We start from the raw sequence: 64,557 nt of genomic DNA, 5'->3' as shown, positions 1-64,557 counted from the left end.
GGGGTTCATCTAGTATTGTCTTTGCTGAATTGGCCGAGCGTCAGGGAGAAGATGGATCTGGTGTTGGTAGTATTGAGGGTCCAAATCCTTCATATCCGTGTAAGACCATGTGAATACATCCTGGTAATCGGTGAGTAAGTGTCTGAGGGGGTTGCTCATTCGTCGGTTGGTAAGTTATTAGCAATCTGTAGGGTGCGAGGGTTCTCGTCCGAACCGAGGTTCAATGTTTCGAGCATTGATGCCTTCACCCGTTGGGAGATGGCGAGTTCATGTTCAAAAGCGTCCCGAGCGTGTCGTAATTCTGTGATGGTGGTTGGATAAGGCTCATTCTGGGGAGGTGTATTCTCCGTGACCTCCTCGTCTAGAGGTGTGCCGACGGCCGACATGGCGTCGATTTCGAAGAGAGGTATGATAGTGGGATGGTCTTCTAGGAAGTCATCCACCTCATCATCAGCTAACCCATCGAGCATGTGCACCCCTTCCGCATATAACGGCGAGGTATTGTGGGGCGTGGTTACGCGTTCTTCAGTTATGATCCGAACCTTGGTCTTTCCTTGGCGAAACGAGATCATGTTGCGCTGCCAATGTTGTTTGATATTTGATGTGCGCAACCATGGTCTACCCAGTAACATTGGGTAAGCCCCTTATGCTTCGAGTCGTAATACAACGGCCGAGATAGTGAACATGTGGCCTCCTAGAGTAAAGTCGAGGTGGCGGATTAATCCGATGGGGCGAACCGATCGTGTGTCAGCCATCCGAAGCCAAAAGGGGCAAGGTTCCCATTGATTCAGGCCAAGTTTATGACAGGTAGCCTCGTTGATGACATTCACGACAGACCGCCATCGATTATGCACCCGTGCAGGTCCTATCCTTTAATCATAATTTTTATGGCTGGATTCTGCGCATCCATGAGGGGTGGACCCGTTCCTAGCTTGGTCAGGTGCACAGGTGGCGCGGTGGAATGGGTGTTGGCCGTGAGTGTAGGCAAGGTGTCCCGAAAACACGGCATGAGTGGTAAGAGTTTATGTAGAGGCAAGGAGATCCTGGAACTGGTAAGGGCGTCCCACAACTGGTCATCTTCTGTCAACATGGATGGTGAGGAGGACTGTGCTGCTCCGATGGTCGCATCTCCCATTTCTGTTTGCATACGCACCACATTGTTTTTGTTGGCCGTATCAATCCATTCTTTGGTTGCTTGCCGAACTTCATCCTATACGTGCCATGGGGTGGCCTGGGCTTTATTGCGTGTTGTGACATTTTTGCATGTCGGCCATAATACAAGAGCCTTTCAGCGGTCTGTTGTTGGGCATTGCGTAGCGTAGTGACCGAGTTGGTTGCACTTGAAGCAGGTAATGACGGTCGAGTTGTTGGTGCCAGCCCGATCTGTGTGTGTGGGGGGGGGTGTGGTTGATTCTCGGCCTCGTGTGTTGGTGGGTTGGTCCATGGCGTGTTCGAGCTACGTGGTTCATTTTGCGGGGGGTCCCGACGACGGTTGTCGTTATTCCTTCTGTTGTTGCGCGATCCTCGGTGAGAGTTGCGCCGATCATTACGGGAATTTCTCTGATCGTATCGGTCATCCCAATCATAATCGTCGTTTGTTTGATACTGGTCATCGTGATAGCGATCACGACAGTTGTCCGATCTCCGTCAGTTGTCATTTCGGTAATGGTCGTTGTCCCGACGGTAATCATCGTCACGGCGCCGTCTATCCAGCGATTGGGGTCATTGGTTACCCTGGTTCCGATAGGATTGTCGCTCGTCCTGACGAGAGTATGTATCCCTAGGTTCGATCTGGCGAACCGGGGCCGTCATTGTGCGGTTGAGCATATTGTATTCACATTGCTCAACAATGTGAGATCGGGACTGGCAGATCGGACACTGTGGCCGGTGAGGACACTGTGGCCAGATGGCCCGATCTCGAGCAAACTGTGCATTGGAGGGCTTGGCGGAAGCGATTGTCCTCCTAGGGAAGGGCGCTTTGTAGTGAACTCATAGAGAAAGTCGTGCTTTGCTGAGTCCGATCGAGGGCGAGGACGCGCGCTATGACTTGCTCGATCGTTTGGTTGGCAAAATTAGTAAGTGCGAGAGTCGTCCGTAGAGGCTCCTGTAAGCTAGACAAGAATGCGTCCGAAATGTGCTATGCAGAGACATCGTCGGCCACTTGTCTATAGAGATCCCAGAACCGAATCGTGAACTGTGCGACTGTCTCGTGCGGTTCTTGTCGCATGGAAAAGAATTGTCGAAGCAATTTTTGTTTGGGTACCTCGCGATGGAATAGTTCTACGAACTGCGTGCGAATGTCATGGAAGGTGACACACTCCCCTGCATCGAGGCGAGAATACCATCGCGCAGTTGGTCCATCGAGGGATAGCGTAAACTCTGCGTCGATTTCGGCATGCGAGAGTCGTTGTGCTGAGTGGTTGGCCTGCCAAGTGGACACGAAGGCACGGATGTGCGACTCTGCGTCGGGGCGGTTGGTGTATCGTGAGTAAGGATACGACATGGTATCGAATTTGGGATCTTCCAGTAAAACCGGAAAAGGGTTAAGGTCAGGGTGGGTGACCTCTAGAGGGCTTGGTGGAGAGGTTGGTATGGAATCAACTCGCGACCGAGTAGCCGGTGGCGAGGATTGCAACCGGTGAGCCTCCGATATTTCTTGGAAAGACTGGTCCGCGACCGCCGAGTCGGAAGTTCCTTCGATTGGCTCAGGGCGTCGGCCAGATGGCCGAGACCGCTTGGTGCGATTGGGCGCCGTAATGGCAGCTGAAGGTTGCCTTCAACGTAGTTCGCTGTGATCTCACAGCTATAACCGAGCGTGCCAAATTGTGTTATCCGTTCCTTTGGAAAACACCTTTGATGAGCCCACAGGCTATCGGTGTCAAGGCACCGTGTTATGTGGAAGCTTCTTCTACATAGGAAAAAAAAGAGAACAAGGATCATACACAGGCTACAACTCGTTAAGTATGAACGTAGCCCGAATTACGAGTACAGAGAGAATACACAGATAGGAGTTTAGAAAAGACGAAACTTATATTCCATGTTTGAAGGCAGCACGAGGATTAGGGTTTAGGTCAAAAACAGAGAGGGAGAGAGTCTAAGTGAGAGAGAGAGATGCACGTTGTCTTGGGTACAAAAGAGTGTACCTCTTTTTTTGGTTTTTAGATATTATGTATATACAACTCAAAAGTGTGCACGATGGCCCTTTATTCCCAACTAACTCCCACCTAAAGGCAATGTGCCGTGAGAAAAAAAAACAAAAAAAAGTCAGCTAAGTCCAAGTATGTACAAAGCTGAACTACATACATACATCTATCCAACTCCCATCATCTGTCGGCAATGAGCAAATCGCTCAGCTGGAAGACCCTTCATGAGAAGATCTGCAGGATTATTATTTGTATGTACTTTGACAAGCTCAATGTTCTTGTTGTCAAGTACATCTCTGATGAAGTGATACTTCACCTCTATGTACTTCGTCTTTGCATGAAAGACGGGATTTCGAGCTAGCATGATAGCACTCTGGTTGTCACAATGAAGAATAGGTAACTCTGTAATGCCAAGATCTCTCACTAGATATGAAAGCCATAAAGCCTCTTTGCATGCCTCAGTGGCAGCAACATACTCTGCCTCTGTAGTAGACAATGCAACACACTTCTGTAGTCTAGAGATCCAAGAGACCGCTCCTCCTGTGAAAGTAAACACATACCCAAAAGTAGACTTCTTGTAGTATGTGTGACCAACATAGTCCACATCCGTAAAACCAATGACAGATGCCTTTTGCTTTCCAAAGCAAATACACAAGTCCTTTGTGCCTTTGAGGTATCTCATAATACCTTTCACCACTTCCCAATGCTTTTTGCCGGGATTTGCCATATACCTACTAACCACTCCCACTGCAAAGGCAATATCAGGGCGTGTAGCAACCATCGCATATATCAAACTGCCAATGGCAGAAGCATATGGAACCTTAGCCATTTCAGCCTTCTCATCATCAGATGTAGGGCTGTCTTCTGCATTGAGTTTCAAATATGGAGGCAATAGAACCCCAATTGTTTTCCCCCCCTCCATATTGAAACGCTGCAAAACCTTAGAGATATACTCCTACTGAGATAGAAAGAGTACCCCTTTCGATCGGTTTCGGAGTATTCGCATGCCAAGGATGTGATTTGCATCACCAAGATCCTTCATATCAAAGCTGCCATGAAGGCTTTGCTTCAATGAATTCAAGGCATGAACATCCTTGCCAGCAATCAACATATCATCAACATACAAAACCAAGATAATCAAGTTGCCATCTCCTGCCTTCTTGGTGTACAAGCAATGGTCCACTTGACTTCTACGAAAACCTTGAGACTGCATAAATGCATCAAATTTATGATACCATTCTCTTGGTGCTTGTTTCAACCCATACAAACTCCTTTTGAGCTTACAAACCATCCTCTCTTTGCCTTTAGTGACAAAACCTTCAGGCTGCTGCATATATCGCCATGTAAAAAGGCGGTGTTTACATCCATCTGTATGAGCTCCATATCTTCAGTTGCAACTAAGCCCAAAATGATTCTTAATGTAGTCATCTTGACTACAGGCGAGAAGATCTCATCAAAATCAACTCCATATTCCTGCTTGTATCCTTTTGCAACCAATCTTGCTTTGTACTTTGGCGAGGAATCAGAAATGACCTTCATTTTATAAACCCATTTGCATGGAAGTGTTTTCTGCCCTTTAGGCAATTGCACCAAATCCCAAGTATCATTTTTCTCAAGAGATTCAATCTCTGACAACATGGCTTCATACCATTTCTTATTGTCCTGTCTGTCCATTGCTTCCTTGAAGCAAGTCGGTTCGTCACAATCAGTTACCATGACATAATTAGCCACATTGTTTGCATCAGGAACAAATCTGTCAGGCTATCTAGTAACTCTAGACAAACTCCTAACCCAATGCTCATTGTTTGGTAGATGTTGAGCCTGCAAATCATCATTTTCAATTTGCAGTCCAGGCATTTCAGCCTGCAAATCAGCATTTTCAATTTGCAGTCCAGGCATTTCAGCCTGCAAATCAGCATTCACAGCTTGTTGTTCTAGTTGTTCCCGCACATTTCGTGGCTCATCATTATTGGCAAAGACTGGATGATCATTTCCAACCTCAGTTTCTGCATTTGCAGGTAATTTTACAGCAGGTTTTGTTGCTGTACAACGGGCACATTTTCTTGTCTAAAAGGTATTTCTTCTCGGAATACAACCCTACGTACTTCCTCAGTCTTTTCGGTTTGTTTATGCATGCGATTTTCCCAGAAGATAACATCATTGTTGCATACTATTTTTCTTTTTTCGGGATCCCACAATCTATACCCCATTTCACCCTCGTCACCGTATCCTAGGAAAATACATTTGTAGGACTTTGGCTCAAGTTTGTTGCGTTGTTCTTTACGAATGTGCACAAAAGCCTCACGGCCAAACACTCTCAAGTGAGCATATGAAGGTGGCTTGCCCGACCACGCTTCTTGGGGTATTCCCCCTCCCAAAGACCTGTTAGGTGACCGATTAATCAAGTGAATAGTTGTCATAACAGCCTCTGCCCAAAAACCATGGGGTAACGCAGCATGAGACAACATAGTACAGACCTTAACTTGAATAGTCTGATTCATACGCTCTGCAACTCCATTTTGGGGTGGATTATAAGGGACAGTGAGTTCCCTCTTTATCCTTTTGTTGTCACAAAATGCTTGAAAAGCCTTGGACACATATTCCCCACCATTGTCAGAGCGAAGACACTTAACTGTCTTATCAATTTGATTCTCAACTAATGCCAAAAATGTTTGAAACTTGTCGAACACTTCATCCTTGCTACGAATAGGGTAAACCCATACCTTCCGTGTAGCATCATCGACAAAAGTGACTAAGTATTTCTTTCCCCCTAATGATAGCCCTAGCATCTGACATACATCTGAATGTACTAACTCAAGCGGGGATGACTTCAGCGAAAGAGACTTTTTATGAGATGTTTGTACATGTTTACCATAAATGCAATGATCACAATGTTCAAAATCAGCATAACAAAGACACGGCAAGTAACCCAAATGAGAAAGTACTTTCATACCAGTTTCACTCATGTGTCCCAACCGGCCATGCCACAAAGAAACACTAGGCTGCTTGGTTATGGCAACAACATGGTCACTCACACTAGATACATGGAGAGGATACAAAGTATCACTTTTACTACCCTTGGCAATAACTCTAGATCCCTTACAAATCTTCCATTTCCCATCACCAAAGGTTATGTGAAATCCATCATCATCTAGTTGTCCTGTGCTAATCAAGCTCTTCTTGAGCTGAGGTACATGTCGTACATGCTGAAGTGTGAAAGCAAAACCATGCTGAAACTGTAATTGCACAGTGCCAATACCTGCAATTTCACATGCATAGTTGTCCCCAAGATGGACAACACCATGTCGACCCCCTATGTAATATGAAAACCACTCACGATGAGGGGTGACGTGAAAAGAAGCACTGGAATCGAGTATCCAAGTGTGCATGTCACCATTTGTATCTGCAAGTAAAGCATGTTCTCTATGGCATGATGAAACAAAGAGTACATCATTTCCACTATCACTATCATGAGTGACTACATTCACCTCTTCACTTTTAGTATTGCCTTTCCTCGGCTGAATGTCTCTCTTTTCTTCTATGAAATCATCTATCTTCTTGCCCTTTCCTTTCTCTTTCTTCCATTTGAAACAATCATGTTTAAAGTGACCCCTTTGCCACAGTGATGACATTCTACATCTTTACCACGTGATTTACTACGGCCATAACTATTAGATTTGTCTCTTTGTTGTGACCTACCCCTCATATGCAACGCACTAGAGGACTTATTGGATGCATTATTTTGCCGACGCATCTCTTCCATGAGTAGAGAACTCTCTACATCGGCATAAAGAAGCATCGCATTTGAATTGCTCATAACAGTCCTGAAATTATCCCAACTTTCTGGCAAGGTGCATCAATGATGAATTTCAAGGCAATCAACTGGCTGAAAATGGAATTGAACTCACTCAGGTGAGTTGACATGGGTGTGCCCTCTGTCATATGCAAATCCATAAGTTTCTTAAGCCAATAAACTTTGCTAGCTGCCATCTTTTGGGTATACGGTTCCTCTAGTCTAATCCATATAGAATAGGCGGAGTCCAAACCTTCGATATTAAAAAGCAAGGCAGATCAGAAATCGACAACTCAATAGTCGAGCGTGCAAGCTCATTCAACTCTTGCCAATCATCTTTGTCCATATCTATAGGCTTTACCCCTTTGACTTTTATAGGCTTTGCATGCTTCTTTTGCAGCAGGATGTTGTAGCACTGCTTTTTCCAAACCGCAAAGTTATGTGCACCCTCAAGCTTCTTGATGTGCATAAGGTGGCTACTTTCATTGCTGCTAGTCAGGATTTTAGCCTAAACGGAGGACCAAACCTACACTGCAGAAAACGTGACCTGCTTTGCAGAAGCCCTAAACTCTACTCTGCAAAAACCCTAATCTCTGCTCTGCAGAAAAACCCTAATCTCTGCTCTGTAGAAAACCCTAATCTCTGCTCTGTAGAAAACCCTAATCTCTGCTCTGCAGAAAACCTTAAACTCTACCTGCAGAAACCCTAAACTTTTCTCTGCATAAAACCCTAAACCTTGGCTCTGATACCAGTTTGAAGGCAACACGAGGATTAGGGTTTAGGTCAAAAACAGAGAGGGAGAGAGTTTGAGTGAGAGAGAGAGATGCACGTTATCTTGGGTACAAAAGAGTGTACCTCTTTTTTTGGTTTTTAGATATTATGTATATACAACTCAAAAGTGGGCTACAAGTGCGTTCACACTCGTGCACTAATAAAAGGCACGATGGCCCTTTATTCCCAACACATGATAAAGCTTACAGTGATTACAGTACTCGGCCTCAGCCGGAAACAGTACGTACAGAGCTTGCTCCTATGATATTACTCTCGCTCAGATTGATCTAGGTATCTCTCCCCTTGCCGAGGTACGCAGACCTCGGTTTATATATTTTTTCTTCATACAGAGCCGAGTGGTCGGCTGACTGTGAGGCTCGAAACTCGGCGTTTTCCTAACTCTACCTTCCTTACCTACTCGCCTTACCAACCAGCGTATTACGTTTAACTAATTTATATTTATGGCCTATGGACAACAAAATAAAACCACACAAGTGGGTTGAGGACCACTCAACCAGATGTTGTACATGGAGGCGGATCGGCCCCGTGGGCGTGGAGGACGAGGTGAGTCGACACGCAATAGCATCGGCCGACAACAGTTCTGGACCCTCCAAAAGCAAGGGTAGTCAAAGCGGTGCTGGAAACTGGCAATCAAAAGCCGACACGAAATGTTGGTATTGTGGCAAGAAGGACCACTGGAAAAGCAAGTGATGGCAGAAGCGCACCGATCTGGATAAATCCAGATCCGGTAAGGCCGTATAAGGGAACCGGCAAAGCTCGCACTATGCAGAGGGATCAGAAGGGTTCAGAACCAGTGAGACCGGAAAAGGGCCAGGTTTCGTGATGAAGCACAAGGCAAACATGGTGAAGAAGACTACTTCCGAATCAAAGGAAGTGTGGTACATTGATTACGGAACATCCAACCATATGACGAGCCACGAAGAGTGCTTCTCGTATCTGGAAAAACCGGAACAACTGGGAGTTGTCGAAACCGGAGACGACACTCCTCACCCGATCGAGAAGCCATGTCAAACAGAGAGGGAAGCTCATGAACGTGTTGCACGTCTCGACAATAACAAAGAACCTGGTGTCGGTCGGACAGATCGGCAACTAGGGGATGCAAGTGCGATTTACGCACCTCAGGTGCTTCATCGAGGAAGAGGACCATATTATCGCACTGGGATGGGAGGATGTTCATCCCCGACACTAATGAAGTCGGCACCGCCTTGTTTGCCAAAGGAAAAAAATCGAATCGGACATCGATCTCTGGCACAAGCGGATCAGCCACGTCAACTATCAGAGGCTTCAAGACCTACAATCGAAACAAGTTGTTTTCAGATTGCTGAAACTTAGTGGCCGGAAGGCTCAAATTTGTGAAGCTTGCTAACTCGAGAAGCAACATTGGCTTCCATTCCCCACCGAAAGAAACCGGAGCCATAACAAGCTCAACTTGATAGATTCATAAGTATGGGGACCGACACAGAACGTTAGTCTTGGCAGGAGTCAATATTTCATCTCCTTCATCAACGACTTCAGTAGGCACACATGGATCTATCTTATTAAGAGGAAAAGTGAAGTTTTCGAATGTTTCCGAAAACTACAGACCTTAGTTGAAATGGAAACGGAAAGGAAGATCAAGTGTCTACGGTAAAATGGTGGAAAATAATATTTTCCTGGCCAATTCAACAATTATCTGTAACAAAAGGGAATTCAGAGAGAATTTAGTTGTAGATACACACCGGAACAAAACGGTGTGGCCGAAAGGAAGAACCGAAGGGCAATGCTAGAGGAGAAGAGCATGCCCAAGTTCAACTAGGTTGAGGCGGTCCAGACGGCCGTCTACATCCAAAACCGGATCAGGGATAAGGTGTCAGCACACAAGCTATATTTCAGGCAAAAACCAAATTTTAAGGCACCTTAAGGTATTCGGTAGCATAGCCTATGTGCATGTACCAGATAAGAAGCGGAGAAAGCGGGATCTGAAGTCAGAGAAGTGCATACTAGTCGGCTACACTCATGAGTAGAAAGGGTATAAGTGCCACAACCCTCGAACAAAGACAGTCTGAGTAATCCGAGATGTCGAGTTTGATGAATCCGCATCCTGGTACTCTCTATTGATTCCGACCCCCGATTCCGGAAGATGAATCCAATGAGCCGGAAACGATCCAGGCAGAAGAAGAAGAAGAAGACTTTGGTATTCTAGACGAGAGACCGATCTCATTTCATCTGAGCGGGCCAAATAAGCGACTGAGTCAAAACGACCAATCAAACAAAGAGTCGGCGAGTAGTAGAGACTCAGTCATTCTCTCCCTGCGCAAGGAGCCGAGGAAACGGTTCAATGTGCAAAGAGAAGGGGAAGAAGAAGATGCCGAAATACAACATCGGGAGAGACGAGTTGACATGAAGACATACATTTTGGCTTATTAAGAGTCGAACCCACAACTTCTTGGCCTATGTGTTGAACCTTTAACCATTGTAATAACATATATGATGTGTAGTTATAATAATTATATTTTTAGTGATTACAAGATCTTTGGACTATTCTAGAACATTCTTGAATATTTCATGATTATATTTATTATCATAAATATCTAAAATATTCTAGAACATTTTAGAATACTCCATAAGGATCTATAAATAGGTGTCTATACATTCATCACAACTCATTCAGTTCAACACGAGTATTTAGCCCTTAAGCCTACTTTTTGTAACCTTGTTTTCTCATAATATAATATCATTTCCATTTCCTGCCTTCTCTCTCTCTCTCTCTCTCTCTCTCTCTCCTACTCACGAGTCACGACAATTTGAACCGAATATTTCTTTTTCCTCTTCCAATAACCCTACATAGCTTTCGTCTTTTTACTTCTTTCCTTTTTCCCTCTTAGTTATGGAGTTCGTCAGCAAGCAAGAATGTATGCTTATCCTTTCTGAGCTCGACATGCTCACAACTAAGTATGTGGCATTAGAGAAAGAAAATCAAATGTTACTCGGGAATCTACAACACGTGAGTACCGAGAAAGCTCACCAATATAAGGAATTATAACTTATCACAACGGGTTCATCAACTCGAGGCTACTATATTAGAGTTACGAGAACAAGCGACGAGAGCTCAAAACTCCCCAAGAGACCCAAAGATTAGCCTCCCTGCCAAGTTTAATGGTACAAGCTCTTTGTTTCGAGGTTTCCTAAATCAAGTCTGTTTGGTGATTTAGTTACATCCCAATCGGTACCCAACTGACATTGCTCGTGTGGGATTAGTAGGAACCTTGCTAAGCGGTACAACATTAGCATGGTTTGCACCACTTCTCAAGAAGAAATCACTGTTGTTGGAGGATTTTGAGGCATTCATTAAGGATTTTCAAGCTAGTTTTGGAGACACCGATAGCACTAGGACGGCAACAAACAAGATTCGAAGACTCCGACAAGGAGATTGCCCCGCTTCAGCTTACGTAGCAGATTTTCGTCTCTTGGCATGCAGCATCCCTTGGGATGCGGCAACCTTAATGGATCAATTATTGCGTAAGGTTGTCAAAAATCTTCTTCTTACTTTCCACGACGATCAGAAGTCTCTTACAGAGGCAATAAGTCGAGTTGTGCGATGTGATAATCGCCTATTTGAGCGACGTTCTGAACGCCAACAAATGTTACGCCACCAACCAGAACAAGCATACTCTTCAATAGTCGCTGTCGAATACATGTGTATAATGGACGTATTCACACTATCCCGTTTTGGCCATTTATGTAATTAGCATAAAGGGTAGTTGCCCTAAGTCGGTCACTATATATAGTGACCTTGTAACCTCTTTGTGATGTTGGATGTTGTATTATTGCTTTATGAAATAAGAAGTTCTTTTGTGCCTCTCTCTCCCTCTCTCTCTCTCTCTCTGCAACGACATACAATCTATCATACGCAGGTATACAGGAAGGAATCGAATGCTTCTTGATCTTCCGCAACAGACGACATTGTCTCCAACATCTGGTATCAGAGCCTGCACAGTAGTCGGTCCTTCAATCCGCTGTCGGCCGTCGTCTCAGCATTCGGTTTCCTGCGTCACTCGAAGAAGAGAGAAGAAGAAGAAAAACCAGGTTTGCATCTCATTGCGTTAGATCATCTTTGCTTGGAGTAAGCCAGCAGGTTGTACTCTGTCCTCCGTGATCGTAACCGCTCGAGGTGAAATCCCCTTGTGCAACATTGACACGATCGTGCTCCATTCGGTTAAACGGCATCCGAAGAGGTCATCAATCGCCGCTCGTTGTAACCACTCGGTGCAGATCGGTCTCAAGACAACAACCCCAATTCGTGCTTCATCCGGCTGTTCGACATTCGAGAGGATCAGTTGGATCCATCTCTCTCGTCGCTGCAGCCACCCGAAGCAGAATCGGTCCAGATAATCGGTTTTAATAATCGGTATTCGGCATATATATCCGAAGTGAACCGGACTCACTCCGACTCGGTAACATTCGGGAAGACCAGTCGGTTCTGTCCCTCAAGCTACCGAAGTCAATTCGAGCAAGTTCCGAAGCCGAACCTACTCGGGTTCAAATCCGACTAGAACGATATCGGGTGAGCCAACCGGCTGCACTCCAACAAGGTTCGTAGTCGACTCCGAACCGAGCTTCGTCAACCGAAACCGAATTTGATGGCATCAACATCCGGCTCGTCAGAGATGAGTCTACGAAAGTTCGATGGATCGAACTTCAACTTCTGGAAGGAGCAAATGCAGGACTATCTCATAGTCAAGGGGCAAATCGATCCCATCGAAAATGAAGAACCTCCAGAAGGATACAAACCAATCGAGTGGCAGAAGCTGGACAGAATCGTCCGCGCCACGATTCGGATGCACCTATCGGAATCGGTATATTTTACGGTGCAATCGTGTACGACAGCATTCGAACTGTGGAAAACACTGTCGGACACTTACGAAAAGAAGGTCGCCGCAACGAAGATGTTTCTGATCCGGCGCCTCTACAACTTGCGGATGAAAGAATCCGATTCGGTTCAAGCACACCTCAATGAGTACGAAAGCATAAGCTCCCAAATCTCGTCACAGGGGACGGCAATCGAGGATGAGCTCAGAGCAATGATACTCATGAGCAGCCTTCCCTCATCATGGGAAACTTTCGTCACAACCGTGTGCAACGCGTCAACCACGGCTGTTAAATACTCCGAAGTCACGAGCGCAATCCTGACCGAAGCAGCTCGGAGAAAGTCTTTCGCCAAAGACTCAACAGACGACGCTTATGTAGTACAAGGTTCGACAGACCGATCGAACATACGAGGAAGAGATTCCTCACGACCGCCGAACAATCAGCGAAGACGGAGCCAGTCACGGGATAACCGAATCTGCAACTATTGCAAGAAACCCGGACACATCAAAGCCGACTGCCGCGCACTCAAGAACAAAAACAACAAGAAGAGTGGCCGGCATGAGGAGATCAATTACGTCAGCTTCTCAGCTGATGTACTACCGGACGACCCGAATATACTATCAATCGAAAATCCAGTCGGATCAGAAGTCCTACTCACGACTGAAGAATCGAGCACATGGCTCTTAGATTCGGGCGCGTCATTTCACGTGACTCCTCATCGATCCCAATTTCGGCAATATACGATCCGTCACTCCGACTCAGTTCGAGTCGGTAACTCGCAACACTGTGACATCATCGGAATCGGCACAGTAGAGCTCAACCTCGCCGGTGGCTCTACACTTGTACTCCACAATGTCCGACATGTACCCGAGCTCTCAAGGCCATTGATCTCAGTCGGACAACTAGATGAAGACGGCATTCGTGCCGGCTTTTCTTCGGGAGGGTGGACACTCCACAGGGGGAACCTCCTGCTCGCTAGAGGACCCAAGATACACTCACTGTATCCGTTACATGTTACACTCAGAGAGGGTAACCTGTTTTTGGTGGATATTCCTGTGTCATCACTATGGCACAGAAGATTAGGACACCTCAGCAAGGCCGGCATCACGCATCTATCTAGAGCCGGATACATCCCCAAACTCTCCTTCTCCGACCATCAATTCTGCGAGCATTGCCAGTATGGCAAACAAGTAGCCGCATCACACCCGACATCAGCACCAAGAGAAACGAGACCTCTCGATTTAGTCCACTCGGACGTCTGCGGCCCAATGCCGCATCAGTCTCTTGGCGGTGCCTCTTACTTCGTCACTTTTATTGACGATTCGACTCGAAAGGTGTGGGCTTATCCAATCCGCACCAAAGATCGGGTCTTCTCGATCTTCACCGATTGGCTCGCTATGGTAGAAAATCAAACCGACCGAAAGCTGAAATGCTTTCGGACAGACAATGGGGGAGAGTTCAAATCTGAAGAATTCGTCAAATTCTGCCGACAACGCGGCATCCGACGTGCATATACGGCACCACACAGTCCGGAGCAAAACGGGATTGCCGAACGCATGAATCGGACAATCCAAGAACGGATAGTTTCCATGCTCCAACACTCCGGACTGTCGGATGGCTTCTGGGCAGAGGCTCTACTCACGGCAGTACACATAATCAACATGTCGCCAAGTAGACCTCTAGGACTTCAAATTCCTCAGGAACTATGGATCGGCAGTAAGCCGAATTACGACAAGCTGAGGATCTTCGGATGCGAGGCGTACGCCCTTATTCCGAAAGACGATCGTCGAAAACTTGCACCTCGGTCCAGGAAATGCATTTTCCTTGGATATGGATCAGACGGCGAAATGGGATACCGACTCTGGGACCCCGAACACAGACAAATCGTTCGAAGTTCGGACGTTGTGTTCAACGAGTCGGCTATGACTCCATCAGTCGAAACACCGACCGAAGTCCGAAGGGTAACATTTTCCGATGTACCGACCCTTCAAGAAGGCCCCGCCCTTAACACACGGTCAGCTTCACGGGTAGCTGAACCTTACGCTACCGACTCGGACAACCCCGACTCGGCACAGCAGGACAATCCGCTTTCGGACCATCCGACCTCGATACCCGATGCGACCAGTCCAATCATACCTCGACGATCCGAGAGACTGTCGCAACCTCCGGAGAGGTATTCTCCTGGAATTTTCTTCACCGACGCCGGAGAACCGACGTCTTACGAAGAAGCATCGACATCTGTCGATTCCGCCACCTGGCATCTGGCGATGGAGTCGGAAATGCACTCCATCCGGGCAAACAAGACTTGGGATCTGGTCGAATTACCTAGGAACCGACGTGCTCTTCCTTGCAAGTGGGTTTATCGACTAAAAGAGACGTCTGATTCGACCATCCCAAAGTACAAGGCCAGATTAGTTGCGAAGGGCTTCCGACAAGAATATGGCGTCGACTTCGACGAGATCTTTTCACCAGTGGTGAAAATGACAACCCTTCGTTTTCTACTCGGCGTCGTGGCAGCCGACAACCTGGAGCTGATCCAGCTAGATGTCAAAACAGCATTCCTCCATGGTGATCTTGAGGAGGAAATTTATATGGAGCAGCCAAAAGGCTTCGTGGCAACTGGCCAAGAACATCTAGTCTGCCGACTCAGGAAGAGTCTATACGGCCTCAAACAGGCACCACGACAATGGTACAAGAAGTTCGACGACTTCATCCAATCGATCGGCTTCTCCAAAAGCGATGAGGACCATTGTCTCTTCACCAACACCGCTCAAGATGGATCACCCATCTTCCTCATCATTTACGTGGACGACATGCTAATTTCTGGACGCCACGCGGGCGAACTTGCCGATCTCGTTCGGCAACTGCGGTTGAAGTTTGCCATGAAGGACCTCGGTCCGGCACGACACATCCTTGGCATGAAAATTAGTCGGCATCGCGATAAACGACATCTCTTTTTGTCTCAGACCGACTATATCGGACGTGTCTTGGAACGCTTCAACATGCAATCAGCCAAATCTGCTTCAACCCCGCTCCCCATGAATCTTCGGCTCTCTCAGCGAGACTGCCCAACATCCGGTCCGGAGGGGGAAGATATGAAGTCGGTACCGTATGCACCGGCAGTCGGCTCCCTTATGTACCTAATGGTCGCGACACGGCCTGATATCTCTCATGCCGTAGGAGTCGTTAGCAGATTTATGCACAATCCTGGCCGATCGCATTGGAACGCAGTCAAGCATGTGTTCAGATATCTGGCTGGCACAAAAGACCACGGCATTCTTTTCGGTCCGAACCGAACCTCAGGCGTAGTCGGTTACACCGACTCGGACTTCGCCGGCTGTATAGAGAGTCGGAAATCAACAACCGGATACTGCTTCAAATTTGGCAATGGAGCAATCTCGTGGAAGTCGAAACTTCAGGAATGCACAGCGACCTCAACGACCGAAGCAGAATATGTAGCTGCGTCCGACGCAGCAAAAGAAGCTTTGTGGCTCGGTCGGCTGGCGCACACGTTTCGACAAGTCGACCATGACTCGGCTCCAGTTGTCTACAGCGACAGTCAAGGTGCTGTTGCCTTGTCGAAAAATCCGGTTCACCACAACGCCTCCAAACATATCGACGTTCGATATCACTTCGTTCGGGACTGCGTCATTTCAGGGAAAATCGGTCTAGAGAAAATATCCACAATCGACAATGTCGCAGATGGAATGACCAAGTGTCTCTCGGCAGACCGTTTTCGGTCTCTTCGGCATCAGATGGGCGTAACGACAAACCAGTCCGGTTAGAGCCGGACACAGAACAGGATGGTTCCCGACAACCGACATCAGTTCCTTAATGATCGGCTTCAACTGTTCCGACCCGACCAGTTCGGTCTTCTGCCTTCGGACCCTGCCGACTCGAACAAAGCTGATATGTCCGAGAACCTAAGTCTATACCTGTAATCTTAGATAACCCATGTATACGCCCATTACGGGGGAGTGTCGAATACATGTGTATAATGGACGTATTCACACTATCCCGTTTTGGCCATTTATGTAATTAGCATAAAGGGTAGTTGCCCTAAGTCGGTCACTATATATAGTGACCTTGTAACCTCTTTGTGATGTTGGATGTTGTATTATTGCTTTATGAAATAAGAAGTTCTTTTGTGCCTCTCTCTCCCTCTCTCTCTCTCTCTCTGCAACGACATACAATCTATCATACGCAGGTATACAGGAAGGAATCGAATGCTTCTTGATCTTCCGCAACAGACGACATTGTCTCCAACAGTCGCAACACCTCCTATGCATATATTGTGGTGGTCCAGGACATTTAGCAGTCAATTGTCCACATAAACCCATACATCAAGTATACCAAGTAAGTGCACATGAAAACCCTACCTCGAGTTCTACTATCACTTCTAATAACTTAAGTAAGCCTAATAGCTTATTCCATGAGAATCGATTTGATGTCTTGAGCCAATTAGAGGATGTGTTAAACGAATAAATTCGGCCAACATAGGAGCCATTTGGTTGGACCATCCTAGATATGTAGAGTTAATACCTAGTTGTGGTTCCATTTCATCAAATCAAGTTCGTAGAGTTTTTTCAGCACAAGTCGAGCTTAGCACATCTACAAGTCATTGACTCCTAGCCTTTGTCCTCCTATATTCCGGAGCCAATTCTTGTAAATTCATGGATCGCGAGTTTGCATTGACCCAAAACATCCTCTTGAATAAGCTCCGAAACCCAGTAGTTGTAGGAGTCATCGATGGTCGCCCTATAACATCAGGTGATATAATCGAAGAGCCTGAACCAATTCGTGTAGTCCTAGGTAATTTGGCAAGTGTCATCTCATTTAACATCATTAGTGGTCCAGAGCACTCCCTAGTTCTAGGTCTTCCTTGGTTGAGTTACATAACCCATCTATTGATTGGAGAAAAAGTGTTGAGAGATCAAGCTCAACTTAGTTTAGTTAGTTAGTCAACCATGTAACTTCGTAGTTACCTAGATAGAATCTAGCTAGAAGTGTTGACTATAACGCCTTAAATAAGACCTTGTACTTAAGTGGGATATTCTAGATCCTCCACTCCCAAGTACATTTAATATAGAACTTACACCTTTGTACCTATATTCTCCTCACACATGTGCACCCTTGCACATGAGATCTATATATACCTCATTGTAGGTATTTTTGTATTTGATGATGATAATGCTAAGTTAATATAGAGTTAATCATCCCCCATCTTGTGTTGTTCATAAGTGTTAGCTTCCTCTCTCTCTCTTCATCTCACACACATATCATTTAATATTCCGCTTATTAACTAATCACATAATTAGGTACTAATTAACCCGTAGTTAATCACATAAGAATAACTATTGAAATGGTCATGGTATAGTCCGAATCTCTTGAAACTCCAACAAAGGATCTAGGATCCCACACAATTTCAACAATCTCTATACATAAGTTACGTGAGGATGGAAGGAAAGAAGTCATGTTTGTGTTCGTGGTTTTAACAACTCCTTCATCTAGCCCACAAGAGTTGGGGGTCCAACTACCAAAGAATTATATAGAATTCTCCGATGTGTTCGATAACGTGAAGGCTAATAGACTACCAGAGCATCGACCATATGATTGCCCGATTGATTTGCAGCCAGGAAAAGAGCCTCGATGGGGGCCAATTTATAACCTTTCGCCCACAGAGTTAGAGGTTCTTCGAAAATATATCGATGAGAACCTAACAAATGGTTTTATCCCACATTCAAGATCTCATGTTGGTGTACCCATCTTTTTCGTTAAGAAGAAAGATGGTTCGCTTCGTATGGTCGTGGATTATCGGGGCATGAATAAAGTGACTATTCGAAACCGATATGCTCTACCATTGATCTCAAGCCTATTCGAACGCCTCAGTGGAGCAAAATATTTCACGAAGTTAGATATTTGAGGTGCCTACAACCTTGTTCGAATCGTCCTAGGGATGAATGGAAGACTTCTTTCCGCACTCGCAATGGCCATTTTGAGTATACAGTGATGCCATTTGGTCTCATGAATGCACCAGCTTCCAACATATGGCTAATGACATTTTTCGGGACTTGCTTGATATCTTCATCATAGTTTACCTGGATGATATCTTGATCTACTCAAAAACTCAAGAGGAGTAGGAGATACACGTTCACCAACTTTTGTTGCGGTTGCGAGAGTATGGTCTCTATGCAAATTTGGAGAAGTGTAGTTTTGACCAGTGTCAAGTGGAATTTTTGGAGTACATAATCTCTTCAAATGGCATCTCTATGGATCCATCAAAGATTCAAACAATTATGGGTTGGAAAACACCACAGTTTGTGCGAGATGTACAATGTTTTATGGGGTTCGCAAACTTTTATCGCAAGTTCATCAAAGATTGTATTGCCCCTCACTCAACTAACGCAAAAGAATCGACCATTTGTATGGAGTACAAAGACAAACTTTGCATTTCTGCACCAATGTTAATGCATGTCGATCCAATGAGGCGCTTTATACTTGAAGTTGATGCATCTGACTTCGCACTCAGAAGCGTACTATCCCATATTAGCAATGATGGCAAACTGCACCCTATAGCTTTTCACTCACAGAAATTTGAAGCCGCAGAAATCAACTATGAGATTCATGACAAAGAGATTCTTGCCATTGTGGATTATTTTCAACAATGGCGTCACAGAGTATTGTCTACAATGATCATAAAAATCTAACATACTTCCAAAATGCTCGAGTCTTGAATCGTTGACAAGCTTGTTGGGCGCAATTCTTAACTCGTTTTGATTTCCTAATTCTATATCGCCCTGGGATGCAACAAGGAAAAGCAAATGCTTTATCTCGATGTTCATATATGGAACTTTAAACAGGAGATGCCACATTTGAAAGTCAGAAGCAAATCCTCTTAGGTCCTAATCGTCTACGACTAATGGCAATGAATATTATCAACACATCAGGAGATTCAAGGCTTCTTGATGCATTCACCCAAGAGATTTTGAACCATATTATCCCAGATCGTGCTTCAAGCTCCCAATCTCAAAATCCTCGTCTAGACTACACCGAGTTCAGTTGGCATGATGGTTTACTTTTTCGACAAACTCTCTTGTATGTGCCTTACGGTCCTTCTCGACTCGAAGTCGTGCAACAATATCATGACACACCACAAGACTTTTGAGTTGATTTCTTGGCGATATTTGTGACCACGGCTTCGCCATTTTGTTACGAATTATGTTCGTAGTTGTGATACATGTTGCCAATAAAAAAAGCCTCAACATCATCCATATGGCTTATTACAACCAATGCCTATTCCTGAGAGCCCATGGAAACCTATTTCCTTGGACTTTATTACGGATCTTCCACCTTCCAAGGGTTTTGATTCTATTCTCACAGTAGTAGATCATTTTACGAAGATGGCACATTTCCTTACATTTCCTTCCATGCACGAAGACCATTACGAGACAAGAGACAATTGATTTACTCATGCGGGAGGTGTTTCACCATCAGGGTCTTCCAGATGATATTATCAGTGATCAAGGTCCCCAATTCATCTCAAAATTTTGGTGGCACATGTTCAAACTCTTACATACTTCTTCTAAACTCTCTTCCGGCTACCATCCAGAGACTAATGGGCAGAGTGAACACACCAACCAAACAATCGAACAATATCTTCATTGTTTTGTCAACTATCAACAAGATGATTGGGTTGATCTATTACATTTGGCGGAATTTGCTTACAACAACTCCGAACATTCTTCTACTGGATATTCCCTATTTTTTCTGAACATTGGGTACCATCCTCGTTGGACAATGCTTGAACATCCCGAACTTCCGACAAACCCGGATGTTGAAGATCAGCTCACCCGACTCCAAGAAGTTTAGGATATACTTTTGCACCATTTATGTGATGCTCAAACCACTCACAAGAAGGTTGTTGACCGTCATCGGCATGATTCGTCGACTACCTTTCAAGTAGGTGATCGAGTATGGCTCTTACAAGGTAGCATTAAAACCACCCGACCTTGCTACAAACTAGATTATCAACGTTTCGGCCCATATGTGATCTCTGGTAAGATCAATGATGGACATTTCACCTTGATCTTCCTCCTCATATGGGTCTTCACCCAATCTTCCATGTTTCAATTTTGGAGCCCTACACACCAAGCTCTATTCCGAGTCGTCTTACACCACCCCACCTCCAATCGAAGTTTCCGATGGCTCTGAATATGAGGTTGCTACCATTCTCGACTCCAAGATCATCTGCAACAAACTATATTATTTGGTTGATTGGTTAGGTTATACACCTAATGATTGAATATGGGAGCCTGCCGAGCATCTTGCTAATGCCTCCGACATGGTTGTTGCATTTCACAACAAATATCCCCATAAACCAAGTCCGAATTCTTGTCTTCCGACTCGTGGAACTCGTCGTCGAAGAGGGGGGATAATGTCATAAAGACATGCATTTTGGCTTCTCAAGAATCGAACCCACAACTTCTTGGTCTATGTGTTGAACCTTTCACCATTGTAATAACATATATGATGTGTAGTTATAATAATTATATTTTTAATAATTACAAGATATTTGGAATATTCTAGAACATTCTAGATTATTCTAGAACATTCTTGAATATTTCATTATTATATTTATTATCATAAATATCTTAAATATTCTAGAACATTCTAGAATACTCCATAAGGATCTATAAATAGGTGTTTATACATTTATCACAACTGATTCGGTTCAACACCAGTCTTTAGCCCTTAAGCTTACTCTTTGTAACCTTGTTTTCTCATAATATAATATCATTTCCATTTCATGTCTTATCTCTCTCTCTCTCCCCCCCCTATTCACGACTCACGACACGAGTTGGATCAGAGTGAATCCGACTCCAGAAAGAACAGAGACGAATCTTTGAAAGAGAAGTATGAGTCGCCAAGAGGAGATTTGTATGTACAGAGTGTTGTTATTATTGTTTGAATTTAGTTTTGTTGTTTTACTATCTCTGTCTCTCCCATCTATTCAAGCTTTCCATTAAACCTTCATTTATGTGTTCTTTTGTTATCCGGACTAGCCGGTTTTGTCTTAGCTTGCGCATATTAACTTTTACATCTAGTATGTAAGGCATGTCTCGTTGTTGTGATGTGGTGAAATTATCACTGAGAGAAAAGAAATAGGCATTAATTAAGACAACAAAATATAGCTCAAATGGTAAGAGTTGGGCTTGTGTTGGATTATGGATTTATGTCCCCACCTTTAAAGGTGGTATTCGACTCTATTATATTTAGAAATGATAGTAGCTATTCGACTCTATTATATTTAGAAATTCTAGATAGTGGTATTACCACGGATCCTAACCAAGGCCCCACCTAACCAGGGTCACATTGACCACACCCAAATTAGGCCCCTACCAAGCCCCCATAATTAGAAGAACTAATTGGAGCGAAAAAACACCCACCATGCTAAGAGTAGCCTATAAGATGTACTAAGAGTAGCCTATAAGAGGGAACTTAGAACGTAATGGAAAGGGAGCTATTTTGAGAGCATTTCACATCTTGGTGGAGAAGACGGGCAAAGCAGCCCCAACAACACACGCCACGATGCAACACGACAACAACAAACTCAAGAACATTAGCCCACATCGCCAATCGACCAACTAGTTCAAGCCCTGTCCAACATTAATTTTACAAGTTAACCATACTAACCAAGCCATGTTGTCATTCCTCTCAACACAATCTGAGCCACAACAGAATCTCTTGGACCCGCGAGTTCGCCCAAAATCATTCTCCAGCCTACCATCGGGAGACGTCCTCTCTTGGCTGGATCATTTCGAAATGTGGCCAGTGGCCACACCCCCGGAAGGCAATGGAAATGAAGACACTCCTCAAGAATATCGCAGCAACATGGCTCGTACAACAACCCGAGGAGACATGCAACGACTGGGATCTGTTACGAGCAACCATGATTTGGAATTTTGCTCATCAGGGTTCCCGTTAGACGGCCCTACAATAACTCGAGTCAATCGCCCAGCAACCACGCGAACCCATCACCCAGTTCGCGGTTCGGTTTGTGCTGATCCTACGTCGGGCTGATGCCAAAATGTCGGAAGACATGAAATTGTTTTTCTTCTAGCCGCGTATTCGGCACGACCTCCGCCGTCGTGTACGTGATCAAGGCCCGGAGACACTACACGAAGCCATCCTCACCGCCCAACGCATCAAAGCTGCAGACGCACACAACCTGCACACACTAGGTAATCTCATTCACGATCATACAAACACTACACCAACCGCCACTCCCATAGACATTGATGTCCAAAACGCGCAATTACACGCCAAGCGTGCATTGCTCGAATGAGACAGCCACGGACGCCCCAAATGTTTCTACTGCAACAACTATGACCACATCCGGCGTCATTGCCGAAAGTGGCAAAATCAACAACAGAAGCAGAACGTCCAATTAGCCGATGTTACTGCAACTATGGCCACATCCGGCGTCATTGCCGAAAGTGGCAAAATCAACAACTGAAGCAGAACGTCCAATTAGCCAATGTTGCCTCCCTCTCTAAGCTCCCGAAAAACTAATGCACGGGGTGATGCAGGGAGAGCTGCCCCCGCACGTCCACGCCTCCACGTCATCAACTTCCCCCGTTTGTACCACAATCGCCCGCCTCCAGTACACAGCAAAAGAAGTTCTCCTCGACTCCGACAACAACATCTCTTCCATTAGCGCAGATTTAGTCGCCCAATTGCAACTTCCCACGAGCCACGCACCGCCCATTAAAATCCTCTTCGGTGACTAGCAGCGGTTGTACCACTCACATACGCAAGTCATGTGCATGCTCACCATCAGTTCCGCCCTGATCCAACATCGTTTCTACGTCCTCCCACGCCAGTTGTTCCCAATCACCTTAGGCTGATATTGGTTCCTCCATAGTCGAGCCTATCTCGATTTCTCCTCGCAACAGCTCATCCTCCCCAATCACCTTCCAATCGCGCTCTTCACTAATCCGCGAGATACCACCCACATCAACAACACACAGTACCTAGTATCACTGACAGAGCGCATCCATGACATCCGACAGCTCCTAACCACCTTTCCCTCGCTATCTACACCACCTGCAAAGCCTCCCTCGGTCCGCTTTCCTATCCACCACACGATTTCTACAAGCAACGCCTGCCCCATCAGCGCAGCTCCCTAACGTTGCTCCCCTCTCGACCACAAGAACATCGACAACACCGTCAGAACTATGCTACAACAGGGGATTATCACCCCTTCCAAGAACGAGTGGATCTCAGAGCCACACATGGTAAAAAAAGGGGACGGCTCTTACCATTTTTGTGTCGACTTCCGACAACTGAACTATGTCACCACTCGTGACTGATATCGTCTCCCTCGTATCGACGACCTCGACCAGCTCGGCAAATCAAAGTACTTCTCCTCCCTTGATCTGGCCTCGAGATATTGGCAGATCCCTATGAATCCTAAAGATGCCCACAAAACTGCATTCCGCACTAGGAAAGGCATTTTTCAGTTCACACGGATGCCCTTCGGCCTATCTGACGCTGGGAGCACATTTCATCGAATGGCTACGAGCACCTGGGTGGAACACCTCCAAGTCCTTCAGGAGGTCCTAACTTGTGTTCAACGCTATCAATTGCAGTTGCTATGGAAGAAGTGTCGTTGGGGTAGTACACGCCTCCACTTCCTCGGGTACATCATCTCCTCCGACGGAATACAAATGGACCCAGAGAAGACGGAAGCAGTCCAAAAATTCCCACACCCCACCACAATCAAGCAGCTTCAACGCTTCCTCGGCCTCCTCACGTTCTCTCTCTGTTTCATCCCACAGCTACCCGACCTGTCAACCCCACTACGCACACTCCTGCAAGAAGACGCACCCTTCCTATGGACCGACACCTGCGAATGCAGCTTCCTGTAGCTCAAGCGAACGCTCCAAGCCTCTCATCTCTTGGCACACCCTGATTTCACGAAGCCTTTCCATCTGCAGACGGATGCCTCCAACGTCGGCCTTGGCACGGTCCTGCTCCAATCTGACAACAACCAACTATGCTTGATTGCCTACATAAGCCGGTCACTTACCAAAGCCGAACAAAATTACTCGACAACCGAAAAAGAGTTGCTCACCATCATTTGGGCATTCCATCGTTTCCACCCGTACCTACACAGATCAAACACATCAGTCAAAACTGACCATCAGGCATTGCTCTCCCTCATAAAGAAGGCTCACCCACCCGATCACTTACTCCGTTGGGTTGTGGCGCTGCAAGATTACACATTCACTCTGCACTATCGCCGCGGTCCCAGAACATCGTCGCCAATGGATTATCCCGCATATCCATTCAGGCGAACCAAATCGCATCCGGCACAAATTAATTTCCCCGTATCCTCATCCCAAATGGCCAACATGCAACAACACGACAAAAAGATCCAAGACATCCGCCACCGCCTACGAGCCGAGCCCACATCACCCCTCACCAAGCAATTCATGATCCAAGATAATGTCCTACTTTCTTGCCAAGTAGGCAAGGAACCCCGGGTCTATGTGCCTGAGCAACTGCGCATGTCTTACCTTCGTTTCTTCTACGATCACCCATTGTCCGGCCACTTGGGTTTTCACAAGGTGCTAGACAAAATCCATTGCAAATTCTATTGGTCGGGGCTACACCACGAGGTCGCCTCCTACATCAAAGCATGCAATTCATGTCAAGCCATCAAATCACCTCAAGTGGCTCAAGGCCTCTTACATCTGATACAGGTTCAAGCCCCATTTGAAATCGTCGGATGGGACATTCTGTGCCCCTCTCCCAAGTCAAAAGAAGGGAACAAATTCATCCTCGCCATAACTGAGTACTTGATGCGTTGGGTTGAGACAACCACTATCCCAGATGCAAAGGCTACGACCATCGCCACCAAACTATTGGAGAAAATCATCTTCCCCAGCGGTTGCCCACTCCAAATCTTGTCTGATCGGGGACCCCAGTTCAACAGCGAGCTCCTACATCTTGTTTCTACACAATTAGGAATCCAACAATTATTCACGTCACCCTACCATCCATAGACGAATGGATTGACAGAGCGCCTCAACCAAACCTTAAAACAACAAATCTCGGCCTGCACTCGACCTGGGACCGGATCTTGCCCTTCGTTACACGCACACCTACAACACAACCGTGCAAGCCTACACCCGCATTAGCCCCTTTCGGGCCCTTTATGGCAAGGACCTGCACTTACCCCTAGAAGTGGCAGTCCCGCAACCAACCACGCCACTCCACTCTAACGCAGTGTCCTGGTGGTCCCACCTACAACAACTCCAGCCCCTCCTACGCAAAGCCATCACGAGCAAACTGCACCAAGCACAGCTACACCAAAAACGCCAACACGACGCATGCCACGCCGACCATCAATACCACGCCAGCAACAAAGTCCTCGTCTATTTCCCCATCCGTCGTCGCAGCCTAAGCGAGACGCTCATGCACCGATGGATCCGTCCCTTCGAAGTTCAAAAGCAAATACACAACACTACATACCTGCTTTGCCGCGCCTCCAACAACCGTTCTACCTTCGCCCACCAGTCTCACATGAAGCCCTTCCATCAGCTACCACCACCCACGCCCACACCCACACCCACGCTCGTGCCATCCCTCCACCTAGAACCGTTGTCCACGCCCCGCCGCACTTCGACCGCACAGTAACGTTTTTTTCCAAGGGGGATTTGTGGTATTACCACGAATCCTAACCAAGGCCCCACCTAACCAAGGTCACATTGACCACACCGAAATTAGGCCCCTACCAAGCCCCCATAATTAGAAGAGCTAATTGGAGCGAGAAAAAACACCCACCACGCTAAGAGTAGCCTATAAGATGTACTAAGAGTAGCCTATAAGAGGGAACTTAGAACGTAATGGAAAGGGAGCTATTTTGAGAGCATTTCACAATATAGTGAGTTTTGTCATTAGTGAATTAACATTTTGCTGTTCTAATCTTTGCAACATGTAGAAGAAGCTTGCCTTTCAAACAAATAATCATGCCTAAATACATGTCAAGTGAGCTGATAACACTAAAGATAATTAAGAATCAAATTGCTAATAAACTTTCAACATATTTTGTTGTAAGTATCCATTGTTTTAAAAAAAACTTTTAGACCTTACAATTGCACTTCATCTTCAAGAAAGTCTATCACAAGAGATGCCAAATTCTCTCTATGCTTTGTAAACCCATGATTTGCACCAGCCAATATTTGAAGTTTGTGATTCGAAATGAATCTATCAAATTCTTTTGCATCATCTACATTAATAATCTCGTCATCTGAACCATGAACTGTCAAAATCCTGTCCATGTTAAGGCAAAATTTTAGAGCAATCTTTGACAGCATGTGTGCCTGAACATGTAAAAACATAAAGGTATCAATGATGAAAACGCATGCCAAGGAAAATAACCACCGTTTCACTCTTCAAATACTTGTCAATGCCCACTTTATTCCTTGAAGTGCACATCACAAAATAAATTAACATATCACAAAATAAGGTGAAACACAGAATAAATTGATTATCTTCACCAATACAAATCCCTTACTAAGAACTCATGAACCCTCGTCCTATGTCAGGGTCTCTTCTGGCTGAATTATACTGATAATGATTCTTTTCTCCCAGCAAACCTTACGACTACCCTACCAGTCATATGCAGATCCATAAATTGTAAAGATTGTTGTTGAATGAATGAAGGGAAAAAACATCAAAATAACCCCAACTTGTTGGGTATTTAGAAGCGTAACATAACCCTCTGTAGTCCAAATTTTGGGTTATACATATGCATACATAATTTGGGCATGGACAGAAATTACAATAAAATTTATGGCAACAATCAACTGAGTTTAGCTTTGAAGGAATAATTTAAAGGGGAAAAACACCTGAATACCTGTAAGCTCCAAAAATTACCAGAATACCTCTCTCCAGTACAAAATCTAGAACTACATAGGGCTACTCTGGTAATTTTTAAACTTTGTAGTATTTTGGCATATACCCAACAAGTTGGACATAATTTGATGTGTTGCATTAATTTCAATTCATACCCATAGGTATCCATTACCACGATATCCCTTTCCGGTGCAAAATCTGCTACTAAAAAGGGATATTCTGGTAATTTTTTTAAATTTAGGGTATTTTGGTAAATACCAAAGAAGTTAAGAGTATTTTAATGTTTTCCCTAATTCAAATTCATACCGACAATCTTTGGGTATAGACAGAACAGCTGATTTCATATCTGTCTTCAGTCTATCTTGCAAGGATTTTTCAGTAACACGATACTCTACCTCGCCTACAAATCAAATAAGTTCATATCAAACTCCCTTACATATCAAGTGAATGAAAAGCAAATGTCATGAAAGTTTAACATGATACCAGTTCTGCTTTTCACTTCCACATAACCTTTCTCCTGAATGGCTTGAAGGCCCATCTCTCCAAGCCTCTCTTTCACACCACACTGAAGGTTGAATCGGCCACATACATTCACTATAGTTGCCACATCACTATACCTAGATGCATATAAGAGTACCACGTTGCCACCTGCATATATTCTAGTTTTTCCTTATGACAAAACCAAAAGTAAGTATTTCTCCTTTCCAAAACATGGGAAGAAAGTACCTTTGCTATGGCCAAGGATGGCCTTTACTTTGTGACCTTGGGCATTCAAATAAAGAATAACTGATCGCAAGTCTTCGACTTCCTTCCAATAGTTGCCATACTCAAACTCCCCGTCACTTTCTCTAATTTGGAAGTAAACAAAATAAGTGTTAGGTTGTATCTTAGTTATGACCTAAACATATTTGAACACAAATTTTGTTTTAAAAAAGACATACCCATTACCCGAGAAATCAAATCTACATGTGGTATGGCCCTTTTCCACAAGCACTGATGCCAAACTTTTAATTGTTGAGCTTTCCTGTGGGGGAAATATTATCAGTGTACAGACAGAAGTATATGATCAGAGAAAAGAATAAGAATACAAAAAACTAGATGGTTACAAGTTGGCAAGCACACAACAATGTATTAACAAAGAGCATTTGCAAGCAATCAGCTGGAGATGCACTCCTCATGACGAAATGAGATAATATATGCTGTTAAGAACATCCAGCACATTACACATATACTATGGATGTATATTCATATATACTATAAATTGTAAATATCATATTCTACAAGTTAAGTGTTATAATTTATATTTCTCACACATAAATAATATACTATATAAACATTTCAGAGAAAAGAATAAGAATACAAAAAACAAGATGGTTACAAGTTGGCAAGCACAACAATGTATTAACAAAGAGCATTTACAAGGCAATCAGCTGGAGATGCACTCATCATGACTAAATGAGATAATATATGCTGTTAAGAACTTCCAGCAGCATTACACATATACTATGGATGTATATTCATATATACCATAAATTATAAATCTCATATTATACATGTTAAGTGGTATAATTTATATTTATCACACATAAATAATATACTATATAAACATATAATACACATTACAAAGGGGCACAATACAGAAGTAAAGGGCAGCCCAATCATTCAAGGAAAAAGAAAAACGTTTAACACGACCAAAAAGAACTAGACGGAAAAAAAAGAATCCTCCCAATCAGACAACAATTAAACATTTAGAAGCTCTTTAGCAGACAAGGAGAAATTCTAGATATTTTAGAAATTACAGCTGAAGCAACAAAAAATACATGACATGTCAAATTGAAATGAGGCTTGTAATAAGCCAGGAGAAAATAATACAAGGTGATGAGAAGTCTGTGTAAGGGTGTCAAGCCCCATGAGCGAACCAAGGGAAATAGGCCCAACTGAGCATACAAAAGAGATAGACTAAATGGCTGGAATCTAGATGAAATCCAGATGAGAAGGTGTTAGAGGTCGGAGCCCTTTTATAGTTTCTAACTTAGAGCAATTGGCTAATAAGCCTCCATAAGTGTAGACTGTAGTATAGGCTGTTAACACACCTAATTAATTGCATGTTCCAGGTATGTAAATGACCATGACCACCATTCAGCACCAGGTGTGGATAAAACAGGCCATAGCTGTGACTGAGTAACCAAATACTTCAGCTGGAAAGCTTTGGTAAAGATGTCTGCAGCATTGTCATAAATGGATAATAGTTGACCAACCAGGACTCGCTCATGTAAATAATGGTATTGCACCACAATATGTTTGGTACCGACATGAAAGTCAGGGTAATGACAAGGCAGGTTTAGTTATTACACCAAACAAGAGTAGCAGTAGATAGAGGAGAGCCCAACTCACCAAGAAGTTAACGTACACAAATTCTGCCACATGAAGCTGAACAAGCAAATTCATTTTACTCGGCTTATATGGAGGATAGTGAAACCGTGGATTGTTGAACCCAAGTTAATGAAAAAAACTGTAGATGAGCATTGGAATAAAGTTTTTCAGCCAAATCAGAATCACACCATCCTGACAGAGTGCATTACACTTTATGGATATATATTCCCATGCAACAGAGATGTACCACATGGCACACTTTGTCAACATTATAATTAGATTTATCAAGGTTTTCAGCAAAAAAAACTATATGTTTTGATGGTGAAAGAGATGCTAGGATAAGAATAAATGACTGCACCCGATAACAAGTATTAGTACATGATAATTATCCTGATATTTGAGAGCTCGGTGGAGGTGAACACTCACCCACCATAAAAATGGTAACTCCACTATCTATAATCCAAGAATTAGAATTAGAATTAGAATTTTTATCGTCCATAAAGAGGCCAATTTTGACCTATGGGACCAGAGTATACATGTGTTCTTGATATGTGTCTCCTTCCTAAGACGGGGTATTCATACACTGAAGCACAAAGTCTCTATATGTGACTAGAAGCTATGATTGTCGAAGCAAATTTAATTGTGTTTCAATTTTCCCTTCTCTGCATAGGGTTCCACTTTCTGCTTCTTCCAGCACTCAAACTTCAAGTGATCCTTTTTGTGACAATAATGACACTCCACATTTTTCTTGGAGTCAGAGTGAAATTTATTTTGTTGTTGCGCTGACATGCTGAAAGTATCATCAACATTCATAGATCCTCCAGCTCGATAGTGGAAATGCCCCTAGATCAACATGAGCTAAAAGAGATTTTCTTCCAAATTGGGGGCTTTGATCGAGATGTTGTCTGGGTTGTTTAAATAGTAGCATTCAGGCCATGGACTCAAGTCTGGGTACCACTACTAAGTTGTCAAATATCCTTGAGAATACACTGATAGAGTTTAAATTGTCCACACTGAAGGTTCACCATTCATTTCCTACTCAAAATGTAAAATGAATGCAAAATGGACTCAAGTCTGGCTACCACTACTAAGTTGTCAAATATCCTTGAGAATACATTGATGGAATTTAAATTGTCCACACTGGAGGTTCAACATTTCCTACTTATCCTTTTTCATTTTAATGATCCAATTCCCAAGGGCGTAACCATGCTCCTCTGTTAGAATTTCTTGAATGGGTCAATCTTTTAGTGTGGATCAGGCCAACGTAGAGAGAACCCCTGCATATAAGATTATGTTGGAAGATTGATAAAAGACGAAACAATTTTGAAATTGTTTCGAGATGACTCCCAAATCATCTTCATAAATTAATGGCAAGAAAAATAATTGTCCTTGGAAGAGTTGTTTCCATTGCAAGAAATGTATAGCAGTCTGCTTTAATGAAATAATGGCATAGGTCCTTGATGCCCAAAAGATGTCCTATATATGTAATACTTGGAAAATATATGACTGAATTTTAGGCATTTAATATGGCTAGTATTGCAAATAATGTAAATGATCATGCTAACACTCATAAGAGGATAACGCTAAAAAAATACAAGGATACTGAGTAACCCCATTCGATCCCAGAAGAGCGTATGCTTTAGCATCTCTCTCTCTCTCTCTTACGTGCCTCTTCCTTGATACAATGGATTTTGATTGTAATAGGCATAGGATAAGGTTCTTACAATCTCTCCTTGAGTTCTTGGGTGGCAACCAACGTGTAAAAACATGACATTTGCGCAAACTAAGGAGTTAAATTCAGATTTGCAATAATATTCTACCTAGCATTTTGCATGAAAGTATAAATATAGAAGAATATGGCCTAGGATGATGATAAGTGTATATTTATCTATCTATACAAATGTGTTTCTATAAAAAACAAAACATATATACATAGCATTTTTCTTGATCATATAAATGTAAATTATTACCTTGCTAGATCGAAAACCATGGCATAGGATGACAACATCTTTCGAAGAAGAACCTTCTAGAATGCCGACCAGGTTCTCCCCTAAAGGATTAGAGACGGTGATCCGCTTGGATGAATCATGAACTAGAAAATGAGACGAAGATGATGATAATGATGAAAACATTAGATTTCATAAGAACCAAACAAACAGAGACGAGATCTGAAAGAAGATCACCAGAGAAAGACGCCATTTTCAGTCGAGAAAAGCAGACCCGTGGAAAGGAACGAGGCAGAGTTTGCAATGCAGGAGGAGCAGAGGAAGAAGAAGAAAAGAAGAGGGTGCTCATATTTGCTAAAAGGGTAGGATTGATAATTCTGAAAACATGAAAAGATTGGGGGGAGGTATATGGGATGGCATTATCGAGAATATCTCTAAAACCACTAAGAAGAAGAAGGTATACTACATATGATAAAGCATTGATGTCTCTAGATACACCCGAGGATGTACGATGACCTATCACTGAGCAGAGGAGGAGGGTTATACATACAATGAATGGCATAACACTGAGTAGATGAGGGTATACATATGATAACATAGAATCAACTGTCTTCGGATACACACAAAGGGTGTACGATGATATAACATCGAGAAGAGGAGGGTATACATGCCATGACATATCACCAATTAGAGGAGGGTATATGTACATATGATGACATAGAATCAACACGTCATGATACACGTGAGGGTGTATGATGGGATAGTACGAAGAAGAGGAGGGTATACATACGATGACATTGCAGCAAGGAGAAGAGGGCATACATACGACAACATGGTGCCAAGGAGAGGAAGGCATACATATGATGATGACATATCATAGAGCGGAGGGTATACATAAGATAACATAACACCAAGGAGAAGAGGGTATACATATGACAACATAGCGCCAAGGAGAGGAGGGTATACATATGACAACATGGCGTTGAGGAGAGGAGGGTATACATACAATGGAATTGCATAGCAATGAGGAGGGGTGTGTGTCCATGTGACAACATAGCCCCGATGTCTTTATGCATATGTGTCATGGATGTTGGTCATGACACTCCCAAAGGGTACTACCAAATACCACGACCTTAATTGATGTCTCTGTAAACACCGATGATATGCAATGATATTCTTGACATCTCCATAAATACGAAGGGTTATAGTTTATGCCCTTAACTTTGCATTTTTTGCTCTCAACAAGTTCATGTTTCTGAGCATCACACTCGAATGGAATGCTCTAGCTTTTATCACATTGCACCGCGTTTTCCACACATTTTCAATAAAGTTATGTCGTTGCACATTTCTTTCGCAATCTAACATATGCACTCTCAATCATTAGTCAAATTCTCAAACAAAGAGACAAACAACTTAACTCCAAAAAGTATGACATGAAAATGTTTCACACGTGGTTTGAATTCAAGCGAGTGAAACATTGCATGAGGATGAAGTTGTTACAACCCACGAGTGCTTGACATCTAGTATGTAAGGCATGTTCCGATGTCGTGATATGGTGAAATGGTCAAGTTTTAAATTCTAGTTGAAATTATCATTGAGAGAAAATCAATAGGCATTAATTAAGACGCAAAATATAGCTCAAATGGTAAGAGTTGGGTGTGTGTGGTTAATGCAAATATATTGAAGGACATTGTATTGAAATCAAGCACTCGTGCAAGGATAAAGACTAGTGCATGGTCAAGTGAGAAAGTAATGGTGCATGTGAAAAGAACGAATACTAATTTTATCTAGTGAGAGAGCCCTTGGAACTTGGAAGTTATATAACTAGCAAGATAGATCAAATGTTCAAGTTCAAAAACTTGGGGAATCAAACACCCAAGCACCTACAACAAACAAAATATTTTGGTAACAAATCACTTGAGTACGTGGGAGGAAGCCTACAATGGCCCAAGCAACATTGTCATTGATCGTAGACTTGCCATGCTGAAATTCAAGGATTCCCCCCCTCCCTCCCCCCCCCCCATCATTTTGTTCCCTTAGAAATTCTCACCTTGTGTATAAGAACCCACAAATTACATAATCTAGGCTATCTTCGTTCAATTTGCCAAAAGTAATTGTAAGTCTATCATTATGGGATTTATAATGATAATTATCCTTTTAATCTACTCACCAAATTGATTTGTACATACAAGTTAAATTCACGAGTGACCTTCATTAGAGGAAAGAAATCACGAGAGCAAGGACAACGGAATTCCTTGTGAAATTCCCAATTAGTTAAACTCGTACATTAACGCATCAACACAAAATATGTTCTTAGCATGGCTCTCTCCACATGAGAATGTTAATTTTCATGTGGGCTTGTGGAGACATACTTTCATATTGACCAAGTCGGCTAATCGTCATCTACGACATCTCAACACAAAATAAGTGCTCGATGAGGCTTTATTTATACAAGAGAATTCTAGTGAAACTTGCAGAGACACCCATTTCCCACGAGCCTTCGGGAATCTCTCAACACTCAATCCTTCTTGTTTATGATTGGCATAAATCATAACTTATTTCTTTGTTTTTATGACTATTTCAACTTATTTATATGTTACCCACTACTCAGATTTCCCACACTAATTTTGGCCGAGGGTGTGTTTGATTCCGATTTAAGTTGGAAAGAATGTGATTCAACCATAGCCTATAAAGAAAGGAGAGGTATTATCTAGGCATTACAATTTACATGTATGGAAAGAGATTCAATAATATCACATAATATATTACAGGTATTTGGTATTCCCACAAAATTCGCCCTAATGAAAGAGAGGTATTCTCTTGGACTTGAGTCGTGACATTAGTCTTCTATGTATATATTGACCCCTTTATGAACGTTTGACACAATAATGTGATCAAAGTCTCTCTTATAAGTGGGTCAAAGGACATTTGTTGATAAGCAAACATCCCAATTTAAGTGGCAAAAAGTGGTTTTATGTTGATCCAAGAGTGTTGGAAACATAGTAGATTTCCCGGAAGAACTCATCGCATCTTATCCTTGGTTTCATCCCTTCGATATCAAGTAACCATAATGTCTCCCCCAAGGTTGAATCTCACTCGTATTTCTTGTTATAATAAGCAAACATTTCCTTTTGATCCAAAATCATCATACTACATATTTCTTTTATGTATTCCCCATAATTATTGCTTTGTCAATGACATGTAATTAGGAGTATGAGGCACCTGAATAATCAATGTCCAGTGGTATTCTTCCCTAAAGTGCCTAGGATGATCATATTTCACACAATGACAAATGTCAAAGATGCTCAAGCTCAATTGGCACCAAAATGACCTTATCTCCTATGTTTTTATTATACCCAACCACAATGAACTTTAATATTACTTCATAATACACATAGTGTGTATTTGATTCTACAATTAGCATTTGATTGCACTATCAACCCCCCAACCTACACCATTCTCTATTGTATAACAAAAATAATGTAAACAAGTTGCACGCAACCTCAACACAAGTAACGTACTTTTGCTTCAACTTCCCTTCACTGACAATGTGCATGGGACAATGTATATGAAGTTGTTATTGAAAAGAAATGAAGGAAGGAAAAAAAATTGTTATGTTGCTCTCATGTTTGAAATATAACTTGAATAACCCCTCATGTATTTTGTATACATTGTTACCACTAACATAGTCCAACATAACTAAAAACCACCAACAAACTTGTCCACCTCTATCATTAAACATGAAAAGGCTTAGGACATGCCCTTAGTGACATTTGTAACTCTACTATAATGTCCTCAAACTCTACACTCTATCATAACACATCATCGAGTTGAAGTAGAATGTCCTTTAATGCCTAGTTATTAACTTCATGAAGCATAACTTGATATTGTTTAATCATCTCCTCCTCATCTCTTGGGTCTAATTTGTGCGTGTGATTTCTCTATCACTATCTCTACTACAAGCAATTTCACATTGGTTTCACATGTTCACAATTTCATCAAAACTTTCTCAAATCACTATATCTTATGGTTATAAGTACACTTCTATAATTTCATGCTTTTGAATGGATGTGTAATGCTTGTTGGTAGCTTTGATTCTAGATATACCTCATCCAATTTGGAGTTCCTAAGTGAAAGAATTATGATTTAAATGATTAATATATCTTTAAAAATACATAAAATATCAAACTCTTAGCCTCTATCACTCCATGGGTTGTTAGGCCCCATCTCATAGATTGTTATTTACCTCCCACTGATGTTAAAAATACATCCAAGATCTATATATCCCTCCTTTGCTCTCTAAAAGGATGTAAGATCCAAATGAATGTTTTGACACACACACACGCTTCATGATATCTCAATAGTTCCTAGGCGAACAAGGCTTTTTGACCATGCTAAGCTAATCCAATGTTCAAAGTCTGAGAAGAGATGTGGACACTAATGTTTCACACATTATATTACATGTGTTCCACCAACCATGAAGTCTTGTTTTTGTACAAAGAAAGTGCACTTGCACATAGATCATAGAGCATGTCCTTTCATTTGACATCCACACCATTCATAGCTTCAACACAACCTTTGCTCAAGTGTCTTCGATGTTAGATGGTGGGGTGTTTGGGGGGAGGGGGGGGGGGGGGGTGGGTTGCTTCAACACTAACTTTGTGCTAAACAAGTTAGTGACTCAGGAGCATATCACACTAAATTGGTCGACGAACGCATTTTTGTTATTGTGTTCTGATTATTTTCTCGCTAGGCACTTCTCAATCGGTAAGGTCGAGATCTTAAGTTTGTTGGGCATCGAGAGGGTCACTTAGCTCAGTGATTGGATGAAGAGGCCAAGATGCGAGCACACACATGGGAAGTGGACAAAAGAAGAAGAAGAAGAAGAAGAAGTTGCACACACATGGGGATTGGACAAAAGATGAAGAAGAAGAAGAAGAAGAAGAAGAAGAAGAAGAAGGGAAGAGTAGTAAATGGAGAGATCGATATGGAGGCAAGTAAATGCGACAAAAAAGGGCCAGAAAAGTGGAGTCAAAATAATTGACTGGAGGTAGACACATACACATATGTACACATGTCACATACACATACACATACACATACACATACACATACACATACACATACACATACACATACACATACACATACACATACACATACACATACACATACACATACACATACACATACACATACACATACACATACACATACACATACACATACACATACACATACACATACACATACACATACACATACACATACACATACGTACACATGTCACATACACATACACATACAGATACACATACACATACACATACACATACAGATACACATACACATGTCACATACACATACACATACAGATACACATACACATACACATACACATACACATACACATACACATACACATACACATACACATACACATACACATACACATACATACACATACACATACACATACACATACACATACACATACACATACACATACACATACACATACACATACACATACACATACACATACACATACACATACACATACACATACACATACAACAGCCAATTCGAGGTTCGTACTCCTCATTCCTTTTTCAAGAGGGTGGGGGCAAAAAGCAAAACTAAAAATAAATTTATGGGAATTTACAAAAGTAACCCCAAAGACGAGGTAAACCATATGTAATTAAATAGCATATACAATAATACATAATTATTATATGTGGCATAGGTGGAAGTCTGGTTTCACACATGGCCGGACAAACGAAGGGGCGGAGCGGTCGTTTCATACGTGTTCGGATGCGGAGCTGTCTTTTCAAAATTTAGCCCTAAATTTGTGCTGCCCCCGCTAACGGTGGCGGCTGCGATATTTGTTTCTATAATCTCTCTCTCTCTCTCTCATCTCCTCTTATTTAAGCTCTCAAAACCCTAAACCCTTCCTCCCCTCTTTTTTAGCACCTTCTTTAAATAAAATAAATAAAAACACATATACCATCATTTATTTATTTGTTTATTTATTTATTTACTCCTTTTAAAGTCCTCCTCCTCTGTTTTTTTAATTGATTAAAACAAATAAAAAAGGGCTTCTTGCTAAGTTATGTAATATATGATAATATTATTATTATCTTGTTTCTATTTATTTTAAAAAAGCTCCGTTTTAAATCTAATTGGTCTCTTCGAAAATTTATTATAGCTCCACGCATCGGCCCCCCTCCCCAAAAAAACCAAAAACAAAAAAAATAAATCAAATGAAGAAAAGAAAAAAGGGCGGAAAAAGAGGGAATTAAAATTTTAGTTTAAATTTGTTGATTTTTACTTCGGGCTCTCAAAAAAAGTTTTACTGAAGCCAAAGAGAGGATAATTGGGAGAGTTTGTATTTATTTATTTTTCTAAAATGAAAAATAAAGGAAAAAAATAAAAAAATGAAAAAATGAATGGAATGGATTTGGGAGTTTCTGATATTTCCTAGCGGTTGCCCCTCTGAGCCCAACCGAGATCACACCTCGCTATTTTAATTTATTTCCGGAAATACCCCTCTGTCTCTTTTACATATATATACATGTATATATTTATATGTGCGCCTCCTCTTCCTCTTCTCTTTTAGAAAGAAAGGAAAAAAAGAAAGATAAGACAACTACAGAGCTTTTCCCTTCTCTCTCTCTGCTCTCTGACTGAAGAGGAGCAAGAAACAGAGCTTTCTCTCCCTTACAAAGCCTAAGCGAAATTAGGAATCAGCAGCTCAAATCAGACCTTTTTGCAGCTGCCGCCTCAAATCTTCGAAGAAATTAGTAATCAGATATATATATATATATATATGATTATATCCTCTATATATAGAAATCGAGCGAGCTGTTCTGTTTTTTTGTGTGTTTGGTTTTTTTGCCCCTCTTCTGCTTCCTCTCTATCCATCATCTCCTTCTGATTAATTATCTCTCTTGTCCACCATCATATCTTAAATTCTTCCACATATATAATTCAATCGATTACTCAGCCGCCCAAAAATAAAAAAACATGCCATCTCTGTCTCAGAATTGGAGCATAATGAGTAGGAAGCCCTCCAAACCGCCTATCATACTAAAGAAGAGTAATCACAATACCACTACCACCGCCGCTATCACTAATCCTATCACTAATCCTACTGCTAATCCTACTGCTAATCCTACTGCTAATAAAACTGCTAATACTACTGCTAATATTACTGCTACTGCTAGTATTAGCAGTGCTGCCAATAGCAATCACCATATGAGACGTGTTCGTCTGGTCTGCACTGATCCGGATGCCACTGAATCGTCAAGTGATGAACAAGATGATGATGATGATGATGATGAAGACGACGAAGCAGGTGCCATTGACGGTAATGGCGACCTAAATCTGGAGCTAAAACAGGCGACTGGTGGCCCTCATAAAAGAACTACTACCGCTAAGCCGGCTAGGGTTAAGAGAGTGATTCGAGAGCTTTTCATCCCTGCATTGCCAGTTTCAGAAGCCTTGCAAGACGGCGAGGATTGTAATAATCATGGCGACAATGTCAGGGATTCTTCAGCCGAGCAGAGTGCTACTAAATCTGGTAGTAATCTGTATGATGAGGAGAATAGCATCATATCTCTACTTCGTCTGTACTGCAACAACTCTTCTTCTTCTTCATTTTCTTCTTCTTCCGCTGTGGCTTCTGCTAAGAGGAAACCGATGAACAACTTCACTATTTCTGCGAAAAGGCCCCACAACAACAGCAGCAGCAGCAGTAGCAGTAATGGTGATGGTGGTCTAGTGAGATCAAAATGGCATCAAAATCTTGGAGGCAGTGGGCCTGCGTTGGTGATGATGAAGCAGCAGCACAAGAAGGAAAAGCAGAGGAGCAAGGGAAGGTCCAACAGCGATGGCGATGGCGAGAAAGAGGCGATGGCGATCCAGATGAAGATGAAGATGAAGATGAAGAAGAATAAGAAGCAGCAGCAGCAGAAGAAGAAGAGCATAATCAGGAGTCAGGATGATAATGGTGGTGGTGTGAGGGGTGGGAGGAGCAGGTATATAGGGGTGAGGCAGAGGAGGTGGGGGAAATGGGCGGCGGAGATCCGAGACCCATCTCAAGGGCTCAGATTGTGGCTGGGCACCTATCCAACGGCTGAGGAGGCAGCCATGGCTTACGACAAGGCGGCCAGAAAGCTCAAGGGCCCCTTAGCCCCTACAAATTTCAATCAGACCTCCTCCTCCTCCTCTTCTTCTTCTTCTTCTTCTTCTTCTTCTTCTTCTCCATCTTCAGTTTCCTGTCCATCTCTCATTAGCAATAATCTCATCTCATCATCCCCTCCATTAATCTTTGATGATACAGTATCCCCATCCATGAATTCTTCCATTAATCCTGACCTTCCCTTCATCACCGATAACCTAGATGGTGATAACCTGCAGAATTACACTCCATGGGACAGTCTTTTAGCCCCCTTGATCTCCAGCCAATGCATCAGCCCCAGCTTCTCTGTGGAGGAGATTCATCCTTACTGTGCTGCTGCTGCTGCTGATGATCAGCTAGACAACCTCACCACATACATAAATGATTGCCATGATGAGTACTGGTCTGCTACCAATGACCTAAACATCCTTGCCCCTCCTCCTCACATCTCCTCTACAGTTAGCTGTGGCTTTGATCATGGTAAGTTTAGTATTGGAGCTCACCATAGCTACCCTGACATGGAAGGTAGCGGTGATTATAACTCCCTTTTTGGAAGCTGCTCCCCTTCTTCTGTTTTAGATCAAGAGATTAAAGGCCCTCTTCTAATGTCTGTGGAGGCTCATCACCACCACCACCATGGTGATGAGAATCATATGATGGTTCTCTCTCCTTCCTCTGTTCTTGAAATCAATGGCTTCTCTGATCGTGGTTTTAGTCATCCACATCTCAACTCTACATCCCCATCGCCAATCTTAAAGAAGGCTAATCTTCAAGCCAAAAGTGGTAAGGACAGACGATTTCAATCTCGTGTGTTACTTAATTAATCCTCTTTTCTTGTTTCATTCAAACAAATGTTAAAAGAAAAGTTTTTAGGCATCAAATGCATCCTGCACTCTCTAATTCAATCCTTAAAATCCGTTGTGATTAATTTATATATTTCAATGCGCAGAATCCATTGTGATTAATTTTGTCATACATTTTAATATCCGCCTTGTACTGAATCTGTATGTTTGTGCTTCTTCTGGATTTTGTTTCATTTCAGATGGGGGGGCTCAATTAATGGATTTTGGTGGCCGAGGAGGAGATGCAGAGGAGGAATGCTTATTCTTCAAGTATAATGAAGATTATTATATGGATGATGATAATGATGATGATGGCGATGGCGATGATGATGACATGGATGAAGAAGATGAAGATGAAGAAGAAGAAGATGATGATGAAGATGATGATGGTCTTACAAGCTTTGAATTGGATGAAGAAGCCATGACATGGATCAATGTGTCAGAAGAATGCTTATATGCATGATGATGAAAACCCACATCCACACCATACCATACCATACCATACCATACCATGCCATGACATGACATGACATGAGAAGTCATGTCTCATCATGCATGCATACATGCATAACATCCCTTACTGCATACATTCATTCATTTATTCATTCATTCATCACATAATTATATATATATATATATAAATGTTATTAGCCTCATATGTATGCCATGCCATGCCATACTACTGAGTAATGGGAGTAAGATTCATTTTTGTTAGGGGCATGCAAAATGTCAGTGTTATTTTATTAACTACATACACATACATATACATATACATATATTATATATAGTTGCTTGGAATTTTCCACCTTGGTGTGGGGGCTATCTTTTTCTGTCATTCTATAGGAAAAAAAAGGCCCTCCCAAGCAACACAATTTTGGGTTTTGAGAGTTTTTAGAGTTAAAAGAGTGATTTGAGAGAGTGTGTGTGTGAGTGTCTCAATAAGGTTTTTGATTCCTAGGGATTTCCTCTTGATATGGAGGGTTAAGCAAGAGCTTATTTTGCAGACCTTCCATTTATTTGTATGCTAAGAGCTTCTTCTCTTTTTAAAAAAAAAACTAATCCAATTAATTCAGGAATTTCATTCTCTAGTACATAGTATTAGGTCTTCTCCTCGTCAATCCCATTACTGTATTGAATGTTGGAAGTGTGTTTTGTGTGTATTATGAGTGTGTGTACATTTGAGTGGTTAATTCAATTCATTCTTTAATTGCCCCCCTCTCCCCAGAGGATTTGCTCTCTCAACTCGATTGACAATTATACATGTCAATTCTCTTTCTTGAGATCCACTTTGAATTAAGAAAAGAGGATCCTCTTTTAAAGGGATCCAAGTAAATGGCCAACCAAAAAGAATATCGATGAATCTAATTGGATTGGATATTGAATCTATAAACTTTTTAACCTTGGAATCTAATTCTTAAAAGAAAAGGGGAACCTTCCTAAATTGTATTGTCTCATAGGATCCACCTAAATAGTATTCAATAAAATGAAATGAATAAATGTAAGCAAGAATAGTAAACATTAATGATCCCCCCTACTTCTCCCCATCAATGAATTGGATAAGATGGATTTATGACAATTTAGCATCTTTGGCTTGAGAAGGAATTTCAATATGGGAAAACTACAATCTGTGAATTGATTTGCATGAACCCCTTAGTTAATCCTTGATTTTGAATGAATGGTAGAATACAGGATACATTATATATTTCCGCAATGTACTTATGCAATATTTTAGCAATGTACATAGTAATTTGTCTTACATTTCCATGTTTTTGAGAGCCTAATGAGTTTCCTTATTACATGTGCCCACACATAAGCATATTATGGGAACGATTTGTCCTTGTTTACGATTACCATTAAGGAACTAACGAATATGGACGTAGAGTTGATGGATACCATAGATTTATAAATGGATCAATGGGGATAAGGAAGGATTTTTTGGGACTCACCTTGGCTTTGTAAGGCTAGGATGAGTCATGCAGTTGTGTGTTGGTAGTCAAGTATTCCAATAGGGACCCCAACAGAGATAAAGTGAAAGCAAAGGACCCCAAGCAAAAAAGATCATCAAATCTTTCTCCTCCTCTGATTTTTTTGTCGGCAACATTGAGGTAGGGACCCTTGAACACATCACACCCCAAAACAAACACAGAAAGCAACTACATTTCTAATGTAAAAAGAGTTCATAACATCCAATGCCAACTTCTCATGTAAAATTGTTGTAGGACACATGGTACATTCTTCTGCTTTTCTCCCCCTCTAACGAAGAATGTTACAATCTGGAATTAACTTGATCTGTGACAGCCGTAATGTGGTTTCTCTTATTGGTGTAATAGAGAATTTTCGAAAAGGTTGTCTGAGTTCAAGGGATCATCATATGAACAATGGGACACACTATTACTACAATTAGTCAACTTAGGAAAGTTTTATGAAACATTTACGCGTGGGATTTTGGAGGCCTATTATATGTTAATGGTGAAATGGAAACTCACACATCGTGATATCTTATCCATATATTGTGAGGCTATCATATGATCTCATTGTCATGTTGTCGATTGCAAGAGCACAATGCGTTCAAATATATTTTACTCTTTATTTGTTGTATCCTTTATGCGAGGTGAACACTATTTACTATGAAGATTTAAGGGAACAAAGCAACAGTAACAAGCCATGCATTCGTAATCGTTTGGACGTTGGTCATTTTTTGGACCATGTAAGTGTAAGGTTCGAACATTTCCCTTTTTGCTAGTAATGGTACGATTATCTATTGAGATATGTCTAGACTTGAAAAGGAAACTAGTAGGAGGACTCAAAATACTAGCTAAACTTCGAAATTGATTTTTACTGTCAACACGTGAAATTGATCTGTATCTTCTTTTCGAGCTTCGCGTATTCTGAGAAATAACGTGAGTAAACAACACGATATGTATGCAACTGGGTACTTAAATGAGTTAGGTAAGTCGGAATTGATAAGTTTTACACATCAAAGGACGATATTGGTAAAATCCGCTATAGCGAGACATTTCAAAACAATCAACAAGTAAATTTTGGTGTATCTTCTTTTCAAGCTTTGCATATTTCGAGAAATAAGTGGGCTTAACAAGTGCATTTTGGTACTTAATGAGGTAGCTAACTCGGAAAATGACATGTTTGTTTTGCACATCAAAGGACGATATAGGCAACGTGGTTTGTGCTTTTTCCATGAGAGATTTCGAAGAATGCATTATGCAACCACCGCTCTGGTGCAAGTTACATGGTAGACGATAGATATATAGTATTGCGGCATGGTTCTTGGCTCTTGTTACCTTTAAAGTAAAGAGGAGGATTAATCTAATATCTTTGGGAATATGAGCATGCTTTCGTAGAGACGTGCTACAAACACAAACACACTTTTTGGAGAGACATGCGAGAAACAATCTAGTGTAGAAGGCATGGTTGTATTGGTAATTGAATTGAAGACATGGTCTTGAGGTACTTGAGCTATGGTGATGTTTTAATATTTCTATTGTAATGTTTTATATTACTCTTTCCAAAAGGGCGCATTAATAACTTTTATGGTGCCTACTTTGGAGGCCAGACCAAGGTCGAAAGATCAATGATATTGTAAAGGTCCTCGCGGGTGGCAGTTTCAACACCATGATTAGAACACAAATTCCAAAGGTTTGACCAAAATGATCCCCTCGAGATTTATTACATCGTCTAGAGACCGGGGGGCACAACTTTGCCAGTGTAGAGAGTTCTCTCCACAAGGGGACAAGAATCCTCAAAAAGTTCTACTTCAAAAGGTATGTAGCCAAGTCAGTCACAAGCTGTGAAGGTGGATCTATACATAATACAGGGGGAGATTTGTGATGTACGTACTACTACGGTCTACCACCCAGAAAAATCTTGTAGGCACGTTTGTGTGTGCGATTTTGCACGTCATAAGTGTAAAAATTCATGATAAGTTGTTTGTAAAGTTTTGCTCGATCACTTCTCTATATAACCTACTCCTCCATTACATGCTATTAGGTATTTAGATTTCCATTTACAATAAATTTTGTAAAAAGAAATGGTAAAAAGAAGAACGTGAGTGTGATCATCTCATTATTTGGAAATTAAAAAAATAAAAATAAACATGTAAAGGTAAAGATTATAAATACAGACGTTATTGGTTCTCATTTAGATTTATAATATGTATAACATAATAAAAATATATATAATGTAATAAATATGTAATGCATAATTGATACAAATAAAGAATAAGAACAATATTATTTCATAGTCTTCCAATTAGAAAAACACAAAATCTATGTTATATTATAGCGTTTTTAAAAATAAAATAAAAATAGAAATAATATATATATATATATATATATGTATGTATAGACACAAGGTGTACGAGGGTATTTTCAGCACACAAACGCCCCCCAACTGAATCGATTAAACTAATATGGCACACATTAATAACTACACTAAGAGCTCAATATGAGCGGATTGATGGTACTAATGATGCTGTAGAACTAATGAGGCTGAATTTTCGAAAGCGATGGAGTACTACACCGATGGCCGTAGCAAATGGAATGGATATCCCCCCCCCCCCATTAGATGAACGAGGGGCGTGAAAGACATGGCAGGTGGGATAGTGAATGTAGGTGATGTGCATGAAAGGATGGCTAGAGCCATATGTGAAAGTGTAAGATAAAGAAGCAAGATCTCTTGTGTAGGATAGGATAGTCTTGGCTCGGCCTTCCCGAGAAAGGGATCGAGTTTGTGTATATTTTAACCAAAGGAGTATATTCTTTTTTTGAAAATAAATAAATAAATAAATAAATATACTTTTTTGTTTTCATTTATAAATCATATTTGAGACACACACACAAGTACAAACTAATACCATTTCACTACCACCACCACCCTTAAAACAATTTCTTAAATTTATTTTAATTTATTCTGCATTCGCAAGTCATGTCTTGCCTCCACAGTTTCAGTTATTAGGTTCTACTCATTGTTGCATGCAATGCTTCCACTAAGTTCGGTATTGGCCCTTGCTATCCTAGAGTATTCTTGCCAAATCCTAGAGGTCTCTTTCACCTTAAGTCTTAGCTTTTGTCTAAAAAAAAGGAACCAGACAACCCGCATGTTAAGAATTATAAGTTATAATACATTCGTTTTAAACTATCATCTAGCACGCATGATCACATCTTGCACACATGCAACTTCATAGTTAGTGTTCACAACATAGTCTTATAATACATTCGTTTTAATACTATCATTTAGCACGTATAATCACATCTTGCACACGTGCAACTTCATAGTTATGGAGTCATTAGATAAAGGTGGACCCATTAGCTAGTGGATGACCATTGATTGGCTATTATTTAGATGTCTGTGTGTGTGTGTGTGTGTGTGTGTGTATGCCTTGTATTGGTATAAAAAGGACAAACCAATCTATTGTGCAGCCTTCTCTTGTTGGTTCTTATTAATTTCATGTAAGAGCTCCTCACATAGTAAGGGGTTCAACACTTGTGACAAGGTGATTGATTCATGAATCTTTGTCATTTTATGGGAGGGAACTTCCTCACTCAAGCTAATGATTAAATTAACCCCATCTCAAGTGCACTACATGTTGGCCAAAGAGTCTTGATCTTCCCTTTTCTAGCATTGTCTTTTGCAAAATCGGTAAAACTGTAAATTTCAAACCTTAAATGATGGTAAATGAATTTGTCTAAGAGCTCAAGTGAGAGTGTTTGTGATCAATTATGAAATTTGTTATCTTTTTATAGAGAATGCAACATGAAAACATCATCAAGAACCCAAAAGTTTAAAGGATTTTGAAGTTATGAATCTTATGAATAAATAATCTTGTTGATACATTAATGTGGGGATTTGTACTCAAGTAAGTTCATGAATCTATAAGGGAATCTCCTTGCTTACACTCGAGGATAACACCTTAAGTGACCTAGATGAGGTATAAATACATGCTTCATAGTGTTTTATATTATGGACTATATGTAGTGCCAATCTAAGCATATATGCCATACATGGCCTTATCTCAAGATTTATGGGCTCCTTATTTTGAATTTATACATAGATATGTATGCATGTATTTATTGCCAAATTTTTAAAGTGTATATTGTGATATTGTATTAGGCATTAGCATAACCTAAACATTTTTGGTGATGGTCTTTTGTAAAATGTGACAGTGCACAAATATTGATTTTTACCTTATCAAAAGTTAAGTATTATGGCCCTCTTCGGATCCATAACCTACACATGTCACATGACCCAAACTATACATATAGATATATAACAATGGTGAATATTCAACTCGTCGTTAGTCATGAATAGAATATAGGCTCACCCCTCATCATGGGAACTAGAATTGATCATGTTGACAACAATGTGGTTGCTTTATGAGGTAATAGTTATGGAATCAAGTCTAAATAATTAGGCCTAATTGTGTATTTATTGTAAACAATTTCCAAGTTTTGACATAGAGATTATCATATTGAAATTATAGAGGATACAATTGATAAGAAACAAGAGGATGCAAAACATGGGGACAAGTATATGCTTTTTGTTGGTTCTTCTTAAATAGTGTTACTTAATAATATATGGATGCATGCAACATTGTTTATTGTAATGCTCGAAAGCATATATTGTCATGCAAAGGGTTGTTTGACATGATCAAATACATCGATGTGCAAATGTTGTTTGCATGTGGATTTGTTCCAACACTCGGTGCTTTGTGACCAAATAAATGCATAGTCTTACATGAAAAAGAGGCCACATTTTCGAAACAAGATCCACCACCATATGATATGGTTGGAACCTATACATAACGAAGAATAAGCTAATTGTCCTCTAGTTTTCAATAGCTTCTTCCTCAAGATAAAGTCTTGGCATAGCACATTACTTTGGAAAAATGTCGCTCTTGAATAACACCGTATGTCTACTTTGGTTGGTGATGAGATTAAATGTGAACTCATTTGCCTCTATTCATGTTGTGTGACATCTCTTCAACATGACAGCATGTCTAATGGTATGGCGGTTAATACTCATCTTGTATTAACAATAATGTCAAAGATCTCCATGCAAATATTGAAATGATACGTTCTACCCCTAGTATGAAGTTTCATGTAACTGATGTAGTGTAATGATAAGCTCGCCATGAATCTTTCTCATTATAGTGTTTTACTCTCTCTCTCTAGGATTCACATTCTTTAACTCTCTCATTTGTCTCGAATTACTCACTCTCTCCAAAATCACATCTCTTGTATTCTCTATGCGAGAGAGTGAAAGTTATGATTCTAGAGAGAAAGAGAGACATGTGACTTTAGAGAGGGTGAGTGGAGGTATGATTAGAGAGAGAAGAGGGGGGTTTAAGTGCAGAGTGTGGGCCAGGATTGTTAAACACATTAAGTATGTCACCTTTTTTACCAAGGGTAGAATTGATATTTTGATATTAACTTGGTAGTTTTGACATTACCCTTAATTTGAGGGGTTCCTTTTTATGTTTTGCCATGAAAACATCATAAACATACGTGCACACACATACACACATCCACATTCCTTGGATTCACGTAATGTTGTGTTTGTTCAAGTGGTTATATAAGTAGGGCACATAAATTGTAGAAATTGAAAATAATCTTACATAATTTCTTATTAGAATGTTCTAATCATACTAATATATTAATCAAAATTTCTTCTTGCAAGTGTCATTGAGTAATCTTTTGTTAATTCTAAATGACTAGGAATGTTTGAGATTCGTTAATATCTCTTGGTTTTATCAAATTGGAGAACCGTTTATTATTCCTTGATATCACACTAACTCCACCCTTTGAAGTGTTATGGACTAAATACACAACCATTGTATGGAAGAAGATGTATTGTCACTTTTTCGCATTAACTTTAACTTTTATGATGCAAGTAAAAAGAAAACAGGCATACAATCAAACCGTGCACCAAGTGAGGTTGCAAGAAATATGGAGTGAAGATGTAGCCACACTAGTGAGCCAATACAATGGCATCATAGGTGGATCCAATGGAGCCGAAAGACAACGATTAGCCTTTATTCAACAATGGCCGTCCTCTCCCTTTCTCGAGTTAGTGGGCCTCCACATAACATGGAACTATCCAGTCCTTTCTAGGATTTGTATATAACATTCTCAGTTGTACAATTTTATAACTCATGGACGGAGTTTTGTTTTTGGGAAAAAAAATGAAAAGGAAAGAAAAGAAAATGGGCGTAGGAATATCCTACCTCCAAATAACACACCAATCCCTTGATAAGTCTAATGAATACACTTAGGGTACCCAAAATTCAAGGTGAATGACACATACTTTAGACACCCAAAGAAAGACAATAATGGAGACTCAAGAGTCAACTTGTCGAATGGTCACATTGCTAAATACAAAACATAATAACCAAATTCATAGACCGACTCTTTGGAGGTCTAATAGAAGTGCTTCTCTAGTATCTCAAGTATTGCTAGAGTTTGAGTAAAAGAAGTAAAATTACAGTGTTGCTACGCAATGATAACTCAAGCAAGGGGTGTAACCAAGTTATTTGAGAAAGAAGTTAAACAACATGAAGAATGAATTTCCAAGCATAAAAATTAATTTATTTCAAAGTCATCTCTCTTGATATTCAATTTTGAGTCACTTTTGGTATACATTTTTTGTTTATTTTCTTATTCCACTACCAAAACAGACAACATGAATTCAATAAAATGAAACAACTACTGGAATTGGCACAAAGAAAGCATTGATGGTTCAAGAAAGGGAAGGTGGAAAGTCAATCAAGGGAAGGGAAATAACCTAAGTCAATGAAGAAAGGTAGCCAACGTACAAGGACACGATGATTCAATAGACTATAGCAATTAAAGTTTGATAGGTTATAATTTGAAATTTTCTTGTCCCCACGACATAGTCTAATTGGCCATTGGCATCATACTCATGAACCCAACGTACATGGTTCAAATATTAAGAGTGGAAACTTTAGGAAGTAGCTAAGAGACATGTTTTAAATATGGAAATATTCATCCTTCCAATCAATGTTCATTTATTATGTCAACATTCATCTTAGTCATGTACCAATGGGACAAATCAAGTTGGTGCAAAATTGCAGTCCATATCAACAGACTCTCTGATGTAAAGGTCACAAAAAAGCGTTAAATTGGCAATGAAGATTCTTGAATGCACAAAAAAGTAACCAACATCATCAATTAAGTTTGCAATCTTGAGTATATATGGTGATGTTCAAGGAGTAAAATTTGCATATTGTGTGCATAGCATATTTTAGATTTAATATTGCTTATTTTTGCCTCAAGGTGTGAAAAGCAAGGCCAACGTTGGTAAAGGGGATTAATCATCACAATTGTAAACTGAAATCTATACATACCTTAGACAAGAGAGTTATCCCCAAGGTCCCTAGTGGAACAAATATCCTTATGAGATTGTTATTGGTTCGTGGTTATTGACAAATAGAACACACAAGATGCTTTCAAATCTCATAAGAATAACTTGAGTATCATCACTCCTACCTACTTGAGATGTTTCATCACTTTTTCAAGAGGCAATCAAGACAATTACGGATGGGTGTTCTTGGGTTTTACTTGCTTGATAGCCAAATTCCACATACCAAAAAGGCATTGTTCAGTTCTTTGAACTATATATTATAATTTAATTGCGACCACATTTCTTACAAAATTGTTTTGAAACATAAAGTTGATGAGTAAAGTTGTATTTTGACTCTTTAGGTAAGGCATACATGTATATTTCATAGGATGTTTAGACCACAAGCATGCAAACAACATAACAACGACAAGCTATAAGAATATTAAAGCCTATCTTACTTTCTTAATTATGATATTTGGGAGCCTACAAGCTCCCGAAGGTCCATTCTTATTCAATGTAAAGAAATTCCAAGATATATCATATGCTAGGAAACATACCCTTAGTTTTTTTCCTTGATTGTGTAGGGCTTGATCAGTTTTTGTGAGTGACCCTTATCTTTATCATGCACCATTGCATGAGTAATTATGCCATCTATTGTGATATGTACATAGGCCAAGTTGCTAGTTTCTTGTCCTACAACTAAGTTTATATTTTTGAGCACCGAAGTTTCTTCACTCTTAGTCAAATTATTCCATGCTAATTGATATCTAAGATGTTAAACACTCTAAAAGTTAGAAAGGACAAGTTTCTCCTACTCAATGGATTGATTGCTCGGTAGCTCAAGTCTAAGGAGCAACTTAGATTGATTTAAACCAATCTTTAATTTTGTAGCTAAGTCAAGAACATTGTACGCACCCATCACAATATTGTTTGGTGTGAAAAATGAGGCATGCCCATTTACTTGGCCAAAGAAAGTTTTTTCTAGTCTTACACCTTGGAAGAGGCCATGCTTCGTTAGTTTATTCATGTACATTAGTCAAAGATGAGAGGCAATTACATATAAAGAAGGCACTAAGTTAGCAATCTTTCTTGATTGATTGCCAAGAAATCAAGGATTTATGAATTCTCCACACAAACTATATGAAGCTTCCTTGCCTCAATGGAGCAATTACCACCAAGTATTCAAACTTTTGTTCGAAGTGTAATTTACATATTTTACACAATGCAATCTCATTGGACAATATCGATGACTTTCTTGAACTTCATCTACATGATAAATGTTTTTGTGAGAGGTCCATTTTGCATTGTTAGTGACAATGTAAGCTTTTGCAAAATTATTTTTTGAAATGTCTTTGTGGGATAAAGTTGTGTTGCATGGGATCCAAACTACAACTCAATTTGTCATTTACATTATTAACAACACAAAACCATTATGAGTAAATGCATAACCATTAAAAATAATCAACATTAGAGTGATGGAGCACCAATTCATTAAAGTTTCATGTAACACTTGTTTTGGAAAAAGCTTCAAGACCCCCTTCTCGCAAACTTTGCTAATTCCCATGTCATGTATTGTTTGACATCAAATAATTGATTGAATCATTAAAGTTCTCCCAAATGCATACATATTTACTAACATACAAAGACAATTTACTTTTTGTAGTACATTATATTATTGGGGGAAACCTCAATGTGAGGTAAAAATACAGACAAAAAAGAAATATTGCAAAGAAAAGAACACAATGTCACTATATAGTGCTACAAAGTACAAACAATTAGAGAAAACATATATAATATGCTTCTTCATAGCTTTTGATGCATAAAACCAATGTCAAATTTCATAAATGGAAAACCAAATGCAAGATGTGTCGGAAATAGGTTGACCATAATGGTGTTAGTTGTAACTTGTGAAATATTCATAACGTACACCAAACTCAAAATCTCATTCATGCAAAAGAGAATGGTTGAAGAACCAAAGGGATCCAACCAAATTGCATAAACAAACTTTTAAACTTACGAGACGGAAACCATAGTAAGTGCTAATGTATGATTTATTGTAAACGGTGATTGTTTGTGGACAACTACATAGCATGTGAAGTGTACATGTGCACATCTTCTACAAGTGTCAAGGGTAATTTTATGACATTGTAGCAATACTCCTATAGATAGAACTTCGACTAAGCGCCTTGAAAAGAACGAACATTCCTTTAATGGCAATCCATTCTTCCATATGGTTCCAAAAAACATTAGGATGGGGCCCAAGGATGAGGCTATAAACCACATAGCTTATTTAGTGAGTGTGTTTATTCCTACCCCAATGGTTTACTTTCAAGGGGGCAATGATAAAAAATATGAAGTGAAACAAAAATTTGGAACATCCCTCCCTAATCTGGCCTTATCTTTGTGCTCCGTTTTATATGTAACATGGTATATACACTAGCACAAACCTAAATAAGAAATCAACTTCACAAAACAAAGCCAACAAATTGAGCCTCCAAATAGTGTTGTGTAATCAAGGAGATACCCAAAGTGTTCCAAGAAAAAACATTCACTAAGATACAAAGAACCACAATAAAGTTCATTCCTTGACACTCCTTGTAACAACTCGTGATGTAAATCACAATATGCCAAAGGTCAAGAGAAATACACATACATGCATCCTCCTTGTCTATGAAATAAATACCATTAAAGTTTCTTGTATTAATTGTGGGTTTTTCTCATGCTAAAATGGAGCCACTTGAGAAATACTTTTGAGATATTATATTAGGTAAGTGGAAGAAGCCATACGGCTGACTATATTTATCATAAAAGATACACGTTCACCACACTAAGAGAAATAATTATATTCATAATTTATGTCCATCATAAGATTATGAAATATGGTTATGAAGTTGATATGTTTTACATAATTTACTCTTGGGTCTTTGTGATATAATTTCATGTCCAAGATAAAGTAGATATGCAAATCATATGTGTACTTATGCTTTAACTTTTCTAATTCAATTGACCACTAATATAGTTATTTCTAAATAATAGCAAAAGGACACAACTACCTACGATAATACTAATCTACAAGCTTTGATATGAACATTTCATTCATGGGTTGCAAGAAGGAAAACGAATATGAGTGTGTCCAATACAAGTTAGGTGAATCCAAGTTCTATCATTCGTCATATGTGTCACCCACATAATCAACACCACACCTTGGTGTCATTATGTATTGACCATTATGCTTTGCATGTTGTTCCATGAATGAACATTTATGGGGACAGAATTGTTCTTAGATCTCATAATGTCTTCTCCAATTTGTCATTTATTCATTAAGATATCATGTTTTTCTTTCCCGTAGAATCATTCGAAAAGAAAAGTATATTAAAAAGGGGAAAAGAGGTATGTTACGAGGGTTACTTACAATTGAATTGTTTATGATGGATTTTCATTTTGAAAAAAAACCTACTAAAAAGAGGAAAAGGAGGGTGTTACAAGGACAAAGCTTAACTTGGGAAGGAAGCTTAGCCATTTACAATGGAGTATTGTGGTGTTTTATATGGGCATATTATTATGTGGTGATGGTACACGGTCATAAGATGGTCTTGAATAGCAAAAAAAGAAATGATAGTTTGTAAACTTCATTCATAGAATTTGAGACCACTATTTTCCATTTCATAAACATGGAAGTCATAGTTTTTGCCAACATATAAATTGGATTAGAATATGTGGTAGATTGAGATGTCAATAGGAAACATTATATTTCATTATATTGATTCCTATGCTTTGGATGATAGTCGCAAACAAGTTTCGAACATTTTCCCAATATGTTTCTTACATTTGAAGATTAGATACAAGCAAATTCCGAAATTTTCACAATATTCTTCACACATTTCATCTTAGATGCATAAGGAGTTTTAAATGTTTGTTGCAATGATTTATGCTATAAGTCAACATGTTCAACTTGGCATGAAGTTTTGCAATGGCAGGATTCTAGTCACCTAATCGAAACTTCAAAACAAAGAACAATTTTCATAAAAAGTCATACACCAAAACCTCTCTCATATCGAGATCGTAAGACACATATACACAAGGTTCTAGTTTATGGCATGCTTTAGAATCATACATCTATTATCTACATCCTTTTATATATACATTAATAGGTGAAACTCCTTAGAAGTAAAAATTAAATCAATGTATTTTCATTACATCTTCCCTTCCACATTCTCGACAACCAACAAAACCAAAACACAAACCGACCCAATTATGGAGGGCATATCTATGTCAAACATTGCACAAAACACGCATATCACCACAAAGAGATTTCTGGTTACAACCAAAAAGAAAACGGTGTATATATCTTATGCTAAATAAAACCTATAACTTATGTGACATTTACACAAACAAATGCATGCATGCATTTTCAAAAGTAGACGGTACATATGTCTTATGTTTGTCTGTTCTAGAGAAACATTGTAGAAGTTCATACATCCATGTTGGTCTCTTTGCATTATATTGAAACATTTATGAGCATATCAATGAATAACCGAAACATGTGACTGCATTGCAGAAACAACATGCGGTAACAAAAAAGGATAATTTATTATTTCCTTCCATTCTGACCTACAATCGTAAGAGGTTAGAATGAAATTTGAGTGTGATAAATATCTTTAAAAGTCCACACGAGAAACACTCATTAACGAGGTGTATATGTGTCTATTATTGTAAAGTTCAGATTTCACAGACATGTGTATATGTGTCTATTATTGTACCGTAAAATGTAAAATCTACTAGTTTGAACTAGGGGTTGGTTGGACCAAACTAAGTTATTCATAAAGAAATGTCATACGCGAGGCTACTTATAGAAAGTTAAAGGGTTCATAAATATTTACGCACTACAATTCATGCTAAACTTCACTAATTCTGTAATACTCGTTTGAATATTGAACGAGGCATGTAAAACCAGTCAATGTTATAGTAAAAGTTGATCCCATTCACACAATCCCCAACAATATAATATATTACCCACTTGTGAAAACTAAAAGAGACGATTTGCAATCATAAAAAGATACCTCGCAAAACCCTAGTAACATGATAACAACGAATCCAATATTAAGGGGGTATTTTCAGCCTCGGAGATGTAAAGTAGCATGTGAGCTCATTTCAAAATGTTTAAATCTACCAACTTTTGAGACAAATAACTTTGTCAATGACAATTTTAATGACAAGGCGATAAGCTTCTCCGCCTATTCAAATGTAAGATTCATCAAGTGTTTCAAAATATTGCTTGAATGATGCAACAAGGATTGTTATAATGTTGTTCAAATATCAACCCCCAAGGTTTTACACCATTCAAGAACAAGAAGAATTATGAAACTCTAGGAATCATCAATTGTTTATTGTTTCAGACGTAATAACTTTGAACAAAATAGCTAATTTTTAAATGAACGAAGTCATGCTAGCATATGGTCTTTTGATATTTGTTCTCCTACATTATCTACGGTTAGTGTGACCTTAAAATGCAAGTTGCTCTATTAAATATCTTTCATATATCGACCTTTTTTTTAGGACATGGTTGACCTCCAACTTCTCAATAATTCGATTCTATGTCGTGAAAGATGACGTTATGGCACAATTATGCCCTCGATTCATTGTCTCTCTTTTTTTTCTATAAATGTATGTTTGTTACTAAAACAAGATGATAATACAACCCTTGGCATCCCCACTTCTTCGTTAGTAGCAATATGGCAAGGTAAACCCTCGCAAGTGTTGTAATGCCAGATGAAATAACTCTACCTCATCTTGAGACAATGTCCCCATACAACATAGTTTGCCAAATCAACTCCCCTTTCATCCTACGAGTTGTTGTGTTACCCCAAGAAGTCCATCAAACAAAGAACCCATCACTCATTGTCCAATTAAACCATATCCCCCAATACCTAAGGTAGTCAAACACAACCTGATATGTTGGCACAAGTATTAGCTTTATCATCGATTCGTTGTCTCTATCTATGATCCAACACATCACATGTCTATTCTTATATAATCATGGCTTACAAGAGAACTTTACCAAGATCAAATTACTCGAGAAACTAAAATGGAAACTAGTTGTTGATTGAACACTCAATAACATTTTATTCCAATGAAGTTTGCACATGTTAATGAGATAAAAACAAGTTAGATTTGAATCTTGTAGCTAGAATTTCTCCCCTCCTTGTTTGGCATCCATTCAACTGGATTCCCTTAGAAAGGAAGAACTACATGAATTTATTTCCTTTCTAACTCATACTCTAAAAGTAAATTATATAAAATAAAAACCATTGAAATGATGAAAACCCACAATACAAACTCCTTGTTTGATCACATTTGTAGCAATGGGCGCGGTTTGGTTTCGGTTCGGTTCGGTTTCTTGGCCTTAAAACCAAACCATTTATTTATATTGAAAACCAAACCAAACTGTTTAAATTTTATGAAGCCATTTAAACCAAATCGGTTTATCATAAATCAAAACCAAACCAAACCTATAAACCTTAAAACCTTCAAAATTGTTAAACCTTAAAACCTTAAAACCAAACCATATAAGCCGAAACCGCTAAACCTTGACATTCAAAACCAAACTGAAACCGATAAAGCAATAAGCCGTTAAACTGCTAAACCATGAAATTCAAAACCGAACCGAACCGAAACCAAACGTTTTATTTATCTTTGAACCAATGAACTGTTAAGCTTAACGGTTCGGTTTGAACCGAAACCATGCCCATTGCGACACATTTGCATTAAAAAAACATGAAGCTAACTCTTAGTTCTAACGGTTTATTTATCTTTGAACCAATAAATTGTTAAGCCATGGCTTAACAGTTCAGTTTGAGCCGAAACCATGCCCATTGCTACACATTTGCATTAAAATAACATGAAGCTAACTCTTAGTTCTATATCTGTCCCCCCCCTCCCCCCTCCCCTAGATCTGTGCCTAACAAACACTATAACCTTAGTATGTGAGAGGGAAGGCCTAATTTGTCCAGTTAGTGGAAATTGGGCGTATAGACATCACATAAACGCATAACTCGTCTAATGTATGGAGTCTTCCACCAAAGGATGTGTTAAACAACTATAGAATTATCCCACAGAATAATAAGAATATTGGATCATAACCTAATCACACTGCAAAAAATAATGAGATTCCTACACTTCACAATATTGTATATTCGTACAATTATGGAAAACATAAACATAAAAGAGTCATTGGACAAGTCGATTTCAATCCAAAACACTCCATAATAGATAACAATCAGTAACTGTTCGGTTTGGTTTGAGAGGGTCACTACCGAATCATTTACATTTTAAAAAACCTGAACTGAACCATGAAACCATTAAACTGAACCGTTAAAAAAATTTCGAACCGTTAAAATCGTCATTTCGTGGTTCAATTTCGGTTTTCAACTCAGGTCCAAATTCAAAATATTGCATTATTTTAAATTTTCAAAGATTTTCCTAAAATGTGATAATAAGGCCTGAAAATGAATCATGGCACAATGGATTCGAGTAGGGGACAAAACCACAAAGGCATTCTTCCGCTCCAAAGGCCCAAGGCACGCTAGAACTGTGATGCGCAGCCTCAACTGAGAGGATGGAACGACCACTGAGGATGGCGACGAAATGAGGAAAATTGCCACAAGGTATTATAGCCGCCTACTTACCGAAGACATTATAGCTATAGGGGAAGACATAAGAGAAGATATTATCCTCCAAAGCATACCCGAGAAAGTCACGCCGGAAATGAATACCTGGCTCGTGCGTCCCCTCTCAATCATCGAGATATGGGAGGCCCTCACTGATTTAGATGCCGATAGCTACCCCGGAATCGACGGTCTCACCCCGCACTTTTTCACATGCCTTTGGGGCACTATTAAAGAAGACCTCCTCCAGGCATATGAGGAGATCATCACCTCTAGAAGCATGCCGGAGGAATTTGGACAGGGGATGATACATCTAATTCCTAAAAGTGGGGGGAATGCCAACGACATTAGCAAGTGGTGGCCCATTACTCTTCTCAATATTGTCTATAAGTTGCTCGCAAAAATCGTGGCACGTCGTTTAACTCCACTTCTCCCTCAACTCATTCATCCGTCCCAGACAGGTTTCGTTAGAAATTGGAGCATCCTAGACAACCTCTTCTCATTCTAGGAAGCAGTAGCCCTTGCCAAGTGTACCAACAACAAGGTAGTGGTGGTGCTACTAGATTTTGAGAAAGCATATGACAGGGTATGCTGGAACTTTCTAGAAAGTGTGATGAGGAAACTCGGCTTTCAAGAGACATGGATCAAAGGCATTGCATGATTTTATAGGAATGGCAACAATTGCGTTTCGCTGGCCGGTGAAAGGGGCCCCTTTTTCCGAATATCCTGATCTGTACGATAGGGATGCCCACTAGCTCCATCCTTATTTCTATTATACGCTGAAGCACTCTCTTGCTTTCTCAACTCGCTGCATCTCAACCTACGTGGTCTTCTCGTACCTCATTCTCACCAAAGCATCTTGGATATAGAATTTGCAAATGACACAATAGTCTACCTGCAAGGGGACTTGGAAAACCTCCAAAAGCTAGAAAGTGGGCTAGCTGTATTTTGCAAGAGATCCAACGCCATGATCAATTGGCACAAACCCTACGCAATATGGCTCTCTCAGGAAACATATCCGGCGTGGCACCCACACCCCGCTTTCAAATGGATCAATCAAGGAGTGAGCACCAAATATTTGGGTTTCCAAATTGGTTTCAACATACCGCCGGAGACTATGATTGCACTTGTTATCCTTTCCATTAGACATAAGTTGATACATTGGAGCTCGAAAAAATTGTCGCTAGCGGGTCGCATCATAGTGGCAAATCAGGTACCACTCGCAACAGCATGATAGAGTCTATCATGCTGGACAATCTCCAAGGAAAGTATACATTAGATTCAACGATTGGTCCGCAACTACATTTGGTCTAGTAAGGAAGACCATTTAGCTCGCGCCAAGGTGGCGTGGCCTATACTCATAGCGCCTAAGTCGAGAGGGGGATTAGGTCTTATTGATCCCCTTTCACAATCGAAAGCCTTACTTGCCAAATTTGTGGTGCGAGGACTCCAACCAGGAAATGATTGTTGGAAAATGCTACTGAGGTTACGTTTCGCTTACTTTAGGCCACGAAAAGGGGTCAAGTGGGCCCCCTAAATGGGATGGATTCTAAACATGGATCTCAAACCTAGTTTCTCCTGTCAATTGGAGGATAGATTCAGTGCATCCATGTGGAAGGCATGGTGTGACATTCGTCGAGGGGTCAAGTGTGATCAACCGAGATCCGAACCTGCTTGGCTTAGTCAACGTATCCTATGGAACCCATGCCTCAAGGATGAATCTAATCAACTACTGGGATCACGTACGGGGTTGTCATGGGGATACATTGCAGAAGGTCCAGGAAAAAGTATAGAATGTTGGCGACGGTTTATGTCAATGCCACTACAAGATCAGGCGAACATACTCCATGGAATCATGGGCGGATGGACTATGAGATCGGAAATCATCAACGCTCTACTGATTAGGGAATCTGTTACTCAAAGGACGACAATGGAGAAATGGATAGGCCACAAGGAGGAGGGATCTCTGATCCTGATAGGTAGGGGACCACCAGACAAACTTGACGGCTCTGAATTGCGAGACACTGAGACACCAACACAGAATAACGCAATTCGAGTACTCGCGTATACTGGTCATAAATGGATTGTAGATCCTGATCCGATCAAACTACAACCCGATTCGCATATATGTACTCATGAAAACATATGGCTACGTAAGGTCAGTTGGGACCCTTTGCAATAGACATGGCGTGATCCCGACGCGGGGAAAGGAAGCAAACCCATCCCTTTCTTCCAATTCACAACTAGATTGGGTCGACACATTCTAGCTACTCAAGCCGCCCGAGAACCAGCTGTTGCGAAGGTCTGGCACACATTTTAAGTTCCTTCCGCAATAATCACCAAGTTTTGGCAGAAAATCTGGAAACAACAACACGCAAGACGAATTACCACTTTCCAATGGCTATTAATACATAAGTCCCTACCAATGGGAACATGGCAACGTGGGAACCTTAGCTCTCCTAATTGTGTAGAGTGCCCACGAGCAGTAGAATCCATACAACACGCTCTATGGGACTACCCAACATCCCATCGAATATGGCGAGGGGTTGGCCGCTTGTTGCAATTATGCCAAGTGCAAGGCTCAATCAAGTGGGGAAATATATGTTGGCTATCACGACAGGCTGCAATTGGCAGATACGAGAATCAGGAGGAGGGGATGACTTTGGTGATAAAAGCACAAGAGGTCCTTTTCTCCTCCAGTGGCAATGTCCACTCCATTCCTCTTAATGACAAATCTCAAGAGGTGTTGGAATTGGTCAGCCCAATAACCCTTTGGATTCTATGGAAACAACGATGTAGGCGAGTCTTCTCCAACCAAACCGCACATCCAACAAGGTTACTGCAAGAGATATGGAGTGAAATTGTAGCCACTCTAAAGAGCCAATATGATGGCCTTAAGGGCGGCTCCGAGGGAGTTGAAAGACAACGAATAGCCTTGATCCAACAATGGTCGTCCTCTCACTTTCTTGAGTCAGTAGGCATCCACATAAGATGGAACTATCGCGTCCCTTCAAGGATTTGTACATAATCGTCTCATTTGTAAAATTTTATAACTAATGGAAGGAGTGTTTTTTTGGAAAAAAAAGGCCTGAAAATGAAAGGATTGTTTAAAAACAATTTTTTTAAAATTTAAAATAAATAATAAATAAATAAATAGTTAAAACTGTTTAAATTGCGATTTCTAACTGTTGAAACCGAACTGAACCATTTAAACCGTTAAGCCACGGTTTCATGGTTGGGTTCGGTTCAAACCAAACTGTTGCCAATTGTTAATAATAGACCACCTCATTAGTGTTTGAATCATAATAGGACAAACTCAAAGAATATATGGCAAAACTAGGTGATACCTAATGAATACAAAATTTGAGTAGCTTGGCCTTATGAACAATTGCTATGGACGCTAAGTACACCAAATAGTTTTGATTGTTCTCGGAAACAAATATTTGATGACCCTATGTGGACAACGATGCGCCTCTAACCAAACGTCAACACTTACCTTACCTCACATTGTTGAGGACTTTCATAAAGATATTGGCATACACATGAATTTGGAGAAATCAAATATATTATATTCAACCCAAGAAAACCATGCCTCATTTACAAAGGAGAAGGTTTCATATTTTCATTCTCTTTAAATATGTAGGCATTGATTGTCTAACCATAATTAGGCCCTATCCATGGAATCTCACATTGGAAGTAACCAACAATATGATTGAATGGCTCACACTCCAATCAAAGTAGCACAGGGCTTGTGAAATCTTATGCAAATAAGCAACAATATGGCCTTGCAAGTCTACATAATCTTGAGTAACAGATAATGAATTATATCGTGAATGGAACTTGGTTTGCCCCCTCACCATCAAGGAAGGGATAGATCAATATTCAATATATCAAGGAAGCAATTAGACAAATTTAGACTCTCCATAGAAAGAAATTTTCAATGTATAAGGTTTCTAAGGAGACACAAGCGCACACACATTGCATAGAAAAATCAAGGACAATATTTTTGGACATTGCTATAAGCTTCTCACACAATGGTAGGCAGATGGCTGAAGTTTTAAGTATCAACTCGTGCACAGTTGATTTTACTTCTGCTGTAAATGCCTCGGTTTTATTACCCTGAATAAATATGGATGGGGAGAGATCAATCTCTCCTTTAAGAACCTTTTCATTTAAAATCTAGCTATAATATGGAAACACTGCATAATGTTTCTGACTCATCTACACTGTAAAAAAATTCTTCTTTCCTAAATCCCAAAGTCTCTACAAACTTAAGAAGCGATTCCATTTTAACCTAGCATCTGATTTATGTGTTACCAGTCAAAAACACACATCAAGAATCAATTTTCATTTGCTTAACTTAATGCTTTCCTTCATTTTTGCTCGGGCAGTACAGTTTATCCATCATATATTATATCAACTGAGCTAACAATATCCTTCAAAATGGATTGACGTAGTTTGTATTGATAATACCAGCATAAGAGATATTATACTTTAGGTTTGGTCATTCCTTGCCACCATCCTCTCTTCCAAGCCATCGCTAGAATGATTAAACATCCTAATAGCACACCTAGGATCAATCCTGCGAGTATACTCTGCTGCAAGTCACACATGAAATAACTTCAATTACATATAGAGTACTCAAGTAATCACAAGTAACCTAAAAAACTTCCCCAACTTCTATGAAAATGATTTTGTATATTAGCAAGGAAACCAGCGGCAGTACAAAAAGGGATATTAGGTTCGGGGAAACAGACATAAAAATGGGAGGGGGTGCCTAGGTGTGGGCTAGTTCATCTTCATAAGGAATGAAGGGTAAGGATTGGTTATTCTCAATCCTTCAGTAGGAAATAACTTCTGAGTATTTCATCACTTGACCACTTCTAATAAAGTAGTCAAGTGTCAATAGACAAGGGCAAAGGGTTTGGGCCTATAAAAGAATGATAGCTACCTTCATGAATGGACAAGAGTTATTACGTGGAGACGCCATCAATGTGGCTGCATACACGTGTTCCTCCAAACCCAAGGTATAATCCATGTCTGTACTAAGTGGTATGGGACGCTGACAGGGGACTCGGAGATTGTCTTGTGCCTTCATTAGGGGGTAGAGTCTAGCATCTTTTCTTCTTTATTTCCTCATTTCATTTGCATAACATTAATGAGTTTCTTACAAGAAGAGTGGAGTATTGGAGACAGATAGATTGTTATCTTTATGATGCCCACAGAGGACCAATTATGATCTATGAGACAGGACCTAGCCCATGGCAGGTAACCACCCATCAACAGTGGGTATTCTGGTAATATTTTAAACAATTTTGAGCTGCTTTAGCTCTTTTCATGTGTATACGTGCCTTTAGACAAAAACTTTAAGGTGCAATTTTTTAATATGACACCATCACTCTCCATTTTTTCATGAGTTATAGTTCAGGTAATCCCCACAATAATCTAATCTAGTGATTTTTTCTAGAGACACAAAGAAAAACAAACCTGTGATGCATTATAGCTTGATCTAGCCATTTGATGCCTAAGCAAGGTGATCTTTTCCTCACATGTAAGTTCTGATGACTTCACTGTCATATCTGAACAATGCCTCAGCCATTAGGAAACAGATGAAATCTTAAAATGCAACCTTGAAAAGGAACAAACGAACACAATCAACAAGAACCATTCTTACCATAGTAATAAGTGGAAAGAATGGTTATGCGCTCCAAAGGCTAATATTCAGTTGAATACAAATTCCAAAAGGAAAAAACAATCAATAAACTTGCATGGGCTATGTATATATATTTTTTATCTGTGTGTATATGCACTATGTGCGTGACATGCGCACACACATACATGGATATATGTGCATATATGTATATCTGTGTGTGTATGTGTCTGTGTGTGTCTGTGCGTGTGCATATGTATGTGTGTATGCAATATGTGTAATATGCACATGACATACGTAGACATAGGCATGTGTACATGCATGCATGCATGAATGGATGGATGGATACAAATGCATGCGTGCATGTATGCTTATATGTACATATAGGTTAGGAAAATTATAATATCCCTTCCTGGCAATTACCATAACAAATATTCCTTCCTTCTTTGTTGGCAGCTCTTCAAACCTCGTAAGGGTATCATAGCCCTTTGTCACCTTACCAAAAATTGCATACTGTTGAAGATTTGAATAACCCTTTAAGTCAATGAATGCATAAAAATACCACAGATTAGGTTTTAGATAGAAAAAACATCAAATCAGTGAACTAAAATGTGTGCCTGTCTATCCAGATGTGGAGCATCTCCAAGAAGTATGGAGAAAGATGAGCCTGCACTATCTGGATCACTGTGCCTGTAATCTCAACACAGATTTGTAGACATTAGGTCATTCTGATCATCGAAAATCTATTATTTAAATAAGAAGACTTTGAAAACGCTGGATACTCACTCTGAGCAAACTAAAAGGTTGACAACTTGGAGTGCAAAAAGTTCTATCAGGTACATACGAGAGAAACAACAATTTGCATAGATGTCAACATCATGGTATATTGCACCTTTATGGTGAAGCAACTATTGTTCAAGTAATTAGCAACTATGAGGAAGAAGTCCACATCCTTACACATCCTGATGGGGATTTGAATTTTAGAGTGCTCCCTCTAGTGTGGATAGCCCGTAATATCCAGCAT

The 64,557-nt window shown here is 40.5% G+C and overlaps 3 protein-coding genes across 5 annotated transcripts in view; 1 reads left to right on the top strand and 2 right to left on the bottom strand.

The window, feature by feature from the left end:
• Positions 1-26,581: 26,581 nt before the first annotated feature.
• LOC147867625 (uncharacterized) lies at positions 26,582-32,213 on the bottom strand. The gene is made up of 7 exons (XM_087315408.1): positions 32,058-32,213; positions 31,845-31,966; positions 28,443-28,525; positions 28,228-28,349; positions 27,985-28,149; positions 27,808-27,901; positions 26,582-26,916 (listed from the first exon to the last, which is right to left on the bottom strand). The coding sequence occupies exons 1-7, from the start codon at positions 32,167-32,169 to the stop codon at positions 26,733-26,735; spliced, it is 882 nt and encodes a 293-aa protein (XP_087171534.1). The 5' UTR covers positions 32,170-32,213; the 3' UTR covers positions 26,582-26,732.
• A 6,548-nt stretch (positions 32,214-38,761) lies between these two features.
• On the top strand, positions 38,762-41,925 carry LOC147867624 (uncharacterized). The gene is made up of 2 exons (XM_087315406.1): positions 38,762-40,785; positions 41,045-41,925. The coding sequence occupies exons 1-2, from the start codon at positions 38,847-38,849 to the stop codon at positions 41,305-41,307; spliced, it is 2,202 nt and encodes a 733-aa protein (XP_087171532.1). The 5' UTR covers positions 38,762-38,846; the 3' UTR covers positions 41,308-41,925.
• Positions 41,926-62,107: 20,182 nt separating this feature from the next.
• LOC147867623 (Cyclophilin-like peptidyl-prolyl cis-trans isomerase family protein) overlaps positions 62,108-64,557 on the bottom strand; it is a 6,500-nt gene continuing 4,050 nt past the window's right edge. For 2 of the 3 annotated variants that reach the window (XM_087315403.1, XM_087315405.1), the window contains exons 4-8: positions 64,151-64,223; positions 63,957-64,046; positions 63,558-63,597; positions 63,371-63,462; positions 62,108-62,481 (exon numbers count right to left, since the gene is read on the bottom strand). In XM_087315403.1, the coding sequence (XP_087171529.1) occupies positions 62,371-62,481; positions 63,371-63,462; positions 63,558-63,597; positions 63,957-64,046; positions 64,151-64,223 (406 nt within the window). In that variant the 3' untranslated portion in view covers positions 62,108-62,370. The remainder of the gene's footprint in view (positions 62,482-63,370; positions 63,463-63,557; positions 63,598-63,956; positions 64,047-64,150; positions 64,224-64,557) is intronic. The other variant, XM_087315404.1, reaches the window with a different exon arrangement.

The sequence above is a fragment of the Azolla caroliniana genome, unplaced genomic scaffold, assembly GCF_043228905.1.
Source record: "Azolla caroliniana isolate FFs.n. ecotype wild unplaced genomic scaffold, voAzoCaro1.0.p SCAF_2, whole genome shotgun sequence".
Classification (NCBI taxonomy): Eukaryota; Viridiplantae; Streptophyta; class Polypodiopsida; order Salviniales; family Salviniaceae; genus Azolla; species Azolla caroliniana.
This window is presented reverse-complemented; position numbering and strand designations above follow the sequence as displayed.

Coding starts and splice junctions, on each gene's coding strand:
- LOC147867624 (XM_087315406.1), top strand. CDS start 38,847: ATGCCATCTCTGTCTCAGAATTGGAGCATAATGAGTAGGAAGCCCTCC. Junction 40,786..41,044: donor TAATCTTCAAGCCAAAAGTG/GTAAGGACAGAC, acceptor GTTTCATTTCAG/ATGGGGGGGCTCAATTAATG.
- LOC147867625 (XM_087315408.1), bottom strand. CDS start 32,169: ATGAGCACCCTCTTCTTTTCTTCTTCTTCCTCTGCTCCTCCTGCATTG. Junction 31,967..32,057: donor GAAAATGGCGTCTTTCTCTG/GTGATCTTCTTT, acceptor CTCATTTTCTAG/TTCATGATTCATCCAAGCGG. Junction 28,150..28,227: donor CATCCTTGGCCATAGCAAAG/GTACTTTCTTCC, acceptor GAATATATGCAG/GTGGCAACGTGGTACTCTTA.